At 41.9% G+C, this 69,802-nt stretch overlaps 7 protein-coding genes across 11 annotated transcripts in view; 3 read left to right on the top strand and 4 right to left on the bottom strand.

Moving 5' to 3' along the window:
* Window positions 1-2,009, bottom strand: part of LOC118794937 (cytochrome b-c1 complex subunit 2, mitochondrial-like) — a 16,658-nt gene extending 14,649 nt beyond the window's left edge. For both annotated transcript variants that reach the window (XM_036553231.1, XM_036553230.1), the window contains exon 1: window positions 1,924-2,009. In XM_036553231.1, the coding sequence (XP_036409124.1) occupies window positions 1,924-1,956 (33 nt within the window). In that variant the 5' untranslated portion in view covers window positions 1,957-2,009. The remainder of the gene's footprint in view (window positions 1-1,923) is intronic.
* Window positions 2,010-17,237: 15,228 nt separating this feature from the next.
* Window positions 17,238-22,563, bottom strand: anks4b (ankyrin repeat and sterile alpha motif domain containing 4B). Its single transcript, XM_036553206.1, has 2 exons — window positions 22,252-22,563; window positions 17,238-18,728 (listed from the first exon to the last, which is right to left on the bottom strand). Exons 1-2 carry the CDS (start codon window positions 22,410-22,412, stop codon window positions 17,582-17,584), a joined length of 1,308 nt encoding a protein of 435 aa, XP_036409099.1. The 5' UTR covers window positions 22,413-22,563; the 3' UTR covers window positions 17,238-17,581.
* Window positions 22,564-25,587: 3,024 nt separating this feature from the next.
* On the top strand, window positions 25,588-37,371 carry LOC118794712 (peroxisomal membrane protein PMP34). 2 transcript variants are annotated; one of them, XM_036552970.1, is made up of 10 exons: window positions 25,588-25,672; window positions 25,792-25,914; window positions 27,036-27,096; window positions 28,178-28,244; window positions 29,178-29,332; window positions 29,784-29,900; window positions 30,388-30,533; window positions 31,212-31,307; window positions 31,641-31,723; window positions 32,163-37,371. In XM_036552970.1, exons 2-10 carry the CDS (start codon window positions 25,840-25,842, stop codon window positions 32,308-32,310), a joined length of 948 nt encoding a protein of 315 aa, XP_036408863.1. In that variant the 5' UTR covers window positions 25,588-25,672; window positions 25,792-25,839; the 3' UTR covers window positions 32,311-37,371. The 2 variants fall into 2 exon arrangements, with proteins under 2 accessions (XP_036408863.1, XP_036408862.1); XM_036552969.1 differs by having other exon boundaries at window positions 25,588-25,914.
* Window positions 37,372-38,505: 1,134 nt separating this feature from the next.
* dxo (decapping exoribonuclease) lies at window positions 38,506-44,071 on the bottom strand. 2 transcript variants are annotated; one of them, XM_036553173.1, is made up of 7 exons: window positions 43,969-44,071; window positions 41,855-42,153; window positions 41,357-41,583; window positions 40,799-41,018; window positions 39,648-39,783; window positions 39,424-39,518; window positions 38,506-38,925 (listed from the first exon to the last, which is right to left on the bottom strand). In XM_036553173.1, the coding sequence occupies exons 1-7, from the start codon at window positions 43,972-43,974 to the stop codon at window positions 38,775-38,777; spliced, it is 1,134 nt and encodes a 377-aa protein (XP_036409066.1). In that variant the 5' UTR covers window positions 43,975-44,071; the 3' UTR covers window positions 38,506-38,774. The 2 variants fall into 2 exon arrangements, with proteins under 2 accessions (XP_036409066.1, XP_036409065.1); XM_036553172.1 differs by lacking the exon at window positions 43,969-44,071 and having other exon boundaries at window positions 41,855-42,932.
* Window positions 44,072-53,069: 8,998 nt separating this feature from the next.
* Window positions 53,070-55,381, top strand: LOC118795015 (serine/threonine-protein kinase 19-like). 2 transcript variants are annotated; one of them, XM_036553339.1, is made up of 7 exons: window positions 53,070-53,120; window positions 53,431-53,551; window positions 53,727-53,872; window positions 54,161-54,396; window positions 54,518-54,615; window positions 54,701-54,845; window positions 54,935-55,381. In XM_036553339.1, the coding sequence occupies exons 2-7, from the start codon at window positions 53,440-53,442 to the stop codon at window positions 54,978-54,980; spliced, it is 783 nt and encodes a 260-aa protein (XP_036409232.1). In that variant the 5' UTR covers window positions 53,070-53,120; window positions 53,431-53,439; the 3' UTR covers window positions 54,981-55,381. The 2 variants fall into 2 exon arrangements, with proteins under 2 accessions (XP_036409232.1, XP_036409231.1); XM_036553338.1 differs by having other exon boundaries at window positions 53,070-53,293.
* A 2,530-nt stretch (window positions 55,382-57,911) lies between these two features.
* Window positions 57,912-65,220, bottom strand: LOC118794179 (ras-related C3 botulinum toxin substrate 1-like). Its single transcript, XM_036552373.1, has 6 exons — window positions 64,854-65,220; window positions 60,613-60,684; window positions 59,999-60,116; window positions 59,314-59,376; window positions 58,571-58,730; window positions 57,912-58,071 (listed from the first exon to the last, which is right to left on the bottom strand). The coding sequence occupies exons 1-6, from the start codon at window positions 64,886-64,888 to the stop codon at window positions 57,941-57,943; spliced, it is 579 nt and encodes a 192-aa protein (XP_036408266.1). The 5' UTR covers window positions 64,889-65,220; the 3' UTR covers window positions 57,912-57,940.
* Window positions 65,221-66,570: 1,350 nt separating this feature from the next.
* On the top strand, window positions 66,571-69,329 carry LOC118795096 (small integral membrane protein 10-like protein 2A). The gene is made up of 2 exons (XM_036553455.1): window positions 66,571-66,923; window positions 68,271-69,329. Exons 1-2 carry the CDS (start codon window positions 66,744-66,746, stop codon window positions 68,289-68,291), a joined length of 201 nt encoding a protein of 66 aa, XP_036409348.1. The 5' UTR covers window positions 66,571-66,743; the 3' UTR covers window positions 68,292-69,329.
* Window positions 69,330-69,802: the final 473 nt, after the last annotated feature.

Below are 69,802 nucleotides of genomic sequence, written 5' to 3'. Positions count from 1 at the left end.
TGTGTGCAGTTCTGGGCACCACACTATAAAAAAGATATCGAAGTTCTTGAGAAGGGCAACTAAATTAGTTCCTGGCATGAAATATAAAAGCTACAAGGAAAGACTCAAGTTACTTAACCTATTTAGACTAAGCGAGAGGAGGCTTAGGGGTGATTTAATTGAGGTATTTAAATTTATAAAAGGAATCAATAAGGTTAACTATAATAGATTCTTTAGGGTGAGTTCAGTCTGTAAAACAAGAGGACATAAATGGAAACTAGTTAAGAGTAAGTTCTGCACTGATATAAGGAAATATTATTTTACACAAAGAGCTATCAATACATGGAATAGGCTGCTAGGTCATGTAGTTGAGGCAGAGACCCTTGCTGTGTTCAAGTCTAGACCTGATGCAGTTTTGGATACTCTTTAATTAAGAAATGGCAAGCTTAGTTGGGCCGAATGACCTGTTCTCGTCATGATATGTTCTTATGTAGCTCTATGACCAACTTCTTTATGGCACCCAAGAAAGCAGGAAACACTTTCAGAAACATTACTTGGACTCTTCTGTGAAAAAACTAGGTCGTTAATAATATGCTCTAGGTATAGAGCTGTAGCAATAAAATCAGATACTAGTTAAACAATCTCACATGCAGATCAGTATCCAATTAGCATCTTGTATCTAAGCCTAATTAAGACAACTCAGGCGGGATGAAATCCAGCATACACAGTGAGTCCCCAGGACGATGGTTGAGAAACACTTTTCAATAATATGAACCCAATTCCATAAGCATATCAGACAACCTAAATAGGCTTTAGATTAGTGGATCCGGGCAGCGTCGATAAAAAATGTACACAATTTCTTTTTCTCATCAGCGGGTCAGGAGGATGATGTCCAGTGAGATCCAATCAGAAGCCTGAAAACCTTGACCAAAATTCTTAGGCGCACCCCTACGTCACGTTTCATTCATACCAAATAGTTTATCCTGAAGGCCTGAAATGAACCTTGAAAACAATCGGTTGTCAGCGAAGGTGAGCCGTGTGGAACCCTTTTTCAAGAGTTTTTAAAGTTGTTTACAAATGCAATTCCATGTCAGCTTGCTTGTATAAACTTGAGTTGGAAAACAAGAGCTAATGCGATCTAGCCAAGTAGCTAGCTCACGACAGCAGGCTAGCTAGCTATCGTTCTATCCTTCGCTAACTAGCTGACATAACAATACGAACAGTCCCACATCAAACACCAAGCCTATGAATTTCTAAGGCTATCCAAAAGATCGTCTTTCCCATATCACTCTGAAAGGCATTTAAAGATTAACTGATTTCGTCACGTAAGGGGCCAAGAAGCCGGCAAGGAAGCTAGCCACTAATCCAAGCTAAATGACATTTGCTAGCGACTTTATAGAAAACCAAGTGTCGCAAAATGTCGTAGCTAACAAGTCAAAGTTCGAATACCGAAACGTCTTGTTTTTGAATTAATTAACAAGGAATACACACAAATAGCAAGTAATCTAAAATTCCACCATTATACCGTGACCTTCACCGGAATGCGATGGAATTATATCATAGTATACCAGCTACACTTCCCGACCCGAAAGCACCAATCATCACTCAAACGAAATAGTGAATGAGCTAAATAACTAGAAACCATCATGATCAATGCATGTATATACAAATGTACTCATGTCAGCGACCCGAGTAGTTGCTTAAAATCATCACTCTCGCTAGCAGGCTAGCTATTCCCATTAGTTAAGTAATGTCAGCGAGACTGCACATCTGCTGGGTGGCTAGCATTAGCTAACAATGGTGAAAATTCAAATAGCTGGCTAGCAAGCAAAGGCCTGCTTAATACTTCGGTTGATTCGTCAAAATGGACAGTTAGCAGCTACAGGTGGAAAGTAACGCAACTTAAAAAACATCCTGTTTTGGGAAGTCTATAACTGCTCTTACAGAGATGTGGGTGAGGCTCCGGATCCCCTTCATGGCTTCGTCTCTCTCCTTCAACCGATAGAAAAGACAAGTATGGCCGACCTGACGTCCTACCCAGAGTCCACCGCGTTCTTCAGCCAATCGGACGAGAATGCAAAGTTGACGTCACGCCGTGTTGAAGTTTGTTTACGTGCCATCTTGAGTATCCCGCTGCCCTTCTGTCCGTGAGTTGGAGGCTGTGTTTTGACTTTCAGTCGTGATTCTGAAAAACGTCGCCATGGTAGGTCAGTCCTGCTGCATCAAGAACTGCTACAGTAGGTCACACCATTCAGGGAGTAAACCGGACAATGGAATACATTTTTTCGACTTTCCTACCTGGAAAAAACACGAAAGAAAGCAGGTTGAGAAGGTGACGAGAAGACGATGGATGGCGCGAGTAACTTTAACGAACTTTAACTTTGACCTAAATTGTAAAATATTTTCATTTTGCTCTCATTATCTTTCTTACGGTGGTCTGTGAAGTGTAAACATTGGTGTGTGTTTCTTTTTTATTAATAATGCGACTGGTCAAACCCACTGCCTAAGACTCAATAAAACAACCACATTGAAAGTTCTGTATTTTGTTTGGTTTAATAATTGGGCCAAGAAGAGGAGTGCCACATTACCTTTGCGATGACTGTGCTTTCGCAGTTTGCCGGCTTGTGAATTAGCAGATCTTGCACCCATCCACTGCAGAACTGTTCATGAGTTTGTAGAGATTTATAACTTTTAAAATCATGCAAAGTGTATGCACTCAGTCCAAAAACAAGGAAAGAAACGCAGGGTACATTGAATGACTTTAATTTAATTTCTTGGTATAGCGTGCCGTTACGACAAAGGCTCAAAATCCCGCAGATACCTACACCACAGACTTCGGATATCTAGATAACAATTTAAAAGTTTACAGATGTGTGTGGAATTTATCATGCCTGCTTCATACTGTTATGACTACATAACCAATCCTCTGTAGAGTTCATAGATTCATGGACAAGGAGACGAGTGAGTGACCATATTTGGTCTTTATACTTCTTTTTTTTTAACACGAAGCTTGCGAAAATCTCTGTAAAGCCCTATTTACGTTATTGACATGTAAGAGGAACATAAAGTACATCAAGCACATCTACCACCCTGTCATCTTGTTTGCAAACAGAAAAAAAAAGCTATCTAGGGGGTTCACCTGAGGACTGGGGGTCACAGCACTCATAGTTATTCATAAAATGTATGACACTAATGAAACAGGGATACTTGGACCTCACAGGGCTGCTGTATTGTAGTCAACAACATTAGGAAGTTTACATAAAGTGGAGGTCCCCTGTCTCCACTGTGATTACCTATTACCTGGCCATCTACTAATCTCAAGGGCCTCTCTAATCTATTTGGCTCAGAGGAGTCATATATATTTTACATCAAATATATTTTATTAGCATGTCATGTCTGAATGGTGCTGAAAATTAAACTCATGGAAAGTGGTCAGTTGGACCAACCAATCACATAATAAGTCAAAGGGCTTTCAAAGAGTGAGAGTGCTCAGTACCAACATTGTCTGGGTTTCATTTTCTTACAGTATGTTGCCTGGTCGCTGGGATCACTTTGCAGGTTTGGTTCTTTGCGGGTTCTCCCTTTGTAAAACATTGTTGAACAAGGTACTTAACCTGTGTTGCATCAACAAATACCAAATAGTATAAGTAAATAATATGTTCTTAATGTGTTAAATGTGAGCTGAAATAAATGAGTAACTGAATTAAAGAACAGTGCAGCATAATAGGAAACTTGTAGAAGGGTTGCAGGTTCAAATGCCAGACAGGGTCTCTTGCTGTGCCCTTTATCATCTCTGAATGGCTTCACATGGGTAAGGTAAGCCTCCCTGGTTGATGGTGCCTATCTGTACACATAAATAGATGATTTAATCTCACTGTGAGTGCCACAGTGTGTTGAAGTACTGCAAGGGGTACCCCTTGCTATGTCTCTCTAGCACACAGCAGGAATCCTCTGTTGTTGGACAGCGGAAGTCCATGTGGTTTTCAGGCCCTCTGCGGATGGGGGTGGTAGCGATGCGATCTCTGTGATTTTCTGGAGGGAAGTAACTGCTTTGATTAGTTCAGCAACAGGCTCCGCCCCCGACCCACACAGAGACACAGGGCCTGTTTCAGAAAGCAGGTTTAACAAACTCTGAACCTAACCTGGACCTCTGAGTTGATGAACCTTGAGATGGGGAACTCTGAGTATGTTCACTCTGTGTTAAGCGCGTGCATGACGACTATAAAAAGCCATCATCAATGGAGCTCCGATACTACGATTCACCATGGCAACTGGCAAGGAAAAAAGGTTGTCTTACTTCACCCCAGTGGAGTTCGTATCAGTACATTCTGATACGTGCTTATGGCAAGTATGAGCACATTTTCAGAAAGAAAAGCAACAGCTGCAGCAGCAAAGGAGATACAATTGGTGTGGGAGAGAATTGCTGCCCGAGTCAAAGTTTGAATGCAGTAGTCTATTCATTTAACATTTATCCACACTTCCTTTTAATATTATAGGTGCAAAAGTGGTGGAATGTTATTGAATAAAATTCTGTTTTCATTTAGGTGCAATTTAGGCACACTTGGCAGCAGGTGAAAATGAAATATAAAAACATAGTTCAAACAGGTAAGACATATTTTGTCTAGGCCTAAAGGCGCATGATTGTACCTCACTTTGGTTTTAATCATATTTGACATATTAGACAAAGTAAATATCATTCAGTGGCTATATCAACTTGTAGTACCTTTAACCCCCAACAGAATGCTGTTTTAACACAATGTCCTCTCATCTAATATCCTGCTTAGTAGATTAACATTTGAGTTCTATTCAGCTAGCAGAAAGAAGGCAGAGGCCCACAAAACAGGTGGAGGGCCACCACCATCACCTCTGACAGAGGCAGAAGAGCCGGCCCTGAGCCATAACACTCAGCGACCAGTGACTGAAGGCATCTCTGGAGGGAGCTCATCCAAGCCAATCACCCCCTGTGTGTGTGTGTGTGTGTGTGTGTGTGTGTGTGTGTGTGTATTTGTTACAGGTCCCAGTAGCCAGGACCGCAATAACAAATTTAAATGATTCCTGTAAAACAGGTGAAAGAAACAGAGATGGCACAGGCTGCTGTTCCGTTGTTTATCCAAGTTTGATATGTTTATTCGTTTACAATAAATAACAATAAATAACATCTGTATATTAGGCTAGTTTACAATAAATAATAAATAACATTTGTAACTATGCTGTTTAAATGTAATTGCACTTGTATTCTTTTTATCTCTTAAAATACATACATATAGTAGTTTCTCAAAATGACATTAATATCTTCACAAAATAACATCGTATAGAAAATAGCAATAATAGCAAAATATTTCTCACCTCCACATAAGCGATGCAAGGCCACCATGGCCATAATAGTCATAGTTCATCGCAGTAAAACACTTAAACTATCACAAGCTACATATACAAGAAAACAATGCCTATTAATCAAAACTATTACTATACTTTCCTAACATATAAACCATCAGTGTGCTTTGGAATGAAATCATTTACAGTGTCTAAAACTTATTTTATACTCATTACACTTGAATAACTGTTTCCTTGAACCTGTGTGTCTTATCTTATTTATACTCATTAAACGTGTCAAAATAATAATTTTCTTAAAACCAGTGTGTTGTTACTTATTTATACTCATTAAGCTTGGTGAAATAACCGTCTCTTAAAACCAGTGTATCAATACTCATTAAATTTCGTAAAATAACCGTCTTAAAAGAGTGTGGGAGTCCAAAACACTATGCTAACAGTTAGCTACGTAAATCAATAGCACACCATTAATCCAATTAGCTATGAGAAGCTAAACGTTACTGTAGTTAAGTTACAAAATAGACATCAGGAGAAAGTTGGAACTCAAGAAGATTGGAGGTTTATCCATAACTAACCTGTAAAACAGTTGAAAGAAACAGAGATGGCACAGGCTGCTGTTCCGTTGCTTATCCAAGTTTGATCTGAGGTGAGAGCCGAGGACCGTCCCCATAGAAACCTGGACGCAACTGCTCGTGCGGTGCCAATCATTAAGGTTCCCACTAGACGCTGCGCCGTTCTATAATAATAAACCTAACATTTATTTAACACAAATAATATAACCAATGTGGTCATCCAATTTCTTGGGTGCGCCATATATATATACAGTACTGTGCAAAAGTCTTAGGCACGTAAGATTTTTCACAAAACGTTTGTCTTAAAACAGTTCTTTTCTATCTTCTCCATTAGTGTGTCAATAACAAATATCATATTTTAGATTTCCGAACATTTCTTTTAAAAATAGTGAAATGTGCCACAAAGACAAAATAAAGAAAGAAAGTGGCAAGCTAACACAAAACCTTCCAGACCCTCCAAATCTTTTTTTGTAGGCATATACTCCAATGCATGATAAAACAACAATACCAAACAACTAAACAGAACAGGTGGTAATCATTAGCAACATAAGCAGGTTTAACCACAATTATTAACTGAAACAGAAACACCTGTGTAGAGGGAATAAAACTGAGTGAGGATCAGCCATACTGAAAAGGTGAGGTTGCAGAACAGATTTGCTAATCTTACACCATGACAAGGGTGAGCATAGAGACACGATACAAGGTGGTCATCCTGCATCAACAAGGTCTATCACAGGCAGAAATTTTGAGGCAGACAGGTCTTTCCAGATGTGCTATCCAAGCTCTCCTGAAGAAGCACAAAGAAACAGGCAAGGTTGAGGACCAGAAATGCAGTGGTCGGCCAAGGAAACTTAGTTCAGCAGATGAAAGACACATCAAGTTGACGTCCCTCCGCAATCGGAAGCTGTCAAGCAGTACCATCAGCTCAGAGCTGGCAGCAACCACAGAGACCCTGGTACACCCATCTACAGTCCGGAGAAGTCTGGTCAGAAGTGGTCTCAAGGGAAGACTTGCAGCCCAAAAGCCATTCCTCAGACGTGAAAACAAAGCCAAACAACTCATCTATGCACAAAAACACAAGACCTGGGATGCAGCACAACGGCAGCAGGTGCTCTGAACCAATGAGTCCAAATTTGAAATATTTAGCTCTGGAAGAAGGCAGTCCATTCGTTGAAGGGCTGTAGAATGCTACAAGGATGAGTGTCTGCAGGCAACAGTAAAGCATGGTGGAGGTTCCTTGCAGGTTTGGGGCTGCATTGCTGCAAATGGGGGATTTGGTCAGAATTAGTGGCCTCCTCAATGCTGAGAAACACAAGCAGATTCTTATCCATGATGCAATACCATCAGGGAGGTGTCTGATTGGTCATAAATTCATTCTGCAGCATGATAATGACCCCAAACATACAGCCAGAGTGATAAAAACCAATCTTCACCAAAAAGAGGAACAAGGAGTCCTGCAACAGATGGTGTGGCCCCCACAAAGGCCTGATCTCAACATCATCGAGTCAGTCTGGGATTATGTGAAGAGACAGAAAGAATTGAAACAGCCAAAATCCATAGAAGAACTGTGGCAAGTTCTCCAAGATGCTTGGAAAAACCTACCTGCTGAATACCTTACAAAACTGTGCACAAATATACCTAAGCAAATTGGTGATGTTTTGAAAGCCAAGGGTGGTCATACCAAATATTGATTTAACTGATTTTTCTGTTTCCTGCACTTTGTATGTTGTTAATACATACATTAAAAACTATTCATTATTTTGAAAGCATTCTGAATTTACATCACGTTTTCACAAGTGCCTAAAACTTTTGCTCAGTACTGCATATGTAATATAAATTATTCCTTTTTTGGGTTTTTCATTTCCCCCAACAGTCATCTGCCTTGCTGAGCCTCTTGCCACAGCAGAACTCCTTGCAGTTGTAAGTATTCAATACTCCAGAGATTTTGGCAAATATAGTAGTTTAAAGTATACTGAAACAGAATGCACTTCTTCATCACAGGATGACAATGATGATGATGAAGACACATTGTCTGCTGCCACAGAGAGGGATTCAGAAAGGCCTACAGAAGTTATACATCTTAATATTATGCATGGTAACTACTGATAGTTCTCTCCCCATTTAAATTTTTTTACATTCTTGTGTGGAATTTTGAGTTTGAAATGTACATTGAAGTGATGAGAACAAATTATGAATGGAAAAACAACTTGCACATTCTTCTCCTTTTTAACAGAGCATGACTGGGCATTACCAGGAGGAGGGTCACAGATTAACACAGTGAGATGTTCAGGAAATGCCAGGTTAATTCTGCATTTAGAACTGTAGAATTTAATGTCATCCTTACGTTTTCCCAGTTACCAGTAAAAGAGTTGTACAAAATGCATGTCATGAAGAAAATGGCAAAAAATGAACTAGAAATGGTGTACTTGGAGAGGCAGATTAGAAAGGCAGATCTTGAAATTGAATTACTGGAACGTCGGTTAGAGGTGGGTGCATGGTCACAGGATGAATTATGTTAACTGTTGGAACAATATAAAAATAAAAATTGTTGCATTTGTATTTGTAGGAAATAAAGATGGACAAATGAAATGTGAATAATTTTTCTTTATTTGACTGCTGGGGGTGGTGGTAGCTTAATCTGTGAAGTGATTCTAGCAAATTATGTCTCAGACAGCTCTTCCATCCAGGACATCTGCAGGATGGATGGGATGGTCTTCCTCAGGGTCGTTCATTTGTACGGCAGGGTGTTGCTCTCCTCTAATTGTGGCAATATTACGGAGAACAACACATGCCACAATAATGTCACATGCCCTCTATGGGGTTACCCTGAGTTTACTTAGACGCTGGAACCAGGCTTTGAGCATGCCTATTGTCATCTAACCACGGTCTCTAGTCCTGCAGTGGACCACGTTGAAACGCTGTTGGGGCCCGGCTCAGGGTCAGGTTAAGGGGTGAACAAAGAGGGCTGGCATGGGTATCCTCTGTCGCCAAGCAGGTAGCCATCAAACTCTCCTGTAATTATATTTTGAGGGTGTATATACACTGTATATACATTTTGAGGGTGTTAAAAGGGAGACAAGGGAATGATATTTGTGCAAAGCTTTACTTACCATGTGCAGATCTGTTGCTCCGGGTACACTCACAATATATTTGTGAGTCATACACAGAGCGGGGAACTTGGCTTCAACATTCATGATAAAGTGTGCTGTATCACATATGATCATGACAGTGCAGAGAATGAGAGATATTCGTTGCAGTATATTGTGATGTATAGCCTTTGTTATTGTAAGACAGTAGTGTACAATGTACCTGTACATTAATGCTGTGGAAAGGCTTCCTATTCACATAGTCTACTTCATTAACTGAAGGAGCAGTGATAGGGATGTGTGTGCCATTGACGCAGCCTATCACATTGGGAAACCCTGCAACATAAAAACTAATTACTGACCCCAGTCTGAGGTCGCAGCAGAATGTCATGCACAGAATACAATTTAAAATTTCATCATTAACTTCAACTGAATGATTTCTACATCAGTCACCTGCAGTCCAGTGGAATTCCTCTTTGATGGTCCTTAGAGGTTTGTGCCCAGGGAACACTACTAAACTGTGCAGTAGGTGTTTAAGTGCAAGGGACACAAACAGTTGCTTTCCCAATATGTTCTGTGTCAACAATGTTATAAAGGATGGAAAGGATATAAATGTTTTTGTTTTTCCCTGTCCTTGTGCTTTTGTTTTCCTTGTGTTCCAGCCCCGCCCTGCTCCCTGCCTGGTCCCCACCCACCTGATTTCCTCATTGCCTGCACCTGCCTGCCTGCTCACCTGCATCCCATCTCCTCGTCACCCCAGCCCTATATCTTCCCTGCGTGTCTCTATCTTGTTACTAGTTCGTTTCAGTGTGTTTCACCTGTGTCGGCCCCGCGTTTTGTTGTTCATGAGTAATTGCTACATTGCCGATCCTGCCCGTTTCCTGACCACGATTTCTGCCTGCCGTTTGGATCTGATCGCTGCCACTCACCTGCCTGGTTCCTGTCCTGCTTGTCCCTTTCATTAAAGCGCCTGGAACCGGAACATCCTGTGGTCCGCGTTTGTGTCCCGATCACCGGCGCTAACAAACGCAAAGAATTCTGTGATCTGAGTCTAAGTCCGCAATGTGCAATATTAGGTGATCGGATCACAATTGGACAGCACTAAATACAAGTGTAAACGACCACCAAGAGGCATTGTGATCCGATCAATCAAACCATTTTTTTCCCCAAAACTCTTTACAACAGAGGTATAACAATTGTCATACAAAAACAGTAAAGAGCAACTTTGTACAAGCCAGAGGAGTCCAAAGTTCATTCATTGTTCAAATAAAATGTACTTTAATATATTGAAAGTCTTTGTAGCTTTTTTGTTCTTCACATATTCCATTAAAGTGCCATACTGTTTGAGTTCAACAGCAAACCGATTAAAGCGGGGTTTGGAGCCAGACCATTTTGATTTGTGGATGTGGAATTTGCCAGGAATGAGCAAAGCTGAATTATATAGTTGATCCTACTATCCAACCCACTGAACACAAACATGTCACATCAAATACATTGATCTGTACATTAGCACCCATTTTTCTATTTATAAGGTTTTGCATATCTGTCCAAAATAAATTTGAATGATCACAGTGAAAAAACAGATGTATTGTTTATCTGCCTGAATTGCAAAAAACACAGGCATAGTCTATATTTATCTTAAATCTTTCCAACACATTAAGAGGGTAATTTTGCTGTAAAATCTTGAAGTGTACTTTAACTTTAATACAATTTTAAATTAGAATACAAGTCTTTTCCCACTGTAAATCACCCATGATAGAAGACCAAAAGACTTTTGCTGCAGGAGGTGTAACACAGTCCAAAGCATTTCTGATGTGTGTTACTGCAGTTTATTCCAAATATCAATATTTCCAATACAAATGTGCTTAAAGTCAATGTTATTTTCTGTGAGTACAATTCTTTTAAAAACTGAAGGGAACCTGTGGGAACTGCATCAAAGATAACAGCATATTCTTTAGGTGTGACTGGTACCTTAAATTTCTGAAAAAATTCTGAATATTACAGTAACACGCCATGTTTGTTTACCAATTGACCAACTAACAAAATTCCATTGTCAAACCATGAACGATAAAACTTTTATTTTTGTATAAAATATCCTTATTCCAAATAAAGTATCTGTGAGGACTGAAATTGTTTACATACTAATGTCCAGGCTAAAACAGCTTGCCTATGAAAGTTAGCTAATCTGATTGGGATTCTGTCAACAGAAATATTGCATTTTAACAAAAAAATCTATGCCACCAGTATAATTAAATATACATACAAATTCTATAATCCACTTAATCTTAAAAGTATTATTCAAGATATTAAAATCCAAAACCTCAGGACCACTTTGTTCTCTACTACCTCTAATAATTTCTTTTTAAGATAATGGTGTTTATTCCTCCAGATATAATCATATAGCATCTTATCCAGCTCCTTGGTAACATTTGTTGGGATACTAACCGACAACGAGACATAGACTGATATAGAGATTCCTTCTGTTTTGGATCACGGGATATATATGTATATGTGTATATATAATATTTATGCAGGTGCGACCCAACAGACACAAAACCTACTTGGCAGTAACTGAAGATGAAATATAAAAATATAGTTCAAACCGTTAAGGTATAATTTCATTAAACAGAAAATATGCAGGAAAGATGTTAGGCTATATAGAAAACTCCCGTTGGCAAAAAAAAAAAAAAAACGAAGTGCAACAGAAAGATTTTGTTCCGAACTGAGAGCACGTCCACGATATGTCATATGAACGATATGAGGGCTGAGAATATTGTTTAGATAAATGATCGATTGTGCAGAAAAACGGAAACGCTCAAACAGATAATCATCAGGGAATGATAAAACATCCAAGCGGGGTCTGATCACCGTCTCCCGACGGAGATTTCTGCGGGCTTCAGCTAAAGAGGAGGAGGAACTCAAGGTTAGTTGAAGTTAACCTGCCAGCGAGCAGGTTAGCTTCGCGGAGTATGTTGCCATAGTAACTGACTCAGAGTTAAGCTGAACTGGCTTTGTGAAAGCGAAAACCCAGAGTTTCCTTCAGCTGAGTCAACTAACTTTTTAAGTTTTCACTAAACAGGGAAACAGGGCCTAGGAGCCAAGGAGCTACCGTTTACGGTGACAACCGTGTCGAACCTGTTTTTGACGGTTTTTCATGATTTATAATCTAACAGGGCCACCTGTCAGAATCGCTATTTTATTGTATCTGTCATGTTATCACAGTAATTTTAAATGTAACAAAGATATTTTGTTACATAAATTACACTGTTGTTTTGTTGGATGGATCCTGAAATAGATTTGCGCGAATCGCAAAGGTAACGCAGTCACAGCTCCAATCAAGTCAAAACGAATCAGCCGTGTCGAGGTGATCCATGATTAAACTTGTGTGCTTGTTAGTCACGCAGAACAATCAAAAGCAAGTCCAGGATAATTATGAAGTGAAGCTGTCTGCCTTTCCATTCAGTTTTATCCAGTCTAACGTCCGTATCACAACAGTATCCCCACTCTCCCCTTAATCTAGGACGGCTATCGACCAATCAGTTGAATCCAGCATGTAGATTCTGGAGCCTGGCGAGACAGGCTTGTTTTCCATTATTAGTCATTGTACAAATATAAAAAAAACACAAACATTACGGCGCCGTAATACATGTTTACTGGTTCACGTTATCAGACACAATGATGCTGACTGTATCGTCTAGCGAGGACCTCAGTGCCTCAGCCGTTTCCCTTGTCCATGGATTCAAAAGATTTCCGGCTGAACCATCCGCCAGCACCACCCCCAACTGTGGGGTGACCTGGGCCTTACAAAAGCTTTTAAAAGATTTTTGTTTGGAAGTTGTTCGTTCCGTGCCCGCTGCTGCTAACATGTGAGTGTGCGGGCGCGCATCTATACGAGCGCGTTCGACTGAAGGGACGGTTTCAAAGCTTTGTTAAGCCTATCCTGTGCTGTGTTCAGTATTATCTTTCTGATATATTGTGATCATGACGTGTCAGTCTTCATGTAGACAAATATATCAGTAGGAGTCAAGGAGATTGTTGACATGGAACCAAATCCGCTCAATGTATAGAAAAATTCTCCTCATTAGGGGCCAAGCACCGAAGGTGCTAAGGCACCTATTGTTGGGGGCCAAGCAGCGTAGGCACCCATTGTGTTTGTAGCTTTTTGGGGGCCAAGCAGAGAAGCTGCATAAGCACCCATTGTGTTTCTACCTTTTCTTATTATTGGGGACCAAGCAGTGAAGCTGCGTAGGCACCCATTGTGTTTGTAGCTTTTCTTATTAGGGGCCAAGCACCGAAGGTACTAGGCACCTATTTTAATTGTTAGAATTTTTCACTATTACCACACTTTCCGGAATGGGAGTCTATGGCAGCCAGGGTTGGGGAGTAAGGGAATACATGTAACTGCGTTACGTATTTAAAATGCAAAATACGAGTAACTGTATTCCATTTCAGTTACCATTTAAATTGATGGTAATCAAATTACAGTTACATTTTAAAAATATTTAGATTACTGAAGGGATTACATTAGATTTTTCTCCCATTTAATTTTTTTTCATTTGATGTTTATTCAGTTGGAAAATTTATCCAATGATAGGCAACTCCGGGGTGTATCTCCCATATGCCCCTCGCCAAAAAAAAAAAAAAAGAAAAAATTGCGCAGCCTGCCTGACTCACAAGACAGTAGAATGGAGACAGAAAGCAACCAGCGCAACGCGTTTATGTCATGGAAATAGTGGGACCATTTTACCAAACTGCTATCCGCTTCAAAAGAGTCAACCTCTAACCTGAAGAAGCATCTTTAAGTGAGTTCTCTTTTTCATTATTTAAGCTAATACTGATTGCTAGCTAGCTATCTTACATAGTTTGGCTGCACTGGATTAGCCTACTCAGCTATTAGCTATTCAGCTAGCTAGTAGGCTAGTAGGTATAATATTAAAGCTAACTAGCTAATGAGTAGATACAGTGACAAAACAAGTGAAATTTCACATGTTCAAAACTGCGATTACTCCAACAATTTAACACTACGCATACTATACATTAAATTGTTAAGCTACTCCTTTCGCACAATGTATCTAGGGTGGCGTATGCCTTTTCTAACTCATGTTTTCGTGTAATGTACAGTTTTTGAATTAACATTTAACCTACAATTAAGAAACTGCGATGAAATGCCCATAGACTTAACATGGGGGTGCCAAATGTTAGCCAAAACAATGCTAAGTGAACATTCTAAAAATAACCGTTCAGAACCTTATGCTATGTTCATACTGTCAGTCCAAATCCGATTTTTTTTTTTTTTTCTTGCATATCCGATGAGAATCCGATCTTCCTGATTGACTGTCCGCATTATATATTGCTACACAAGTGATCGGATCCGATCTGTGTCCGGGTGGCAATCCTCATTTTCGGTCTTATCCACATTGGTAATGACATTGCGCCCGGAAGGAGAAGTAGCTGACTAAACAAACCAAATTGGAGGGTAATGAAATGGGCTTGCTTATTTAGGACAACATGGCAATGTGGAGCCGCGGCGCATGCTTTATAAAAATAATGAGACAGCGTCAGAGACAGAGGAGGTTTGCCTGCGACTTGCATTGTGATAGGAATGGGAACTCTAACTGTAATCTCCTCTGGTGCCATGTAGGCTACCCCTCCGTTATTGAGCATAACTTCATGAATGACTGTCGTGTCATCCAGAAGTTGTCTCTCCATTCCAGATCTGTAAATGCATGTAGGACAACTTTGTCCCACCAGTCCTTGCTTCGGACTATCATCCATATCCGTAGTGTTTTGGCGGACGAAATGGGCAGGAAAGGTATTGTTTTGTACAGGACGGTATCCCAGCACAAAATATCCCATGCTTGCCTTCTCTCATTCGATATCTACATGAAGAGGAGGTTTCTTTCGAATTGTTACTTTATTAGAATTGAGAAAAGTTTGGCTGTAGTAGCCTACACGGCACGTCCATATTTGAAGACGGCTACGTGGGAATGCTGGATGCGAGATCTTGCGCATGTCAGTCTATTCCGATTGTACGCTTGTGACATGTAAACGTGCATAAACTATCCGATTACTTTCGTGTAAACAGTACGTTTGGAATCATCAATCTGAATGATTTCATTCCGAATGAAAAAAAAATATGTGCATGAAATTTACACATTCAGGGCGATGTGAAAAACGATGCGAAAAATTCTTAACGACAAATCGCGCTGTATGTGTAAAGACCTTACGTCTATTAAAATATTTTGAAAACTACTTTTAATGTACTGTTGTGATCATTTCATGCACCTCTTTGTCTAAATGTGAAAGGTTCAGTAAAATAGACCTTTTAATTAGTCTTTTCCCTTCATCATAAAACATATCGGTAATGATAATTATACTGGTGCACATCCTTTTAAAACTTTCATAACTCAAGTTTAGCCATTTAGATTTTGACATCACTTGGACATAGTTCGTGAGAATCACCCAACCAGTAGGCTATATGCCACATTCACACTTTTACTTACATACTTTTAAAAATTAAAAACACAGTGGTCGGAAAGTAATCAAAGAATATAGATTACGTTACTTACCTTGAGTAATCTAACGGAATACATTACAAATTACATTTTAGGGCAAGTATTCTGTAATCTGTAGTGGAACACACATTAAAAGTAACCCTCCCAACCTGATGGCAGCCCATAGAACCTCTTGGTGGATTTTTATGAAATTTGGCACATTGATAGAGGACAGTGCAAAGTATCCAGGCATCAAATTTGGGGTCAATCCAACCATCTTTGTAGCGCAACCAATAGGCCAAATTTCAAGGTACATTTCTGCTTATAACTTTTGAACTGTTTATCCTACGGTTGTGATCTTTTTTCCCCTAAACCCTTGGGTCATCCGAATGTTCACGAAAATTGAGTCAGAGCATATTGAGACCATGCCACACAAACGTTATCCATGATTTTCTGTTTATGGAAAGCATTCGTTAGTAATGCGCTAACAAAGTCAACAGCGAAGACGCCAGCCAAACAGGTAGTGAGGCCATATCTGCGCAATGCTTTGTGTACTGACACCAAATTTAGTGCCTGTGTTTGCGACTATGCCCTGAGGGTGCCCAAGTGTTTTAGTGTCATTTGTCCACTAGGTGACACTATAACACATTGCATATAACTTATATTTTCACATATCTTTTAAATTGCATGGCCCAAAATTATAATTCTTTCTTCTGATTCCTTCAGTCATGCCAAGTTCAAAAACAGGCCCTCACTGTGCTTGGTTCCTGTATCGCTGCTTGCAGCTGTATTTATTATTGTGCTTTCTCCATGATGTCAGCCTGGTTTTACAGTTAATTAAGAGTCACACCTAGAATCGAGTTTCACTTTTGAGTAAAAAAGTAAAAAAAGCTAAGCTTGGCTCTTGACGCACTATATTATAAATACAAGTACTGAGGTAGCTGTTTTCCTCACATTCCTTGCTTCTGAAGTCCATCAGAGACAATTCAGTATACAGTTTCTGCCAGGTTTATGTCTGTGTAGTGGAACAGCCAACAAGAGGGCGATCCTAGGGCCAACATTCCTAAAAATACGATGCCACCATGCAAGCCACTATTGTCCTTTGTTTGGAAAGTGAGGTCCTACACAGAACCATTCAAGCTAACCAGATATCTGAAATCTGAAAATCCCTAAAACAAAGTCTTTACTACTCAACCACACAAAGCATTGCTTATTTTAAAACTTGTCCATGTCTTAAAGAAGACAGAAGTTCACTTCAGGGGAGCATGTCAAATGAATCCTGTTAACATCTCTGTTTCAATGAATGGATTAATGATATAAACAACTTGCATACATAAAATAATTTTATTTGTAATTAAATTGTTCTACCATACAAACAGAAACATTCACATATGACTGTTATATCACTTAGATTGCTACACTGGAAAGTTTTCATGACTGATTAAAAAAAAGTGTTTAATTTTTTTGGTTGTCATTGGATCCATAATGAATACAGAAATCATACTGCTTTCGGTTTTGGGTGAAGTGAACAGTCTACTGTGAGACAGACGATGGGTGTAGGCACGCAAGTAAAAGTAACTGACAAATGGTTGGTCAAGTCTCTTTTGTGGCTCCTTCCTGGGTAGCTTCAAGGTGGCCTCTCATGGGAAGTTTGCAGTAGCACTTCTTATGCCAGCATTAAAATTTCAGTCAGCATTCGTTTCCTTTCTTGTTGTGGACCAATAATGGACTGCTAAGAGTGTTCTGACACCCTGTGAATGGGTTTACCATGAAACCAAGATGCTAGTGGCCTCTGCTGTGCTAATGCATATTCCACAGCATTGTCTAGAGCCAGAAACTAACATGAAATGGGCTGCATGGTATTACATGGATACTTGAGTAATTAACATAACCTATGAGCAGATGAAACTCTACTTCCTAGAATCTATCATTTAAAATAAGAAACATAATCCCTGATTGCAGTAGAACAGTGCAGGGTGGAAGATTACAGACAAAGTCTTTTTTTCATGGCGGAGAAAGCCCCAAAACTCAGATTTCAGCACACTGAGCAACCAGCATCACCTTCAGAGCAGGTGATGGGAAAGAAGCCGCTCGATATCTCTTCCTCCTCATCCCTTAATCACAGAGCGCAGTCCACGATGGCACCGGGCTTCTGTAAGGCTGCCTTCCTGCGGGCTGCTGCTTCCAGGATCTTCTTGCGGGGCCCCAGGTGGATGCGAATGCCCTTCAGGTCATCATCGGAGCACAGCATGAGGGCCTCCAGGTCCAGCTGCTCGCGGGTGAACAGGGGTGCGTAGTCCACCATGCTGAGCGCTGCCAGGAAAGCAGCCAGTGGCGAGGTCTCCCCGTCCTCTTCGTCCAGCCCGATGTCCTCCTCGTTCCAGGGAAGGTCAGGGTCGGTACCGTCTCCAAGGTCAACGTCGCCCCCTGCCTCCCCTGACTGGAAGACCTCTCTGCGGATCCGGGAGCCCAGGTCGTCAGCGTCCCCACCAGGGAAGTCCTCCGGCTCCATGCCCATCTCCATGGAGAAGTTCTTCCGGAACACCATGTTCCCCAGGCCGGGCCGGTTGAATATGGACTCTTTGGCCGGGCCACCCCCTTCTTCCTCCTCCTCCTCATCCTCGAAGCCCCTCGTCCCGCTGCCCTCCTCCCCCTCCTCCTCGTTCATCTCATCCTGCTCTCTGAAGACGTCCACAAACTCAGGCCTGCCTGCCGTGCCGTTCTCCTGCTTAACAAAGATCACGTTGCCATCTCCCTGCTTCTCGGTGGTGCCCTTGTCCTTCTTGCCGAACTTGCGCTGCAGGGTGCCCTTGAAGCGGGCGGTTAGGGAGTCCGAGGTGTCCGAGGCGATGAGCTTGGAGAACTGCTCATTCACGCTGTTGACACTGCCGCCTGAGGAGTGGGAGGTTTGGCCTGGCTCAGCCGATGAGCCACGGTACAGTTTGTCCATCTTGCTCTGGTGCTTCTTCTTCACCTTCTCGCACATCTTCACCCGCTGCTCGGCCTCCTTGGCCGCCTTCTCCTTCAGCCGGGCCACCTTCTTGGAGTTCTGGTTGGTCTGCTGTGAGGCGGCAGCATCCAGGAAGCGCACGCAGTCCATGCGGTCCCGCGAGGCCGCCACGTCCATGGGGGTGTGGAAGTCGTTGTCCATGGCAAAGAGGTTGGCCCCAAAGTTAACCAGGAAGCTCAGGATGTGCATATGACCATTGGAGGCTGCATGGTGCAAAGGGGTATTGCCCCAAATGTCACTCCTGTCAGGGTCTCCCCTGCAAAAACAAAACACAAAAGACAGCAAAAATCGTTAGCATTAGCATAAACCGTTTGCATTAGCATTACACATCTGAGATCCAGTTCGGCAGTCAGACAGTGGAGTGACTGATAAATGGACGACCTCCAAGAGGAGTAGGAATGAGAAACCGCCCTGTCTGGCAGTTTGATTCAGCTGCTTCAAGCTTCATAGCAATATATAGATTGCAACAAAGTAGACAAAAAGTGAGTAGCTGTCATTAAACCAGAGGATTTCAAACCAGAATGCTGCATCTTAAAATCCAGGGGAAAAACACTGTACCCTTAAGCGCAGTACTTAACCTAAGTGACTTCAAGTGAATATCCACCTACCTTAAATACATAATATACAAAAGGCAAAATGTATATGTAAGCCTTGATAAACAAATGCTAATGATCTCCATTCAATAACTGAATGAACTGAAAAATATACACAACTGAACAGAGCTGAAGGTGCAAATACCTGAAGTGTGCAAAAGGGAGAATCATGTTGTTACTTTTTCCTTAGGTCACTACAATCTGATGGAGGGCTGTGGAGCCAAGGTCCTACATACTAATCGAGAAGGTTGTATCTTATATAATCCTGCTGTGTCACCTGTGTAAATGTTTGAAAATGCCTCTCAAACATGGGTTTCGTTAAACAATGCCTACATGGTTACTTTTGTAAAAGTTGTTTTGGCCTATTTTATGATTATTACTGGTGTTACTCATGAATGATATCTCATGTCATTTCAGTGATAGTGATTTAGTCCACAAGGAGCTGTTTCACCAGACATATTAAGAACAATAAGGCACAGCATGAAAACTAAAAAGGCTCCAATGTAGTTCTCATTACAAACATAAACCAACAGAAGAGGTATGGCTGGACCAAGAAGGCTAACATCTGTGTAAAAAATCTACTTTGCATATACTTGGAGGGCCCAACCAAACACTTTCTGTGAATTTGATTTTTAAATTCTGAAACCTAAGTATGTTAAGCAATATTGCAACTGGGTCACGTATTCATAGTCCGTTTTTTTATTTTAGAAACTGATCTTACGTGCCCTTTCCTCTTTCCGCCAGTCAGTGTATGTGGCTATCCGGCACATGTACAGTAGCTGCTGCTACGATGCTGTCAGCCTCCTCTTTTGTTAATCAGTGAGCCATTAAGAATGAAAGTCCTCACGCTGGTATCCTCCGTGGCCATAAAACTCCTGATTTCAGCAACCTAGCAACAGCTTATCTTTTAAATTGAACTTCGTTGCTATTTATCCCATCGTTGTCTCACAGTCTTGATCCAAGGAAAAAAAAACTGTGAACCATACGTGCTCACAAATATAAGACATTTTAAAGAACGTCACCAGTCACTGTGCGTACTTAGAACTCAATGAGCATCTATCACAATTTGCGTATAAAAACGGACAACCTATTGGAGAATGTGAAAATTAAATATTTTTGTCATTATTAAATTACTTGACCTGTCATTTCCATCCACAGCGTTAGTTTTAATAAACGCGTAGATCAATCGGTCTCTTTCAACGAAGCATCAAAACACAAGAAAGAAGCAGACAGACGTTTGGAAGTAAAAGGACCCTTTTGTTCTGCGTTTACATAATTTGTTTGCCTGATTAAATACTTGGCATGTCTCATGGGAATGTGGGTCCTAAACAATAATGAAACTTTTTTTTGATAAACTGGGAAGATATATTTTCAGAATAACATTTCTGACTATCAGCAATGCCGTAGTTTTAAAATATCTGCGCTACGTCATTGAAGCTATTAGTGCACAGCCCTGTTTAACAGCTTCCCTTCATTTTAACAGCGTTTATTATAAGCGTGATCTAAAGATTGTTAATTTTTATGGACAGAGACGAATGAGTAAGTCGGATATCCACATTTATCAGGAAACGGTCAATAAAACTTTGACTCTTGAACACATTACGTTTTTACTTACTTCTTGAAAATGGTGAAATGGGAAACCTGTATCAGTCCTGAATGTTAGGCCTACTGATGCATTTTTCGAAAATGTGTAAAAAAATCTTCAATGAAAGATTAAAACGTCGACTTTGAAACAGTACCGAGATTACACGCCATTTGCTCGATGTTTCCTTTATGATCATATGTGTTTTGAAATATTTTAATTATATATAATATAAAAATATTTTAATTAATTTGCTCATTAGCCTTTGAACTACGACCGCCTAGTTAGTTCATTGCTTTTCCATAGAAATAACTGGTGTTATTCGGCTTCGTTTAAAAATAAGCAATCGGTGTTATTAAAACCTGAAATATTGTGGGCTTATATGTGAGGAGCCTAATATAGATACTGGAATTTTTTTATTCATCTCCTTATGTTACTGCTTTACCTCCTTACATACGGTGTAATGAAATAATTTCAACGTATGGATTTAGTTACCAATTTACACACAATGATCTCTGCTGGATGGCTAATGCTTTCTCCAAGTATACTCCAGTAATGTGTGACCGAGGGGAGTCAAACCCATTAATTTAAATGACAACACTCTGCGCCATCACCACAAAAATGCCTTATACATCACTATATAAACAACATTATAATGCCGAGGATCCCAAGAAATTCAGAATGTGACACCAGCATAAAGACAGATGTTCAGGTCTCGATGTTCGTCTGCGGGACAATACAAGTACGTGACTGTCATCTGGGATCGAGAAACAACTTTGTTAGCCATGAGGACTGTCGCTGGAATGTTCTGGTAATTAAATGTGGGCGAGGCCCTATAAAACGATTTGCAACTTGCAAACTCGGAAGAAGAAATAGCCAATTCAACTTGAGCTATTACAGATTGACACGCATCATAAAGGTGACCGGTGAAAGATAATTTTACACGATGTGAAAATAAATGGTCAGCTCAGTAAATTAAGTTTACTGTTTTGAGACTCTTGTATGAGGGATGGTTTGTGTTGCTCTTAATCATAAACGTCTGTAAAGTAGAACTGCTTATTATTATTATCTCATTATTATTGCTTATCGCTACATTTAATATTTCTTTCTATAACCCTTTCGTTTTGCTCTGCCCTGTTATATTAAGCACCCCGATTGTGACGATTTGAAGTCCATTGAAGTCCATATATATATATATAGCCTACTTTAATGACACACTTGTCGCTCAATACCTGAGCGTTGAACAATAACTTTTTAACTTTTTGCTTGCTAACTTCATTTTGAGACCATAATGTCTGACGCATGTCGGTCGTCTTGAGATTCCACACTACATCTTGCGTATACACGACAAAACACAAGAGACTCCATTCTTCGTATTATTCATTTCGGTTTTAAATTAAAAACTTATATTTAAAAATCTTAACTGAGTGCGGACTATAACGTTTTCCCACCACACCCTTGCTGTTGCCAAAATGTTCACCTCAAAACAGCCTACATATATACAAAACGGATATCTTCTTCTCTCCAAGGGGTTTATAGGCATATATGCAATGTTGCCTGTTGTTGTTCACAATGTCTTGTAGTGATAAATAATCAAAACTCACCCTCTGCTACAAATAAGTTGAAGTGCTTCGACGTGTCCGTGAAACGCTGCCCATAGAGTGGGGGTCATGCCGTCCTCGTCGGGGGTGTTCAGATCTTTCCTGGTCGCCTGTTTCAAGAGGTCCAAGTAGCCATCGATGGCCGCTTTATGATATCGTGACATAATTGCTGTAAAAGTTTACAATATTTGAAATATCCGCACAGAAAAGCAAATCAAAAAATATATTCCTTAGCAACAGGCTACCATGCGAGTCGCTTCAGCAGAAATTATTCTGCATGGTACCTCTCGTTTCCCGCACCTGGTGAAGAAAAAGCTGCTGGATGTCGTTTGCGATGTTAACAAGTTGGAGAGGACGTCATCCACCCCGGGGCAGAGCCATAAACTGCAAGCAAAGTTCACACGGGATGTGCAGTGTCGGCTGCTTAAGGTCGTCCACTGTAGCCTACAGGATCAAGTGGCAAAGGACGTTATATGTCTGCATGCAAGATAATAAATATGACATGATTATGAACGCATTAATGTGACCGATGTCGCTGTCACAGCGCAATCTTAGCATACGAACAAGAAGGTGTAAATCAACACTGGTATTCATCTAAAAGGATGTTCTTTTCTCATTCAATGTCTGACGTTGGCTTAAAGACGATTTGTTACATCTGTATGTAAGGTTTGTACTGATGACAGACTACATGAAAAGACTTTTAATGTGATGTAACACAACTCCTTCCATATCAAAAAAGACAGAGAAAAGCTGTTAAAACAGTTCGCTGTCTGTCAAAGGCTACTTGATTGATCTGATTAACAGACGCTCATAGCCAGAACAACCTCACTCAGCTGTTATGTTTTTTCATTGTTACTGTTCAGATTATGCCTGTATGTGTCATTATGTATCATGTTAATTCAGGTGTCTATGTGTTGTTTTCGGAACTTTTTCAAATATTTCTTAGTATTCATATGAGTGTACTTGAAAACAGTCACCAGTATAGACACGTTTGCTTCTCATAATAAAAGGAACATTTTTTCCAATATAGACATAGACTATCCTCCACACTGGATTTTCTGGAGTTGGTTTTGTTTATTTATTGGCTGGGTTTTGGGGACTGGAACTTGTAACGTTTTATTGTTTTATCTAAAATTGTTGGCCGACGGAGAATATTACCTCATGTTAAAGTATAATCTATATGTCCTCATATTCGATATGAGTTATTTGCAGGGTAACTAGCTAGTTGTATTTGCTTTTATGCTCGTGTATTTGTGCTGAACTAGATATTGGGGAAGTGATACAAGGACAATAAAGATACTTTAGAAAAACGCATAAGAAACGCATCTAGCAGGTGAGTGTCTTGCCGCTTGTGGTGCCTGTAGTACCAGAAACTGCCCACAGGAGCCGCCACTAAAGCTGTCGGTAGTTGTGGCCTTACCAGGGACCTCGCAACTGGAGCAACAGTCAGCTACCTTTAACGGTTGCCACAGCGATACTGAATCCGCCAGCACACGTGCCATTGTGATTTGTTGCTAGAGATGTAGTTCTGATTTGCCAAAGGCTACAAAATGATTAAACCCACTCTCTCATCACATGATTGGAGCTCAGCTGAGGAGACAACACATTACTGGAGACTACTGTCTTCCACACACTGGCGAGCTCATTTTTCCTTTGTCATGTGTCATTTTTATGATGTTTCAGGGGTCCTTGTGTTCAAATATGAACAAATCAGAAAGATCAAGGGTGTTGGTAATTGGTCAGGTAAAAATATTGAACAATTAAATTTTAAAAATAAAAATTTCTGCAAAACTATTATCTAGCAAGTAAAGGAGCTAGTGGTGGACTTTCTTGCCACAGTATGTTCTGCAAAGAAAGTGACACTACACAAGAAGGAAGATCTGAAGAAGAAGAAAGGTAACAAAACATTGACTGTTCTGGAGAGTTGTAAAAGCCATGGTGGTCCCATGACACCAAACAATTATGATGATTTGTCTAAACTGAGTGAGAAGCAGCTTTGAGCTGAAATTTCCTATCTAAGACTAACGATTGCCCCAGACATTCAACAGATGAGATGTGTCAAAACAGCAGAGGGAAAGTTCAAGATGGAGAAATTCAGTATGGAGGAACTTCGAACTTCCAGAAGAAATGCTTTGAAACCAGAGGACAATAGCGCAAGTGATACTGACAATCTATTGATGAATGCACTGACAATGTGATAATTTTGTTGCAAATCCTGCTTTTCTGTAGCATGTTCACACTATAATAATGGTAAAATTACACAGTTTTTACACATTTCAGGCAATAGACATGCTTGAATTGTAAGAATTCTAATTCCTTTATTTTTGAATTCAGCAACCTGGAAAAACCTATAAGAAGATATATTACAAGGAACAGTGATAAATTTGTAAAGAAATTTCCCGGAAAAAGTCAACTTTTTGCCGCCATTTTGAAAAAGTCCACTGAACCAGTTCAAGAATATATTTTAGGTCCAAGAACTTGGTGGATTTGTGTTCAGTAGCTAAAATGGCCATGGAATCCACAAAAAGTTCAGATTTGCCCAACCCTACCATTACATTACTTTTTTTATTTTATAGTTTAGTAGGAAACAGTTTTGAGGCATGAGAAGTTCCTTTAGGGGGTAGTGTTTCAGGTGCTAGCGGAAGAACTGTGTCTTCAAATGTGTTGTGAAGAGAGAGAGGGACTCAGCAGAACGCCTGAAGTGTGGAAGTTCATTCCACCATCGGGGAACAACAGTGGAGAAAGTCCTGGATAGTAAATGTATGCCGCGATGCGATGGGACCACCAGACGCCGTTCGGTGGCAGAGCGTAGCGGGCGGGAACATCGGGTTGCTGTAGTGAGTTCAGGTGCAATTTTGTTGGTTGCCCTGTACGCAAGCATCAAAGCCTTGAACATGATGCGGGCACCTATGTGCAACAGAAGAGCAAAGGTGGCAGAATACCTGAAGGGAAAGAGGTACATTTCAAAGCGTGTAAACTCTGACATGTATAGAACATATTGCTTGTACATGTGAGTAGTGTGTTTATGTATGAGCGTTTTTGTGAGACATAACACCTGTAGAACTTTTTTTGCAGACAAGTATGTACTGAACTTTGATTTATATGCATAACTTGGTCTTTTTGTATGCTTAGGGCGTTTCTGTCATGAATCTGGTTTTTACACGCATCCGATATGAATATTAGGACAGGGTAGGGTCTGCCCATCTCAGCATCTTTCAAGTCTCCCCATCGCGCATCTCCACTCCAGTCCAATAGGTGGCGTCAATAATTTTTCAGTTGGTTGAAATACCCGAGAAACACCTCTAAAAGAAGTGCATTTGCCTAATCCAGAGAGATCACTAGTTGAAGTCCAGTCAATTTCTGAAGGGATTTTACGGAGGGTACAAAGAAGGTTGCTTCGTACTTTGTCTTAGACTCGCGCACAGTACGTGCTCTCCGCACTTAAAGAAACTAGCAACTCAGCGTCATCTGCATGGTTTCAAAGGCCGATTTATCACTTATAACCATCTAACATTAGCTAGGCGCTGCCTTTTATACTCCTAGGCGCCGCGGTTTGTTTCGTCGACTGTCAAGACTCACAAAGAAACGGAAATGTCAAACAACAGCGGTGCGGCTGTCGGCCTTCTGTCTTATGAGACTCTCGTTCATGCAGTAGCAGGCGCGGTGGTAAGAGAATTTCAGTACAGTACGATTATTACTTTTTGTTCTGTAGTTAATTGTACAGGCTAGCAAACTATACGGAATCATTGTTTTGTGTTGTACTATGCTTGCATCGTGGTAGCGAGCGTACAGGTTTACTTGTTCGCTGGGTGGCCAGGCTGTGTGGCATGATTCAGCTGGTAAGGTTGTAAGTGCACGTACTCAAGCTAACTTCACCTATGTCGGAAGCGTCATTTTCACCTGCTCTCAATGTTTTACCTCGGTTAACATTGCAACATTGTTTCAAGCGATCATTTAGTAGCCAGTAAATCACAGTGTGGTCTGTCGTGTTGACAAGCATGTTAACAGTTATGGCAAAAGCAGGTTGAATTTTGGACAAAGGTGGATGTAAATGTACGCAGATATGAAAAAGTTTGGTTTGAAATGGGGTCGGTACATGTCCGTCGATTACGTACATACACTGGGGTCCAAAATTATTGGGACACTCACTTTTTTTCTGAAAACCCACAATATTTTTGCTGCATATTCCATCAGACATCGGTAAAGTCATATTTATGTCAATGTCAATTTCAGCTTCATCTTCTGTGACCATGTTCCAACCCTGTTAGGTTTATATAGGCTTCAGTATGAGTGTTCAATTAGGGGGCAGGGCAACGTTCAATCAGGCATTTTTGTTCACTTGTCTGCACTCAGTCAGTATGTAGGTACCCTTTAAAATTAAGATAATGTCATGGAAATGTCAGTTTGTTTGGCAGAATTAATGTCATACATATTATTAAAATGTTGGAAATAAGGGTAGTCATCAGGCAATCATGTGCCAACCACATAAAGAGATGTTTTGAAAATGTCAATAGTTGCCAAAACATGTAACTGCCACAATTAGGTTCGAGTGTTAAAACTAATAGTTACATGGACACATCCACACTTAACCACAAAATGCCCAGGTGTCCCAATAATTTTGGACCCTAGTGTATCAGTAAATGTTTCAGCGGGGCTAAGAACTGGGACTTGGGAACTCCACCTACTCTATCACTTGATAGACGTAGAATTTGAAGTGAGCGTCGGAATGACTCCCAATACTGTTCCTGATGTTTCACGGTATTTAAAACGCTGTCATGTCTTCGCAGGGGAGCATGACGGCAATGACGGTGTTCTTTCCCCTGGACACAGCCAGGATTAGATTACAAGGTAAGATTAATTTAGAGCGGCAAGATTTCTGCCAAGTAGCGCATGAAAGTTGCAGCATTTTTATTAGACCTCCGTTTAACATGTTACAGCCACTTTCGCACCAGCAGTACCAGCAAAATACCAACATTGAAATGCGGGTGTTACTGACGTAGGATTCACAATGCCAAGTCACATAGCCTTTTGATTGATGATTGATTAAGCAGATGCTCTTATCCTGGATAACAGATAGCAAACTGCTGGTTCTGTAGTGTTGTTGTTTTCAGTTCAGTTGTAGGCTACCACTCTCTGTCAGTGTATATTTAATGTTTATTCTGCTCCCTGAGTGTTTGTCCCGGTCATGGCTTGAGTTTTTCCCCTCTGACCCAATTGATAGCTTTGTCCGATTTAAAGTCATCATTCAGGCCTATCAATTGGTCAGCTCATCTTGACTATTGTAATTCAAAATGCGGAGAATTCAGCGCAGCAGAGAACATGTTAAATATATTCGTTCCCATGGATAACAGCGAAGAGGGGCACATGAACACAGGAATGACTGCGAGCACTTCTGATGTCACTGATTTCAAAATAACTGTTTCGAAAAGTACACTGCTATTGTACTTCTGGGTACCCTGAATTGGCTCAGTAAAATGTTCAACTGTATAAATGGATAACATAAAATCCAGTAAGTTATCAAAGTTGCCCTGTGTAAGAGTGGTTGGTAAGCAACTGTAATATATGTTTGAAGTGGTGAAAAATGCTGGTGCTTTGCTGGGAATAGTTGTGGTGTGATAGGGGTTTTATACACTTCACTGTGGAGCATACTTACCTTGGGGGGTAATTACGTAACACCTTGTGACTGAAGAACAGTAAAGATTGATCATATTGACTTTAAAAAGTAAGCTTTGATTGGCAGCCTTCTTTTTTGTGAGTTATTGCGTGTGATTTCAGAGGTGTGCCCTCTCTTTGCCACAGTGCCCTCTCATGGTGGTGTTTATTTTTGTGATCTATTTTTTTTTATCAATCCGACACAATATGTCCTAACAAAGCAGTCGCCCTGCCCCCTGGACGGAGGTGATAACGCGACTGTTGCAATCTGTTTCAGTGGACGAGAACCGAAAGTCCAAGTCAACTCCTATCATCCTGGCCGAGATAGCAAAGGAGGAGGGAATGTAAGTGCCTTTTCATTTGAGTCGAGAGGAAAAAACAAGCCAATGGTCCAGGGAGAGAACAGTTACATGAAACACTGAACTTAGATGCACTTCTGTGTTAGCCTTTCCTCAATAGGCAGGGAAAGTGGGGGGTTATATCATCTCTCCAGGTTTGCAGGCTCCCATAATTCTGGGCTTTATCTCAATATCTTACATGATCAATATCCCTCTGCCACAGGGGTCCACAAACTGAAACATAATAAAGTGGATATACTGTTAGGGCTAAATGCTTAGTCATTGTTCTGAACTATTATTACTTTATATCTTTATTTAAACATAACACAAGTAAAAATATACATAAAATGTTGACATAATTAATGTTGCGTTACATTTTTGGTTTGATTTATATTTGTGCTAGACTTGAAGTAGATTTCTACTTCACATATTTATTGTTTGATACACAATTTGAGGTATATATTTGCTATTTGTTACAAGTGGTCTGTGTTCTTTCACGTAAATATCTGTTCATCTAATTTTGTTTACAATATAATGGTGTTGCGTGATTACATGATTCCACACGAAAGCAGTAACATGACATCTGGTGAAGTATGTCACCATTTTGTTCATTCTTCAAAGAAATGCTACCAATTTCTGCCCTCTAAAGAAACCTAATGACCTCTGGGGCTAATTATAAGGACTTTAGTAAGGATTTAATCCTGGAGTTTAGACCACTAGACCTCTGAACTGTGTGAGAAATGGAATGACAGATCTAGAAGAGAAGCAGTAGCTGTCACAGTTCAGTGGTCTGATCGTCTGAACTCAAAGATTACCTGAGAAGAAGAAGACCCCTGATACAGGTGTTATGACCACTCCCCCCTCCCCTTATAGTCCCTTGTGATGTTTTGTTGTGATCTGATTGGCTGACAATTTTCTTGGCTCTGCCCCCTTTTTCAGATTGTCTCTGTATCGCGGCTGGTTTCCTGTCATCTCCAGCCTCTGCTGCTCCAACTTTGTCTACTTCTACACCTTCAACTCGCTGAAGAGGGTGTGGGTGACGGGCAGGGGCCAGGCCCGACCAGGCAAAGACCTGCTCATGGGCTTCATCTCCGGTGAGACCACAGCTGCTCTCAGCAAATGCCTCCGGAGCTCAGCCTGGATGTAGCCTCTCGGTAACAGGACTGGGTTCATACAACCAATTCATGTGGAAAGAAAGCAGTAACGATCTTAGCTTATGTGTAAACTTTAAAGCCTGAAGAGAGAGACTAAAAACAGTTGCCACTGATGTGTGGCTGTAATATAATTTGATGAGGCCCATGTCTTAATCGTCTTCCCAGAAGTCACTGCTGTCTCATGTATGTGCCAGAACACAGTGACCACTCAGACAGTGATGAGCCATGTGAATAATATGTATGCCTGGATAACCGCAGACAGTTTCAGACTTCCCATTGTTATGGGAAATAAATGAGAGAAGCAGTGATGAGATGGAGGAAAAAAAAGAGGAGTCAGTGTGAGGTAGAGTCTCTCAGCCTATCACAGTGGGGCGTTGTTATCTCTCCACAGGGGCTGTGAATGTTCTCCTGACCACTCCCATGTGGGTGGTGAACACCCGCCTGAAGCTGCAGGGGGCCAAATTTCGGAACGAGGACCTGCACCAGACACACTACAAAGGCATCCTGGGTCAGTGGAAATGTTATTGTTATTATAATACCTGCATACACACCACCAGCAGTAATAGTAAAACTTGACACACTGTAAAATAAAAAATAAATAATACTTATTCTACTAGTAGTACTGATTACTACCAAACTAGTAGCACCACTCATGATAGCACTAATTAGGCTCCAGGAGTAGCACTCTGGTTAAGGTTGCTTTGAGTGCCTGCTGAGCTATATGGCTCGGGTTCAACCCCATTCATGTCATCAACTAATGGTGACTGAGATTGGAGGAGTGCGTTCAGCAGTCACCACGCCTTGTTGTTACTCTGTTAGGGAATTAATTAAATAAATAATATATTTATTTGCCAGATGGTCATATCACTTCCATAATTATATACAAGTGTAGATTCCTCTAAGAGTGACATGTGGCTGGTTGTTCAGCGCAAATCGCTCTTGTTGATGTGCATTTTGTTTGTAAGCCATGTGATCTTGTGCACTCTCTCTCCCAGATGCCTTCTCCCAGATCATCAGCAACGAGGGCGCGGCCACGCTGTGGAATGGCATGCTCCCCTCCCTGGTGCTGGTTTTCAACCCGGCTGTCCAGTTCATGTTCTACGAGGCCATGAAGAGGAGGGCGGGGCGGGGCGGGAGGAAGGTACGCCAGCCAGGACCCATCACACGCCACACATCACGTCACACTCACGCACTGATGTCCTTATTGATCCTTGTGCTCCATGCTGTTTGGAACACACTTTGGACCTCGGCCCAGATTCGCTCTGATCATGGTACACTTTGCCCTGTTTATTTTTCCCTTGTACACTCATCGTGCTTCCTTGGTTACAGTCGACTCCATATAAATGCATATCAGCTAGATGCATGCTCCATTTTATCGCATAGTTTGCTGTTGATCCCACTTCATTTACTTTTGTTATGTGCATACTGTGGTTAAGTGCACAAGGTTACATACAGCTGGATATTACTTAAGAAAATTTCATTTGTATAAATTCGTCCTTCAAAGTTGTCACATTTCATGAGCAATGTGTATTTTGCAGTAGGATTGAGTCTTTGTTTTGAAAAAGCACCTTGAATGTCTATGGTGCGCAGTCCCTGTTGTGAAATGTAACATCAATATTCAGCAGTCCTTATTGTGTTCCCTTTTTCACATTTGTTTAAAGAAATATACAGAATCCCAAACTTTGAAACCTCTTGAAATGGAAACCTCTGGATCACCTGACTGTTTCACACATTTGGACTCCCTGATAGGCCTGTAGTTCTTAGTGCATTGTACTGATGTGTGATATTGGTTACCACAGCATTGGTGATGCTTTTTCAGATTTCATCAGTTGAGATATTTCTGATCGGGGCCATTGCTAAAGCCATCGCCACCACAGCCACCTACCCCCTTCAGACTGTCCAAGCCATTCTAAGGGTAAGATTCACTCACCTGTGTGTGTGTGTGAGGGGGGATATTAGTCATTTTAGATACACTGATATGTTTTTGCCAAAGTTTAACACAAGACTTAAACTAGCATTTTTTATATGTGAAGATTTGAGTCAAATTCAGTTAGCAGAGGGCTGATCGCAGTGACCTCAGCGGGGTTTAAACCACTATGCTACAGTTCGGACAACTAGGGCAGACTGATCGGGGGGGCAAAGTCAGGCACAGACTCCAGGCAAAAAGCCCTGATAGTGTTGAGCCAGTGGGAGGGGCTTCTGTGGGCTTGCTGAATTGACAGTAGCTGCTCTCTGTCTCCCCCTGCAGTTTGGCCAGTACAAAGCAGAGGGCAAGAGCGGCCTGCTGGGAAGCCTGCGCAATGTGGTCTACCTGCTGATGGACAGAATCAAGTATGTTACTGCCCCTTGCAGGGCCTTGCTTGAACTACAAAGTACAGTTCTATTTGGCGAAAGATAACAAAATGGGAAGTATTTCTGCCAAGAAATAACTTCCTAATTTTAAGACACTTAACTGAAGAACAGAACAACTCATTTGTTGTTGTACTTATTGATCCACCTACATATTACTCCAAAACAATACTTTCTCCTATATATAATGCGAGCTATAAATAAGAAATTAGATGATAAGAATGGGGCTATTTCTCAGAAGAAAACAGGAAAATGTGTCTGATGCATTATTTAGATAATCGCATGATGAAGTGTGACAGCTTCTTTGACCATGTGAAAACTGCTTGCATAATATTGTTGACCGTAGAATGTGTGGATTCACTTTTTAACAAGCACCCCCCCCCCCCCCCCGCCTCTCTCTCCATCTTCCTCGTGATGGCAGGAGACATGGCGTCTTGGGCTTGTATAAGGGGCTGGAGGCTAAGCTCCTTCAGACGGTGCTGACGGCAGCGCTTATGTTCGTGGTGTACGAGAAGATCACAGCCGCCACCTTCAGGGTCATGGGCCTGAAGCAGAAACTGAAGCATTGAGGCTGCCCTATGAGTTGGCCGGGCAGAGCCAGAACAGGCCAGACTCAGCCAAAGGAGACCGGCACCAGGGCTGAGAGCCTGCCCCACCCAGGGAAGGGCCTGTTTCTGTACTACCTCCTCTCTCTGGCATGCATGCACACGCACACCACACTCACACACGCGTCACGTGCTAGTGCTGGATGTGTCGCCCCGACACAGATCTGGGGCTACATCTCTCTGAAAAGGGTTCCAGTTGTCACTTTAAGAGAATGGGAAAATGTGGGGCAACTGAATCCTTCATTGGGGCATATTCTGCAGTCGGTGGGAAGGGGATTTAACTTTGAACCTGGTATTGAATTTCATCTGTGGTGCTGAACCTGGGTAACTTTCCCCACCCCCTACATGTTTGTGAATTATGAAATGGTAAAAAAAAAAGACACCCACTGCCTTGCAAATCAAGTCACACTCTTTCCATGAACAACTCTCTTTCCCCAGACTATTGCAGACCATTGGTCCTTTTTTTACAGAGATTCACTGATGGGATTCCTTATGCATCTGGTTGTAAAGCTAGGTACCTATGTGCTGAATGGCCGAGTATATCTGACAGGTGGTCTGCTGCAGTATTTGTACAGGACTGAAAACTTGGATCCAAACCAGTGTTATCTAGATTTTAGATTTGTGGGGTTTTTTATCCACTGACATCTTGTTTTACTCTGCCATCTCTAGTTTTTTCTTTGCGCTCTAATTCATCCTGCAAAATGGTACAAGATTCCACAAGAATCGTGCCCACAGGAATCTCCACAAGATTCCTGCAACTGTGCGGAGGTGAAGATGTCAACTTTGTCATGTAAACCATTCACACCAGAGTATGCATTGTTTCAACAAGCCTTAACATTCTTCCAGGATGAAGCTGCAGTCTCTGAGTAATCCTCGAGTCTCCAGCAGTAGTGTACTGGGTAGGAGAGAACTGTGGAGATGTATGCTTAGAAACCTTAAAAAGTACTGTAATCATAGGCGCTCACTTTGAGCACAGACTGAGCTGTACGGTCTGGGTTTGAAGCTGGCTATGTGTCAAATGGCTTCATTCTCTGGGGGTTTCAGTTGGGTAGGTAGGCCAGGGATCCCTCGTCCCACTGCTCTCCCGGAACCGAGAGTCGTAGACAGACAGTTTTTCCTCTGGATACCCCCCCCATTTAATGTGTGTATATATACATTAAATGGGGGAGGGGTATCCAGGGGAAAAACTCACCAAGAACTGCTTAATTATAAAGATGCCTTATTTCTACACAACCAGATGTCAGTGAATTATAAAAAATATATAAATCAGCCCTAACATGTTGGTGATGCAGACAACCCGTTAGAATGTTCCAGATTCAGCCCTGTACAAATAGTACCATGTTGTGTACAACCTGAGAAAAAACATTCTTCACATAAGTCTTAACGTTTATCTCAATTTCTCTTAAACTAACGGGTGAGACGGAGAAGATGAACTACCTACCTGTACTAAAGCGTGTGAAATACCAACTCAAACTTATATTTGTCAAAGGACAATAATGTAGGATGTGACTAAACAGTAACTTGAAATGTTTATGTGTCTATCACGGATACAGGAACACCATCTTTAAGTGCAGTGAGTAGTGTTACTCTTTGTCTAGCAAGCTGTGGTAGTGCGCATGGTCGATGATTTGGCTGTTCCTGGATCAGTCAGCCTTCACCATTGTGCAGTAGCATAAAGGAGGTGAAGGATTAAACGGTAGCATTCACAGGCGGGTTTACAAAGGAGTTAAGATGTTTTCATTTGGACAAGCTGTCCGATCAGAAGGAAAAAAAAAAAGCCTCCACACGAGGGTTCTTACAGCTTGACCGCAGTACAAAGTCCAATCAGGGGGGCCGTAAAATATGACAAATATGACACACCCATTTTCATGCTAAAGATTAGGGGGATATTTTGCTCTTACACAAAATGTAATTCCTGAAAGTATTCATATAACCTTTTAGGAGGAGAGGCTTCAAACATGTCTAGAGACACAGGACAGTGAGGTATCCTAAAAATTTTTGTGTCTTTACTGAAGTAGAAACAAATTTCTGTACTGACAACTAAAGTGTCAAAGTGGTTTACTTCAGGGAGACGAGTCTGAATGGAGGGATCGTTAAAAGGCATTCAGTCCTCCTGAAACTTGGCAGGGAGTGATCCGCCTGTTAGCTCTGAACAGCAGAGCCACCCCATGACTGTCACTCAGAACTCCATATGTGGGTTACTCTGTGGCACTGGAAGCCATCTGAAGTGTCTGGCATGACATGTAAATCTCCCTTACTTGGACCTCTAACAGGCTGTGTGCTTTGTACTGTATGTCCACCAGTTCTCTGTCCCATAAGGCTTCATCATCAAATACTTTTCTATTTTTGTCCAGGGAACTTCAAATTAATTGCAAACTTTGATTACAAATGCATGCTGTAACAATTGTAAGGTAAAGTACTGATAATTTCTCATTGAGCACAAAGAGCCACTGTAAGGTGGGAGAATATCAGGCATTGATTCCAACATGTCGTGCTGCTTCCTATTCCTCATATTGCACTGTAGTGGCAAGGAGACTCCAAGCTGAGCCAACTGGCCCCTTATCTTTGGCTGGTAGTGTAATAGACGTTAGGTATAAGGCCTTTCCTGGTTGTTTTTTAACACATTGCCAAAATCAGAGCATCTGTGTGTGTGTAAGTGACTGCATCTGCACAATAATAGGAATACGAATCAAGACCTTGGTAAAACTGCATCTGGATATACAGTGCTGCTTGAAAGTTTGTGAACTCTACAGGGATGGTCATTATTTTTGTATAAAATATTAAAATAAACTTAAAATCTAAACCCCAATTCGTAAAAGGCATTCTAAATAAAGAACCTAAACAAAATGCACATATACACTCTTTCATTATTTAACAAAAGTGTTTAACAAAAACTCAGATTTAATGGGTTTAAAAATATGTGAACCCCTTCAGTCAATAGCTTGTGGCACCTCCATTAGCAGCAGTAACTTTGAGTAAATGTCCCCTAAAGCCAATAATCAGTCTTGAAGGATTTTTTCCCTCCCCTCTTTACAGAACTCAGCCAATTGAGTGAGGTTTGAGGGATGTCTGGCATGCACTGCCCACTTCAGGTCCTGCCACAGCATCTCAGTTGGATTTAAGTCAGAACTTTGACTTGGCCAATCCAAAACACAAATCTTCTTTCTCCTGACGTAGATTTGCTTAAATGCTTTGGGTCATTGTCTTGTTGGAAGACCTATTTTTTGGCCCAGCTTTAGCTCCTTGACTGATGGCATGAGGTTCTCTTCAAGAATCTCCTGATATACCTCATAATTCATGGTTCTTAATGATGTACAGTCATCCAGGTCCAGAGGAGGAAAAGCAGCCCCAGGTCTAGACTTTTCCACCGCCATGCTTGACTGTTGGGTTAAGGTTCTTTTGGTGGTAATGCAGTGTTGGATTTTCACCAAACACAGTGATTTTGATTGTGACCAGAAAGGTCAATTTTGGACTCATCTGCCCAGAAAATGGACTTCCAGAATCTTTCAGGTTTGTCCATATGGTCTCTGGCAAACTTAAGACAGGCAGTTTGGTTCTTTTTTGACAGCAGAAGCTTCTTCCTAGCAACCCTCCCATAAATGCCATTTTGATTGAGTTGTTCTTATTGTTGAATAATGCAGTTACCTGAGATGACACAAGAGAGGCCTGCAAATCTCTAGATGTTATGTTTGTGTTGGCTTTTATCTGATTTATTTTTCTTGTGGCTCTTGGGATATTTTGAATCAGTGTCCACTTCTAGGCCAGATTGCCGTCATGTTAAATGCTTCCCATTTGTAAATTATTTGCCTCACAGTGGACTGGTGCACTAATTCCTTTTTAATTTTGTTTTTCTACCACACAAATGATTTGCTATAAACCAGCATTTGGAATTGGTAAATATAAACCTGTTGTCAGTTCTTTTTAAATAAACATTTCATGGTAAAAGCTAAAAAAAATCTGTACTTTCACAATGTACTTTCATATACTTTCAAGCAGCACTGTATTATATTATTAAATGTGCTTACCAGAGCAACTTACACAGCTTGCAGTTTTGACATGATTCATTGATACAGCAAAATATCAAGTACCTTGCCCAAGGATACAACAGCAGTGGCCTACCTGGGAATTACACCCTTGGGTTATGAACCCTGCTCTTAATATTACAACTGAATGCCAATAAAGTGGTAAGTTAGCCTATCGCTCAACAGAATCATTTACAAAAATGTAGCATAGTGCTAACTTTCAAAAGAACAATTCCTGCACTGTGTACAAGTATTTCTAACTTAAAGTCCTATGTTGAACTGCAGAAATACACATGAAATTGTTCATATGAAGCAACAGTTTTCTATGACATTTCGGAAGTGTTTCTCATATGCATTTTAAACCTATCAAATATAGAATTGTGACATCTTCAGGTTCAACAGCTGTCATGCCATTGTGTCCTCCTCACAACCTTGGGACTTCTGCACCTCAGCTTAGAGTCTTCCATCCGTCGCCCAACACACTGAGGACAGTCTTCAAGGACAGTCACTGAGAGGCCACCATTGTCCACCAAACTGTGTGACCTACACACACTTTTGCTCCACTATGCAAGTTGTCTGCTTGGAATCTGCTTCTTTGCGTTTTCCCCAATTCAGAGATCGCAATGGACCGCTGTGAACACTCCTGTTGTCCCGTGATCCTCGATGCTAGTAGCTCCTGGAGAAGTTCGCTGAATTGCAACCAGTAATGTTCTTTCTGAACTTGAAGGTTACTTTTCGGCCTCAGTTTAAGTGTATTAAGTTTCCTCTATGAATAATGAATTTAAGCTATCCTCAGTAAGCTATTTTTTACCCAGTCTTTTTTAGGGATGCACGATGAGATCGGCACGACATCGGTATCAGCCAATAAAAACTTAACTATCGGCATCGGCAGATACGAAAATTTCTGCTGATGTGCCTGGCCGATAAGGTGACGCGTTAACTATGCGCGTGCAATGACGCTAAATGTTTATTATGAGCGCCAGCAACAACCTTCAACATGTCAGCTGTATGGAAGTATTTTGAAGTATCTGAAACAGATAACACAATTGCTATTTGCAATATTTGTAAAGCACCAGTGATGCAAAGAGGGGTAAAATATATACCTATGTTTCTCACTCTGGGAGGATGCTAGCTGTGTGCTGCTAAGCTTCTATTTGCTTCCGGAGGGGCGTGAGACCATTGTTTAATATTGCGGCTCGGTAAGTAGAGAATGCAATGGGAAATAAAACAAGATAGCCTGTGATCGCCAAGCTCGTTTTGGGACTCGAATGGAGGTCCTAATGGTTTCGACCGGCGCCTAGCGAAGTTTCTCACCCTGTGAAGATGCTAGTTGTGTGCTGCTAAGCTTCTCTCTGCTTCTGGAGGGCAGTGAGACCATTTTTAAATTACGCGGCCTCTCTCTCTCTCTCTCTCATATATCTCTCACACACACACAATATCGGCATCGGCAATCGGCCAAAATGAGTCCAATATCGTGCATCCCTAGTCTTTTTACATTAACTTCAGCCAGTATCATACTGATAGTAAATGGGGAAAATAACATTAAATTTGTTACTTCAAGTAAACAAAGAACATCAGGGTTAAAACTAAATTTGGGGCCTAGAGTGGCATTGATATTATCATAGCTGTGCCTTCACTGGTCAGATACAGTTTACACACAAGTCTTGAGTAGAAAATCAATGCAGTACTTCCTCTACTTGAACTCTTCTGTCACTGACATATTTTGTTACTACAGTTTTTATTTATTTGTTAATATATTTTTTCCTAAATTAACTGAATGTGCTGTTCGTATGGACATGGTAACTTCTGGACACAATCTGCTCTAAGTAGAAATAAAGGAGTCGCAGTGTGGAAATACACTGGTGATGTGTTCTTTTGATGTGGTGAAAGTTGAGTTTTCCCAGAATTCCTTTAACTGGGTGCCCTTGCCAATGTCAGAATGGGCAATAGGCCATGATATTTAATGTACACAGCACCACTAGTCCCTTCTGAAAGATAATGGTGTTTTTTTCAGATTTTCATTCATTCTTAAATAATCCTAATGAAACAATTGTTATGAATAGACAATAACCATCTATTTATTTGTTGAGAGAGGATAAATTACAAATAATAAAAAAACATTTTCTGTATTTCTGTGTATTGCTGATGGATCTGGACTAATACATTCTGATTTCTATTGTAATGGCGGGTTTCCCTTGATTGTAGCTAGATGCACTCTTCCCCATTTTCGGCACAGTCTCCATGATGCCATAGTGTCCCTTTGGAAGTATATATAATATAGACTGATGCGCATAGATAATTGAGCCTTGAAAATTAAATGCTGTAAAATCACAGTCTTAATCACGACAGTTTTAAAATGGTTTCCTGGCCACTGAAATCCTTGGATGTTGTATCCACTGAGGGCCATTAGGGGGCGAGGTGAGATGATTCCAGCTCATGACTGGGTGAGTGTGTCATTTCCCTCACATACCATTCAGGAAGGAAGGAGTACTGGGAATCCCTGTGTACAGAGTAGGTGACATCTCTGTGCGGCTCCCATGAAAACAAGTACACAACCCTGAGAGAGAGGAGGGAAAGAACAATGGGAAACTCAACTACATACCCAGCACAGAGTCTCACTGAACAGTACCCCCAACAGGTGATCCTAGATCAGTTTGCTTGAGGGTCTGGTAAGCTGATCCTAGATCAGCTGTTGAGGAAAATATGTCATAAAAATAAGTTATTTAAAAGATCATGAATGCTTGCTGAAAGGAACAGTACAAAACAAACACAAAATGTATCCATACTAACATGGACTGGTTTCCACAGGAAATCTGTGAAATTCCATCTTACATTTTTACAGCTAATTGGAGAGAATAAAAGATGGTGGAAACTCAGCAGTGGCTTTCAGAAAAATCTTCGGAACGTTAAGTCAACTAGGAATTTCAGCAAAAATATATTTTGTCTCATTTTTTTTCCAAACGTCGAACCCTTTAAAAATGCACCTGGCATTATTCTGTGCAGACAATTATGTCACATAACACAAAGAGCACATATTTAATATATGAATAATAACCTGGGATTATCCTCTCTCACCACACTCCTGGCAAAGGACAGGAAGTCAGAACAGAAGTTCATGCACACTGTTGGCTTCCAGCAGTTATATTCATTCTACATGAAAGGAGAAAAACAGCATTCCCCATGAGCTCTTAGAACAGAACACTTTGAAAATTCCTTTTCACCACTCAGAGAGTGCAATATACTGCTTTCACCCAACTAGGTCAGGTTGTGTTAACCCACCTTGATAAGCTGGGATATTTTGGAAGTGTGGAAGGTCTCTACAGAAACCACTTTTCCATCATTGTCACGGAAACCAGCAATGACACGGGGGACTCCTGGCAGAAAGGACTGTGCCCACCACTTGAGCAGCTTGTACCTGAATGAAATAAGACTGATGAGTTACACAAACACCAAGGAAAACAAAGACAGTGGATGGACTGAGGAGAAACTTTTCAGCTCCTGGGACAACATTGCTGTCCTTTTCACTCTAGTGTTAAACTGTCAGTACTGCAGTTCACTGCCATGGATTCTAGGGCTGCTTCCAGTCACAGCCAAGAACAGGCCAGGTGAAGAAACACTAGATTTGGTGGTCCTGATCTAGCTTTAGTACAATTAACATACATTAATCTGCTAAGGTGGCAGTGTAGCATGGAGGGAAGGAGCAGGGATCGTACTCAAAAGGTTGCTGATTCGATTCCTTACTGGGGCACTGCTGTCATTTCTTTGGGCAAGGTGCTTAACCTTCAATTGTCTCAGTAAACTCCCAGCTGTATGAATAGATAACATGAAAATAAACTGTAACCTATGCAAGTTGCTCTGGATAAGAGCATTGGCTAAATGACAATAACGTGATGCATTTAATCTATAACGGAAAAGCTTGTTCCCAAAAAGACAAAAGCATCAATGCAAACCAGATCGCGATACTCCAGTTGGGTTTACATAGCAACCCACCATCTCTATGAAGGTAAATATATTGCAAAATGCGAGAGCTTGTAGACTTGATTTTGAGAACTTGTAGAATACAATGTGAGAACTCGTAGAAAAAAAAATCTGACTTCACATTCAGAATACAGGTGTGTGAATATTTTCTATGAGTGAAAACACAAGTTCACATTTTTTCTACAAGTGAAAATTAAACATACAAATTCAGATTTTTGTTATCATATTCAACAAGTTCTCAAAATCACGTCTACAAGCTCTCGCATTTTGCAACATATTCATCTTCATACATCTCAAACCTCTCAATTCTGCTCCACTCTGCTCCAGTAGCCTTTAGTAGAAAGTTCCCCCTTTCAGTGTACTGGTTTTACACATGCAAACCTTCCCCATATTTAACATTATGGAACACTGGAAGACAGCTGTCGATCCGACACACACAGAAGACAGCAGACCTGTGGAAGTTACTGCGCTGTTTTGGGGTGCAGATCTCGGCCGAGGTCTTCAGCTCTATGTAGCAGGCAGGGGCGGGTAGCGCCCCCGGGTCTGCGTCCCGGCAGTCCACCTCACCAGAGAACAGCAGCCTGTGCCCGGCCAGACGTGTCCGCACCACGGTGCAGAATGCTTCATTGGTGTTCACAACTCCCTTGGCATCAGGGTCACCATGCGGCTCAGCTTCAGTAGGAGGAAAAGGGTGATCAGCTCAAACAACAACCATGATGTGCTCAACTGAAATCTTTATTAACACTGTGTGTAAGCAATCTATCAGTAATATGATTAATCAAAAATCTGAGAAGAGCACAGGAACACAAGAACAACATTGCTGTACATATGTGCTCCTTGAATGTGAAACACTGAGCGTTCCTCGACATGTACAGGTGTACTCTGTTATACTCTACCAGTGACATTATATCGCACAAAGGATGTGTCTTCTACCTGTGCAGGTCTACTGAGCGACAGGATACAACTCCTCTACCTGTGCAACTGATCTTCACTTAGGACCGTTACTCTACCTGCACAGGTGTACTGCTCAAATTTGTAGCCCCAGTACATCATCTCCTCGTGCCTCTCCGTGCGAGTTTCCCGGTTCCTGCGGACCGCCTCCGTCTCCACCTCGCTCATGTACAGCGTGCCGCCGAGCCTCGTCACCGCTAGCAGCCAGCCTTCCTGGGTCTCGTAGGGAGTGGTGAGAAGTTTGGTCAGGTGACCGCGCCAAGTGATGAAGTCCACTCCCAAATCACTGCGAAAACCGTTAATCTAAATTAGACCATTACTTACTGTACAAACAAGCTATACATAAATGTAATTTTGTGACCGTAACAACATAACCTAAACCTAGATCTTCTAACGCCATAATTACAAGTATTACAATTACAACAAAGTCACAAATTCAATATATGTTTATTCTGACGTTACAGGATAACGTAACGTCATGCGGTTTGAACTTCAAAGTGCCAACAAGACCACACTTCTGATTCTCACAGGGAATGAACCCTGTTACCGCTTCCTACCATGTTAACGATGAGGCAGCTGCACCGCCTGGCTCCTCGAGTTTGGATCTGTTTGCCAAGATCCACCTCAAAATGTGGTCGATTCCTTCCTTCACGCTGTCATCTCTCTTCACATATCGGTCACGGTACCCATCCCTCAGGTTGAAACTGGGGGGCCTCGCGGGCTCCACGTAATACCGCAGCTGCCTGGCGTCATTGAAAAACCTGCGCTCAGAGTCGAGAGAGAAACACCCGACTTCTACGGGTTGTTTGTACACAGGGAAATCTCTCTCGTAGAGTTGCCTTCTTGCGCTCAGTGACTGGGGGAGAGAAGAGGGCCCAGAGTTAGTAGAGACATCGGAGGAAATGTCTTGGTTGGGTCTCAGTCGCTTGTGCTGATCAAGCCCTCCCACAGCGTCCTCACGTCCTCTTTTGAACGCTGAATGGTGACCGTGGCTGTATTTGCTCGAGTTGTGATGTTTGTACCTTTGGTGGTCCATGCCTCTTTTCAAACAAACACATTGGGGTATCACAATTATAATGCTATGTAACACAGCAAGCTAAATCGCACAAGTCACTATTGAGAGTCAAGTAAAAACAAGTTGCATTTAGACTACCACGCTAACGTTAGCTAATCTGCAGCTATGAACATTGCGACCATTGTTTCAGATATGATTTTCCGCCAATGCCTTTGAGACGTGTCATTTGCTAAAACAGACGTAGTAATTTAACTAGCTAGCTAACTGGCTAGTAATTAATGAAACTGAAAACTAACTAGGTGGCTAGATAAGCTACACTTATTCGTAGAGCAAGGCAGTTTACTTAATGCAAACGTATAGCAATCTGCACTACATAACTTGTGCTAGTCTGTGTGCATTTTCAGTTTTGTAAAACAAACAGCGTCCCGCGAAAACAAAGTAAACTTGTTAATCCATTAACGCCAGCTAAAATCTTTCGGCAATTTGGCGAAAATCAGTTTGTCGCAGTGGCTGCGCAGAACTGGCGTTCTAATATCATATGGATGCCATAATGTAATTATTAACGTTTACTATCGGCCAATCCAGTTTTCCAGAATTGGAGGACTTGTGCAGCGATTGCGGAGAACTGACACTGCAACTGCATGACATAGAGCCGCCTTCATGTTTTCGGTGAGCTCTCAAAACCAAGTAAAAGCAGCATACTGCCGCCCACAGTATCGGAGTATAAATCACAAAGCAAAGATTCAAGTCTTCAGATCAAATCAAATCGGAATAAAAATTGCACGGAACCAAGTTGTTTACTACGGAAGCCGAGAACGGCTGTGCTTGCAATGACTTTCGTTTTCTCGAGATCACGGGATAATTATGGAGAATCGAAAATGAGTGTCTGGTTCATTTGATCACACCTGATATACTGGCCTCACTAAGCTACTTAGCTAGCTAGCAAGCTAAACACGAGACTAAAGGATGAACAGCTCGACCCTCAGTTACTTTCTCCCCTTTATTCTCTTATTGTAAAACTGCAAAACACAAATAAATCGTTTTTCAGCTTTACATGCTTTGCCTGAGTGTAACTTATAACAGAATATACATCTTGCTTACATAGCAGTGTAGCATAGTGGTTAAGGAGCAGGACTTGTAATCGAAAGGTTGCCGGTTCGATCCCTGCTGATCCACTGCTGCTGTACCAGCCAGTCACAGCCAAGAACAGGCCAGGTGAAGAAACACTAGATTTGGTGGTCCTGATCTAGCTTTAGTACAATTAACATACATTAATCTGCTAAGGTGGCAGTGTAGCATGGAGGGAAGGAGCAGGGATCGTACTCAAAAGGTTGCTGATTCGATTCCTTACTGGGGCACTGCTGTCATTTCTTTGGGCAAGGTACTTAACCCACAATTGCCTCAGTAAATATCCAGCTGTATAAATGGATGACATTGTAAAGAACTGTAACCTATGTAAGTCGCTTTGGATAAAAGCGTCTGCTAAATGAAGAAATGTAAATGTAAAAATGAAATGTTACATAGGCTACACTGTATTGCTATCTGAACCAAATTAGCCGCCGTTACGGACGACAGCAGAAATTGTATAAAACTTCGAGACTTTGACATGTTTCTTAAATGCGCCGACGATATAAATCAAGAACAAATTATACTCACTGGCATTGCCTTGGTAGGGAAAGACGTGACCAGTACTATCTTGAAGGCAAACGAAACTGAGAAGTCGAGTGAACGTTAGTACTCTTTTCACAGATGAACAGGAAAAAACTTACAACTGCGTATTCTTTGTTTCAATAACAATACCGGCCAGTAGATGGCGCTCTGATACTGTGAATGACGAGAATACTGCAAAGAATCAAGAAACTGTTGTAACACCGGATGACAACATGAACACCATTGCATTCATGGTGTAAGACCATGACACTCCCTGACTGATATCTTAAGAATACCATACCTACAAACCTACCATTCTAAACACATTCAGCACCTTGCTTGGGAGAAATTAAAGAAAAGAAGTTCAGAAATTGGTCTGGTGTATACTTTAGGTGAGCCTTGCCTAATTGCTCTTACTTCCACAGATCTCACAACACTGTCTCTGCTGGGAAGTGCTTTTATGATCATTGCCATAGGCCAATGATTTCTTTTCACTGCACTGTCTCTCATCAGAACAATGTCCCCTTCTTTCAAGTTGGGCCGTTTATCCTGCCACTTGGTCCTACTTTGCAGAGTGTTCAGGTATTCTCGTTGCCATTTGTGCCAAAAGGTTTCTGCCAAATTCTGGACTTGCTTCCACTGCTGACGGAGGATCTCTGCTTTACTGAAGTCCGATGGAGGCGATGACCGAGTTCCAGTCTTCTGTGTCAACAGCATTGATGGAGTAAGGATGAGTGGGTTCTCTGGGTCAGTGGAAATGGGCAGAAGAGGCCTTGCATTGATGATAGTTCAAACCTCTGCCATGAGTGTGATGAGGACTTTGTGAGTCAAAGGGGAAAAGCATTGCTGTAGGAACATGGAGTCTAGTATGCGGCGTGTTACACCAATGAGGCGTTCCCATGCACCCCCCATATGGGAGGAATGTGGTGGGTTGAAAATCCATGTGCACTGCTGGTCTTGAAGGTATCCCTGGATGTTTGCATCTTCTTCAAGGTTCAGTTCTTTTGACGCACCGGTGAAGTTTGTGCCTTGATCGGACCTGATTTGCTTTGCTGGCCATCTGATAGAGAAAAATCTCCTAAGAGCATTGATGAAACTGGATGCACTTAAAGTCTCTATCACTTCTATGTGTATTGCTCGTATATTGAGGCAGGTAAACAGCACAGTGCACCTTTTGTTGCTTGCCTGGCCACCTCTGGTCCGACGGTAGGTTACTGCCCATGGCCCGAAAACATCTAGGCCAACGTATGTGAAAGGTGGTGCTATTTGTAGCCTATCTGCAAGTAGATCTGCCATCAGCTGATGTTCTATTTTGCCACGCAATCTTCTGCGAGTGACACACTTAAATAGTATGCTCCTTATGCACTTTTTTCCTCCTACTAACCACAGTCCAGCATCTCTAATGGCTCCTTCTGTGAAGTGTCTGTCTTGGTGTTTTACCTTTTCGTGATGGTGGTGCACAAGGAGGGTTGTTAGGTGGTGCTGACCTGGGATGATGAGAGGATTTGTCCTGTTTATGTCCAAGCCGGATTGGGATATGCGTCCGCCAACTCGGAGAAGTCCTTCACCGTCAATCAGTGGACGAAGCTTTCTGATGCTGCTTTGTTTTGGTACGTCCGTTTGTTTATGAATGTTGTTGGATTTGTGGGAATATGTTTCTTGTTGCATATTAATGATCAGGAGTTTTCTTGCCTTTTCTAGGTTATCTGCTGTAGCAGCCTTTTTGCAGATGTGCCACTCTCTGCAGCCGTGTTCATGGGTGGTCTGAGCAAAACACTGAGCAATGTGAATCAAGTGTGTAACTGCTCTTACAGCAGTGGTCCACTTTGAAAAGCGTTCAAAACGCTTGGCCCCTAGATGGCACTTGGTGGTTTGTGTGACCAGCACTGCGACTTGGGGCCGTATTTCTGGATCTGATGAGGAGTCGACGAGGTTAAATTGTTGTTGTTGATGCTCGGCTGGGCACTTACCAGACAGAAAGTCAGGTCCAGTAAGCCAGGTGGTGTCCTTTAGTAAGGCAGCAGGCACTGATCGTGAAGTGTGATCGGCTGGGTTCAGCTCTGAGGGAACATATTTCCACTGATGAGGTGACGTAGCTTGTCTGATGCGCTGGACTCTGTTGCTCACATATACATAGAATCGTCTCTGTTCATTGTTGATGTAGCCTTTACTTTAGCCTAACTTTACGGTCAGAAAAGAAAGAAACAGAGTTCATCTGCAAGTCCATATTACTTGCAGCAAATTCTGCTATTTCCACAGTGAGAACTGCTGCACAGAGCTCGAGTCTAGGAATCGTGGTCTCTTTGTTTTGTGGTGCCAGCTTTGCTTTGTCGAGGACGAATCCGACTTCAGTGTGGTCATTTTAGTCTGTCACTTTCAGGTAGGCTACTGCCGCAATGGCTTTGATAGATGCGTCTGCGAACACACACAACTCTCTAGAGCTAGCAGCACATGGGGAGAGAGTTGTGTAGCACCGGGGAATTCATAGGTCTTGTAGGCACTGGAGTGAACCTTTCCATTTCATCCACTCTGCTCTTTGGTTTTCAGGCAGTGGTGAGTCCCAATCTCCGTTATCCATGGACAGCTCTCTGAGCAGTGACCTGCCTTGTATTGTGACAGGCGAAAGAAAACCAAGAGGATCGAAGATGCTGTTTATGGTGGAGAGTACACCTCTGCGAGTAAAAGGCTTGTCATCCTTTTGAACTTGAAAGGTGAATGTGTCTGTTTGTATGTTCCAACTTATCCCCAAACTGCACTGCATGGGAGCATCGTCTGTAGAGAAATCCAAATCTTTGATGCTATTTGCTCGGTCTTCAGGAGGGAATTCATTCATGACAGCTGCACTGTTTGTCATGATCTTGTGCACTCTGAGACAGGAGCAGGAGAGCATTTCTTGTGCTCGTTTGATGACACTGACGGCCTTGGACTCAGTCGCAAAGGATTTCAGGGCATCGTCAACATAGAAGTCCCTTTAGATGAATGCTCTCACATCTGAGCCAAATTTGGCTTCGCTTTCTCTTGCTGCTCTTCTGAGACAGTATAGTGCCACAGCAGGGGATGGTGTGTTCCTCAACACGTGGACACACATTCTGTATTCCACAACGTCACTGTTCCATTCATTGTTGCGAAACCAGAGAAACCACAAATAGTCTCTGTGCTCCTCTTTGACTGCAAAGCAGTAGTACATGTGCTGGATGTCTGCGGTCACAGCAATTTTCTCTTTTCTGAACCTTATCAGAACACCCAAAAGGTTGTTGTTCAGGTCTGTCCCTTTGAGGAGGACACTGTTGAGTGAAATTCCTTCATATTGTGCGGATCTGCTCTGGCTTTTTGGGATGGTAGATGCCAAAGGATGGCAAATACCAACATTCTTTTCCTTCTTGAAGGACTGGGGCAAGTTTGGCATGTTTGTTGTTAATCATTTTTTGCATGAACTGTATGTAATGTTCTTTCATTTCAAGTTTCTTTTCTAGTGTGTGACATACTGACTTCAGTCTTTTAAGTACATAGTCTCCGTTATTTGGCAGACGTCTCCGAGGAGACCTGAAAGGAAGGGGTGCAACCCAGCTTTGTGTGTCATCTTGAAAAACTTCGTCATCCATTATCTTTATGAACTTGAGGTCTTCGATGGATGGAGCAGGCTGATGATCTTTGTCGGTGCAGGTGAAGACTGAAGAGCTGGAGTCATCTCTGAAAAAAGGAGCTGTACAGCCGGCAGAGGGCTGAGGCAGAGGGAGCTGCGGAAGGGAGCAGCCTTGTGTGGGATCTTTCACATGCATGTGGCTATAGCAGGGTGTGAGATAGCTGGGGCGGCCGTTTTCTAGTATGCATGTTTTCAGAGCAGTGACTGATGAGGGCCGGTGTGCTGTGCCAAGACACGTGTCTCCTATCACTACCCAGCCTAGATCTAATTTCTGGGCAAATGGGGCATTGTTGGGTCCATTTATCTGCTTTCAGATTTTGTGTATTCTCAGAATGTCTCTGCCCAGCAACAGGAGTATTTCTGCTTTAGGGTCTAAGGAAGGTATCTCACTGGCTATGCTTCTCAGATGTGGGTGGTGGAAAGCTGCACTGGGAGTTGGAATTTCTGATCTGTTGTTTGGGAGCTCGTTGCATTCGATGAGAACCGGAAGGGGGATGCAGGTCTTTTCATTCAAGGACTCTATCATGTAGCCACATGCTCTCCTTCCGAATGTCTCTATGCTGCCTGCACAGGTCTTTAGAGTGTAAGGAGATGGGGAACTTTTGTCATTGAATATCTTAAAAAAGTCTGATCGGGCCAGAGACTTATTGCTTTGTTCGTCGATGATTTCATACACCTTTGTAGCTGCCTCTCGATGACCCTGGGGGTATACGTTGACTAAACAGATTTTTGAACAAGCTCTTGCACTCACCCCTTCACCACACACATCGGTACGCTTGGATGTGACAGTGTCTTCTTCACCCTCCCTGCCGTTGTCTGAGATGGGTGGGGATGGTTTGGCTTTCCATGGTGATGGACCAGGATGAAGGGCTTCAACATGCTTGTCACTTTTACACTCAGCACAAGATATGACTGTCTTACAGTTCTTAGCAATATGGGCTGTTGATGCACAACATCGAAAACAAATGGAATTGTCTTTGAGGTACTGTTTACGATCTGTTAGCAGTTTGTCCCTAAAGTTCCTGCATTTTCCTAATGGGTGAGGCTTTTGGTGAATTGGACAGTGTTTGCTTGGATCTGGAGGGTCGGCTTTGGGCTCACCGTTGTGGCTGGAGTCAGCGACTTGTGTTTTGTGGACTAAAACCTGCTGATTTGTGTTACCTGAGAGGCTTCTGGACTTCTCTCTCCTGTTTGCAGGGGCCATGGGTACAGAGACAGTGAAACTGGGATCATTTCTTGCTTTGGCTTGGTTGTGGATGAAATTCACAAACACCCTAAATGGAGGAAAGGGAATTTGACGCTCTTGTTTAATTTGTGAGCCATAAAGCATCCACTTCTCCTGAAGACTGTATGGAAGCTTTTCTACAATCGGAGCTACTCCTCTAGCTGTGTCTAAATATGCCAGTCCTGGTAGAAATCCATCTTGTTTTGCAGCATACAGCTCTTGGAGGAGATCTGATAACTCACGCAATTTAGCTGGTTCTTTGTTGGATATCTTTGGGAAGCTCTCTAATCTTGCAAACAGCGCCCTCTCAATGGCTTCAGGCGTGCCGTAGCATTCTTCAGGACGCTGCCAGGTGGTCCTGAGCCCACCCTCAGGATCTCTGATGTAGGCTGCTTTCAACCTACGTGCTTGTTCTGACGACTCTTTGCCAAGCCATTTTATTAGGAGATCTGTTTCTTCTGCTACTATCAGGCCAATGCCATCTATAGCATTGCAGAAAGACGACTTCCGTGCCCAGTAGTTCTCAGCTTTATCATCAAACTTTGTCAGCCCTGTGGATACGAGCTGACTTCTTGCAATGAATTTGGCCAGACCTGTGGTTGCAGAGGCATGGTTGTGTTGGTTGGACCCAGGGGTGTGGTGATAGGGCAAACTGAAATGTGGATTGGGACTGGGGAGTTTATAGCCTTCCGCTCCCTGCCATGCTTTACTGGTGCTTTGGGGCTGTTTGTAATATTTTCTTTCAGGTGGCGTCGGTTGCCCATGTGACTGTGCCTGTGGTGACGGGTTGCTATGGGGTTTTGGCAAGGCTTTGTTACTTTCTAGCTTTGTCTGTTGTCGTGGTAGAATGTCGTGTACGGTGAAATTTCTTTGATTCACCTCTGATCCTGGTTCCCCAATTCTCTCTTCATAGTCTAATTCTGCTTGCAGTGCTACTGCTTCGGCTATTGCTGGCTCCATTTCTTTTTTGCATTACAGTGCTTCTAATTCAGCTTCTAATTTAGCTTTTTGAACTTTCATCTCCATCTCCTTTTGGGAATAAGCTGCTCTGGTTCGGGCTGCTTGTGCTCTGGCTTTCGCTGTTGCTAACATGACGCTCTTTCTTGAGCTGCTGGTTGAGGCACGGGAGGACGGTGCGCAGGAGGAGCTGGATGCTGATGCCTGCGATCTGACTTAATTCGAGCTCTTGCAGTTCTGCTTCGGTGAGACCAGCATGGAGCTGTGTTTCCGTCTGAGTTTCCATGTCATATGGAGCAGGGTGAACGATTTGGAGACTGCTGGATGCAAAGATCTGTCGTCTTGACAGGCGAGGGTCTGCCCTTTTACTATTATGGCCTCACTAAGCTACTTAGCTAGCCAGCAAGCTAAACACGAGACTAAAGGATGAACAGCTCGATCCTCAGTTCCTTTCTCTCTTCTTTATTCTCTTATTGTAAAACTGCAAAACACAAATAAATCTTTCAGCTTTACATGCTTTGCCTGAGTGTAACTTATAACAGAATATACATCTCGCTCCTCCTCGACCTCTCCGCTGTTTTCGACACAGTCAACCACCAGACACTATTATCAAAGCTGTCTGAGATGGGCATCTCTGGAACCGCCCTCTCCTGGTTCACGTCCTACCTGACTGGTAGATCCTCCCAGATCTACTGGAAAGGCTCCACCTCTGCATCCACCCCCCTCACTACAGGAGTTCCACAGGGTTCAGTACTGGGACCCCTACTCTTCTCAATTTATATCAACTCTCTTGGCTCAGTTATCAAATCACATGGCTTCTCCTATCACTGCTATGCTGATGACATCCAACTCTTTTTCTCTTTCCCTCCCTCTACCTCCCAGGTCAATGAAAGAATCTCTGCATGCCTGGCTGATATCTCCAAATGGATGACATCCCACCATCTGAAGCTGAACCTCAGTAAAACAGAACTGGTCTTCATCCCAGCCGGCCCTTCACCCCTGCATGACCTCTCCATCACCGTCGATGGCACCACAATACCATCCTCTCAGTCAGCAAGGAGCTTGGGCGTCATCCTCGACAGTATCCTGGACTTCAAGGAGTACATTGCTCGCAAGTCACGGGCCTGCCGATTCCTCCTCCACAACATCAGGAGGATTCGTCCGTTCCTGACAACATACACGACGCAGCTCCTTATCCAGGCCACAGTTCTCCCTCGACTGGACTACTGCAACACTCTCCTCGCAGGCCTCCCAGCCTGCACCACCCAGCCTCTCCAGCTCATCCAGAATGCAGCTGCCTGACTGATCTTCAACCTCCCCAAATTCTCCCATGTTACTCCCCTGCTGAAATCCCTCCACTGGCTTCCTGTCGCTGCCAGGATCAGATTCAAGACCCTGACCCTCGCCTTCTCTGCAATCAACAGGACAGCCCCTGCCTACCTCCAAGAACTCATCCAGCCCTACACACCAGCCCAACCCCTGCGCTCAGCAGCAACTGGACACCTCGCTCCTTGCATGGTCAAGGCAGGAGGTGCTCGTTCTGCCAGACATCGGCGTTTCACCTAAATCGCTCCCCAGTGGTGGAACGAACTCCCTGTCTCGCTATGGACAGCTTCTTCACCCCATTCCTTCAGACGGGGCCTGAAGACGCACCTCTTCAGACTCTACCTGGACTGACCCAGCACACAATTGCTACCCCCCCCCCCCCCCCCATCAGTGCTGTCGTAAATTGCTGTGCTTTTTAAATTGTGGTTTTTAAATTGTTTCTTGTTGCCGCCTTTACCTTGACGCTCATTGCGCCGTTTGAAGTTGTTGAAGTCCGCCGTTTGAAAGTGTATCGTATTAGTTGCCCTATAGGCTGAAACAGACCTTGCTCTCAGCTGAGAACTGTCTCATTGTGTAACTGTACACATCCTGTCCCCGTACTGTCGCTATACTTGCTGTATGCACTTTTGTAAGTCGCTTTGGATAAAAGTGTCAGGAGTTCCTCCTGACATGATCGCGCTGCACTCCCTGGGAGAGCGAGGGGGCTCGGGATTGAATAATTGGCTAATGACGGTGTTCGCTGCCTGGTGTGTGCTCCGCACCTGTTGCCTGTCTGTAGTGATTTTGCCAGGACTATTTAGGCAGGTGAGTGGGAGTAGCACCAGAGAGACGCTGACGGAGGTTGTCACATGGGGTTTCAGTGTGAGGTTAGGTTTTTTGTTCTTTTTTTTTCTTTGAACGTGCCGGCACGGCCGAGTTTAGGGTTTGTTTTTTTTGGTTTGCTGTTTTTTTTCTTTGCGTTTAGTTTGAGCTCTGGGAGTCGCGACCCAGAGCGGGTTTTGAGTTTGTTTCCTTTTTTTTTTTGGTGTGTGCGGTTGGGTAGTGTTCCCGCCTGTTTGTAGCCGGGGAGGGCAGACAGGGGTAGACAGAAGGATAGGGGGAGGGGCTTCGCTGGGAGAGGGATAGCGGCGTCTCAAATTTTATGAATTGTTTTGTTAAAATTGTTTTTTTTTTTTAATCTAATAAAATAAAGAGTTGCTATCTTACTCACCTTGTCCTGGCGTTCTTGTGGCGGGCGGATCCCTAGGAGGGCGAACTGGTTGGGCATTGTGTCACTCCTGACAAAAGCGTCTGCTAAATAAATAAATGTAAATGTTCATAGGCTTTACTGTATTGCTATCTGAACCAAATTAGCCGCCGTTACGGACAACAGAAATTGTATAAAACTACGAGACTTTGACATGTTTCTTAAATGCTAATTAAATGCACAGCTCTTCAGCCAGGTAGAGGAGCTAATTAGTGAAATCACCTTGTTTAGTCAATGGCTAGAACAAATACATGGTAGGTGTTCATCTCTGAATAAGTAATAAGAGGAGACGACCTTTTGTTTTCTCATGATAACGAAATAATTAACTCGTGATATCGAAATAACGGCATTAAAAAAAATTGCAAGCACGGCCGTTCTCGGCTTCCGTAGGTAGGTTACGGAAACGACTGCATAAACAAAAGCATCTAATTTCTACCAGATGACAAACGTAAATGTGTATGCTCAAATTAAATTTATATTAGACATACGTCAAAATAAATGTATAGGTAAATAACTAAATTAATCTATAATACAGTGTCTTAGTTATAAGTTATTATTTTATTAATTTATTGGTGTATATGTTCATTCATTTTGGCAAATTTTATCCTTTACAGATTAATGACCTCCTGCAGTTGTGTTGTACTCTCCTAACCAGCAGGTGGAGGAAATGCATCTTCTCCACCTTATTAAGACACCATAGAAACGTTTGAGCCGAAGTGTATGGCAGATGTCCAGTTGATTGGTGGACGCTGGTGTTTTGGGTAGCCTCACGTTGCATGTTCGATTAGTTATATTAAGACAAACACGAAGTTGTCGTTAAGTATTTCTGTGATAGAATGCTTTAGTTACTCCAACTGAGTTAATTTCAAATGGTATGAGACCAGCGGAATGAGGACGTGCATGACAAATTCGCCAGCTAACTAACTACCGTTAGGTGACTTGCAGCCGGTGAACTAGCCAGCTTTTACAGTTAGCTGTGATAGCTAGCTCACGCTAGCTGGCCACAGTCGTGATGTATGAAACTGACCAGTGAAATCAGGTTGCTAACTGTAGGTCGACTTTTCTCTTCAGCCCACAGCAATGAATAGAAAAAGAGCGCTGGTATCAGACACCTTCAAAGTGAAAAGACGAAAGATTGCCACAGAAAACCATTTAGGAGCAGAAGGAAATGGAGAATTCTCAACAAACCAAGGTAAGGCGAGCCCTCTGACGGTTTATCACGATTTGGACGATTCAACTTGTATACAAAGAGCCGGTTAAAATGTCCAAAAAGGAGTTAACAAAGTACGGTCGCTAGCTATGTCGCTGGCTAGGTAGGATAACGTTTTTTGTTACTTGGGGTTCCCTCTGCTGTTTTTGTTATCTAGTGGGCCCGCTGGATGTTAAGGCAACTCTTCAGTACCTTACGACTCTGTTCCCCCGCAAACTCTTTAACGACTCCCTGCCACCGATCGTGCTGAAGCACCAGCTCTACAGTATACACGATGACAAGACTCAAGTTGACCGGCAGCTGGTGAGCTCCTGATTGTCCTAATTACCAGTTGCGGTCAATACGTCTATCAGACATCACGCGGACGTTCGTGAAGTGTGTTATTTTTAACCATGCAGTACATCATGCGAAGCATATCCTGATCTTTCATACCAAGATCTTCACATTACATGTAATCATTTAGCAGACGCTGTTACCCAGAGCGAATTACAAGCGCATACAAAGAGGTTAAGCTGAGAGTCGAGACGATGCCATTGTCGTTGTCGCATAAAAGGAGTCTCCTAACAGTTTTCTCTTTTTTCCTCTTACAAGAATGATTTGAGGGAGCGCAGAGAATTGCTGATGTTCCAGCTGGGTTTTGACTCGGAGGTCTTTGGGCTGATCTTCACTTCTGACTATAAGGCCAAAGTCCTCGCTGGGGAAGTTGGAAGAGAGACGCTAGGGACCGTGGAGAAGTTTATACGCACCGTGCTGTCCACTTGCTCTGACCTCAGCTTCAATAAAGACAAAATGCTAAAGGAGTTCCTCTTCACGGACACAGAGATAACGTAGGAAACCAGCCACAACTGCCTCTTTCACTTCAAAGATGTGCACTGTAATTATGTGCCTCTGTACATGTCCATAATGTACTTTAGTAATGCATTTTAACTTATCTTTCAACACACCTAGTCAGCTTGTGAAGTCAGGGGTGTTGACAGTGAGAGATGCCGGGAGCTGGTGGCTTTCCATACCGAACTCGGGCAAGTTTACCAAATACTTCATACGTGGTAGGTCTCAGCCTCTGACAGAAAATGTTCTACAGGTGATAATGATTGATATTTTTGACTAATGTTAGCTGTTGCCCTTCTTCAGGACGCAAGGCAGTACTGGGCATGATCAAGAAGTCCAAATATGGTGAAGTCTTAAAATCAGAACTGGAGAGCAGACGGACATCTCATGTCAAATTCCACATGATGTATCACATTCATGACATTATTGGGGCAGAGCTGGTCGAGTGGTAAGTAAGGACATGGACAATTTTTGGTGTCCTTAGAGCTAAATTTCATCACCTTTCAACACCTTGTTTTTGTACATTTGGTTTTTCAGCATACCAACGACGTCGGGAACGTTACTGCGGCTTATGGACACATGACCTGACTGCCAATGATCTCACGTAACATTCCCTGCGGAGACTTGGACCCTGGGGAGGCTGCAAGTCCGGGATCATATCATAGTGTCCATGTCACATTGAGTTTTATTTATTGCCTTATGTCTTCAGTTCAATCAATGTTGTTGGTATGCTGAGGTCCTCCTCTTGTAAAATAAATGTTTGCAGTTTCTGAATTGTGTTTCACAAACCTTCTGCACGCCAGGCTCCTCTGTGAAGAAATGCTCACTCATAACAAACTGCACCCATGTAACAGAAGTGCCTGCCTTTGCCTTGTTTTGCTGTGATTGGTGGATTGATGTGAAGTCTGCAGTGTCGACTCCTGGTTCTTGAGATCCACACAGTCCTGAGGGTTGTTGAGATTATTTTCAACCAGCAGGTGATTGGCCAGCTAGAACAGCAGATAGAGCTACTGACTGGATGGGAACTTGAACTAACTAATAACCAAACAAAATGAAACACTTGTGGACTTGCAATGGACAGTGCTGGTTTACCTTCTCTTTCGATGGAAAGAGACTGAAGTCTGTGCTAATGTGTAAAATCACATATTAGTCATCCCAGGATCAACCTATTAGCTGAGTGTTAAATGCTGGAAAATGCACTAGCATTTTTGTGGATTTAGCTCTGTACATTTAATGGCAGAATGGGTAATTGTCAGACTTTGTGTATCAGATTTGTGCAGTTCACATCAGGTATAGCAATACATTTGATAACATGCAAATGTACACACAAAGCATGAATGCCTTTAAAGAATTTATACACAATAAATTGCTAGTTGGTAGGTCATCAAAACAATTTTGTATCCACACTCAAAACCTTCGCTGTCAGGTTCAACAGCGAAAAGAGATCCCATCTCTCCACCTTTCAAAATAGACATATCAGTAAATGTGAAACAGACACAAAACCTTTTGGGATGAGGTACATGAATTGCAGCAAGGGTTTCCACAGAAACCATGACATTACATGAACCAGAACCTTAACCTTTAATAAAAAATAAAAGTTTGCTTTTTAATTGAATTTATTGGCTTTTATTTCAGGAGGAAAAAAAATCACAACGTGAAAAACGAATCCATCTTTGCAGAGAAAACTGAAAGATCCGTATTAACGAAAGTGTTTTGCTTTAACTGCTGATGAAGCACAGTTTAAAGCACAAGTAGAAATGCAAACACATTGTCCTGCCATTTCAACCATTTTGATCTAGTGGTTCCAAGACTGGAAAAAAAAAATATATATAAACACTATTTCTAAAAATTTCACATGTCATTAAGTTCAATACATTGCATATGATTGGAAGCAATGACAAAAGCTATAGAGCTGTGTGGAAAAGAAAGCTAAGTTATTTGCATTAAAGGAGGTAATGGACAATACAATGGATTTCATTTCATTGTTAGTTTAAATATACAGTAACAGAATAATAAAAACGCCAATTCAAAAGATTATTATTACACGGAATGGCAAGTATACGTTATGCAGTTACTGGCAAGGCCAAAGAAGCCATGCTTTGCTTTGTTTTTGTTAGCATTCATTTTTCACACTTAAATGTTTGCAGTTTGCGCAAACAAGTAACTCTTGTGATTCAAATGTACAATTCACAAAATGAGATTAGAAGGGATTAGCTGAACGAATAGAACATTTCAAACACCAAGAACAATTTAAAAGGGTGCAAAATCTTGAAAGTGAAGCTCGGAGAATGGGCAACACAGTAACTGTAAAAGCTACAGACCATCCTTAAAAAAGGCTTTTCTTATACATGTTTAAAACCCACCCATTTCATAATCTTTACCACTGTTTGGTTGACTCTGAACTAGAGAAGGGATGCCCCTCTCCTTTTTTGAGTGACAGGTCAAAAAGACTTGCTTTCATTGGCTAGGCATACTTTCAATCCCCCAACAACCAAACCAGGATCAGCCTATACAATCCTCAACTTCCACCCCATACCGCTGCGTGGGGAATGAAAATGAAACTACGGTCAATGCTCGGGGCCAAATCTAGGTATGCCACTCCAGTGTGAGAGTATGGCCTGCAATGCTGTGGAAATCGCCCGATATCCAATCACAGAAGAGCAAGATGAGCTAGGACTGGTTAGTTCTCAGACATGATTATAATAAATGGACAGAATTATCATGACCCCTCCCCCCACCCTTCACTCTCTTTACAGAGTTAATGTTTCTGGTTGCGAACATACAAAATGTAGTGAGAGCTGCACTTCTGTACCATCACCTATTACAAAGCAACTCAAATTCACAAAGGGGCACAATGCTTCTTCTGTCTGACCACAAATTGGCCATCAGGTTACAGTAAATGGATCATCATTTTTACACCTCTCCTGTCCCATCTTAGAAAGAGAACTATGGTAATTGAGTGTTTCCCGATATTTAGTTTTTAGCACGCAGCTGTTTCCTTCAAAATGACACATCATCTTCTGTACTTCATGATGAAAAAAAAAACAAAAAATGAAAGCATTTAGTGTTTACTGTGCAGCCTCCCAGAGATCTGAGCTATCTACGGTTTGCATTTTGGCAATGCCTCAACTCAATACAGAGGGTAAACCAATGACATGGGCTCACATAGTGTTAAGAACAAGAAATTAAGAACATATTCTCTTTACCATTGCAGAAAGAGGAAAAAAAAAGATCTTTTCAGAAGGCCGCAGGAATTTTTTTAGTCTGTTGTTCATGTTTGGGTATGTGCATGCATGTGCATATGTATGTGTGTGTGTGTATAGAGGACAGATTTGGGGGCCAAATCCTACAGCTAGCTGTAAAACCTACGATTTTATGAAAACAGGAAAGGGGGGGGATCAACGAATTGTAAGTACTAAGTAGTACTAGTAGTACTATATGTGAAATATAAAAAAATGGCATATCTGAATGCAAACGCTTCCTGTCTGTTCCTATATCCCCCTCCCCACCCACCCACTCCCCCCAGCAAGCTTGGGCGTCTCTCTACAGCAGCTTGCACTTCCTCTTCTTCCTCTTGACCGGCGGGGGGCAGAGTACTGCCCGGATGGCTTCATCAAACACCGTCTTAAGGCCACGCTGCGTCAGGGCCGAGCACTCCAGGTACTTCACAGCACCTGCAGGACAGACAAACGGACAGAGGACAAAAACTCACTAAGAAACACATCAGTGGCCAATGTTACAGGAGGCACTTAAATGCTGAATAAAGGATTCGCAGAAGAAAAAAAATGCTTTAGTTTCATTTCAACACCAGTGTGACTCAATCGTGTTCCTGCATTGGCAGTGATGCCTGCAGGCCTTCATTCCAGTTGGGCACTTTCAGACCGTGGCCTTTCAGGACTGGAGTTCCGTAACTCTACTTCTAGTTTGCCACAAGTGGATCTGCGGTGAAAGCTTGGTATTATATCCAAAAGGGGAATGGGAGAGGAAAAGTTTAGTAAAGCAAAGTCAGCTGGAACATCTGTCGGATTGCACCCCTTCACCAGACAGCATTTACAGGAATTCAGTCATCTGAGTTACAAGGTCACGCCTTTACTGTATGGCTATTAGGCTAGAGTAAAGGAACGTCATACACCCCGAATTGTTCAAAAAGAAATGATATAAGGAGGCACAGACCAATCTCTTTGGCCATGGCCAGGCCCTGGGGGTATGTGATAGGGGTTAGCTTCTTCTCCTTCAGCTTCTCAATGGTGTCCTTGTCATCTCTCAGGTCCAACTTGGTGCCTACGAGGATGATGGGAGTGTTGGGACAGTGATGTCTGACCTCTGGGTACCACTGAGGAGAGACCAGGACATTTGGGTCAGGTTTGCATGGCTGCATAAACAATGCACACCACAGCTAATGCAACAGTGAGAGAGCAATGGTATTCACGGCGTTGACTTGATTTGATGTTGCAGGAGTGCTCCTCAGGCAAGTGGCCTGTAACCCCAGTTAGAGGACCCTACCACCTTAACAAAGCAAAACAAGTTTTGTTTTTCATATCACCCTAACTTCTGGAGGACAGGGACCACCCCATAATTATTGCCAATTAACCAGTCACTCATTTAAGATAAAAAAACATTTTTTAATACCAGTCTTTCAGTGACTACAGTGACAGGCACTTATGTTCTCGCTATGAGATCCATAACACCGCCATTCACTTTTATTCTGTTCCAACCAGAAACAATACTGACGAGTATGTGTTCTAGGCAACTGAAGCAGCAAACTATGATTTAGGGATCACTGGCCCTGCATGACCACAGGGCAAGAGGTCTCTTTTTCATGGAAGTGGCTAAGACCCTGCTTAAAAAGAGAGAGCAGAACCTTTTCTGCGATAAGAACAGTGACCGCCCCCCTAACCCATCGGGGTGGCACTTACCTTGGCACGGACGTTTTCAAACGAGGCAGGGCTCACAAGCGAGAAACAGATCAAGAACACATCCTGGGGACAGAAGAAAACAACAGAGTCAGTCACAACAGCTTCACTAGGTTTTAGAATCGGCGATTGTACATTAGGGTTGTCTCACCATGACAATCTCAGAATCTGCGGAGGAGCACTGAAGTCAAATGAATACAGTTCTTTCATACACCTGCACACAACAGACAGCTGTTTTTTAATACTAAAAGTCCCACAGAGCACACCACTGATGTAGGTGCTCACTGGAGGACAGATGCAGTGAGAAATTCCCACTGGGGGCTCCCGATCATCGTCATCAATTGACATACCCTTTTCTTATGGCCCAGCCTGCATTCAAAATGAGCACCTTGCTGACTGAGCCACTTGGGAGCCACAGATCTTTGCCTTTTGAATTAAATAAAAGCAGGTAATATTCAACATGTTGTTTGTTTACAGAATAAACTCAGTTTCTAAATGTATAGCCTCGTTACTACAACTGATTAGCAGTGCTAAACAAAACAATAAAGGAGTTTAGTTTATTTTGGAGTGAAGCACTGCCACCAACAGAGAAAAGGAAGAGGACTGTGTGTGACGAACAGCGGGGTTATAAGAATGGATTCAGACACCTCTCCCCAAAGTGCAATGGTAGCATTTTGGCCAATCATACCGTCTGTGGGTAGGACAGTGGGCGGAGCCTGTCATAGTCTTCCTGTCCTGCTGTATCCCACAATCCCAGGTTCACTGGCTTCCCATCCACCATCACATTGGCAGAATAGTTATCAAACCTGTGAGGGGGAAGGGGAGAGAGAGGAACATTGTCTTTAGGCTTTAAGATTACCATCACAATTTTTCACAGGAGCAATGTTTGCCTTGTTTTCAGGTCAGTGACCAAATACTGTCACCGAAACATGTTCACCATAGGTAAACACGTACACCAGAGCTAGAATATGTTAGTATGTTAGTCCAACAGGTTTTAAAAGTCCTTTTTTAAATTACAAGTATTCTTGGAACTAGGTAGGGACGTTTCATGGGTTTGATCAGGAGACTGATTAGTTAATTCAGCTGGCCATGAGCCTGACTGTAAAGAAAATTTGCAGACATTGCAGCTCTCCAGGACCAGGGTAGAGCAGTCCTGCAGGCACTATAAACATTAGGATAAAATGAACCCTTAACAATCGGCTCCACAAGTCATGAAGTCATGAGAGGGTGCCAGACTGTGTTTGCATTGAAGGGTTTGAATGCGTTTGTAGTGTAGCACAGTTGCACTGAAGCAGGACTCACACTGTTGGAATGTATTCTCCAGGGAATGCATTGGTGGTGTAGCTGATCAGCAGGCATGTTTTACCCACCGCCCTGTAGAGGAAGGACAGAGAAATGACACACTTAAAACATGGAACAGTGTACCATGATTTACATGCCCTGTTTATGCACCCAGTTACAGTTCCTAGGTGCCCCTGTAGCTCTTAACATGAACAAGCATACATACAGCATGGTTACTGCCGGAGTGACAGCCTCACTTGTCAGCCTTGCTTGGAAGCAGGTAGGAAAAATTGTTGTCAGTCGTGCTTATATGATAATAAGCTCATGACACCAGGAATTTGATTAACATTTCTAGTTACGAAGTGATAGAAGTAGCTTACAGCCCACGTAACTAAGGCTGTCTTTATTTAGGTTCCTTCCTTTCACCTTTATCCTTCGGCCAAGGTTATCTATACCTGGAAAATTAATATTACAACTGAGCTACAAAGAGCTCCATAAGACTGTGAAGATGTGACTTTGCAAATAAGAGCCTAATAGATGTTACTTTCACAATCAATGAAGAACAAAGTGAAATTCAGCACCAGTTTACAGCACATGATCTTGAAATGTAATACATTTTTATCTGAATAAATTGGCACATGCGGCCATTCACTTGTTGACTCTCTAGCTAGCTAATTATGTTTTACTGAAGATTTATGCAGACTTTCTCCCTACTCTGCTATACTTTCTGCCTCATAAAATGGAGTTTCCAGTGGTTTCAGTGGCAATCAATGAAGTACTGCAAATATGGCAAACTAAATGTCTCCATACTATCTCATTTCTACTTTTGTTCTTTTACTCCTGCTCTGACAAGTTGCTCTGTAGACAGCTAGGTACAACTTTCAACAAAAAAAGAGCTCAGTCAGTGACTGTTCCACAATAAAGTAAATGCTAAAGCAGCCAGCAAGAAAAGTACTCCTCTGTGGGTCTTGTCATGCCTTTCAGGAGGACAGTAAGACATGGAAGAGATGCCCTATTCCTAGAGTGAAGCAAGAGCCGTGCAGCAGTTTATTTTGCTGATTCACCTACATGTCTGCTGTCTCATTACGTACCGTTTAGTGTTCAATTTGCTAGTGTTGAACAGGGTATCTGTCTGTTTTGATGACTTCACAAATAGAAACTTTCATTCAAAAGATTTCATTCATTTCACTCCTGTGAAAATCCATATGTCAGAAAAATGACAAGGATTATCAAGTAGTTTATTTACATTAACTCAAATTGTTTCCCAATATTGTGTTCTGAACATTATTGTACAATAACTCCTGGGGAGATCTCTTCAAAACTATAATCAGAATAACGGTCTTAAAAACACACTGAATTATTGCACATAAGTTGTAGTCAGGAGCAAAACATGGAATTTCCATTTATATTTCATTATACATGGAACAGATAGTCAGCTCAGTGCGTTACACTGATGATTCTGCACCTGACATTGTTGAAGTTACAAGTTTCTGATTTGCTGGTTCATTTTGAATACTCTTGAAGGGGTGTGGTCTAAAACAGACCATTCATAGTCAGCATGAGCATGCAGACAGCACTGGATCCTCCTGTTACCAACTGGGACCTGTTAGATGGAGAATGTGAGGAACACAGGAAATGGATGTCTGGTCACAAAAGAACATCTATGGAATTACCTGCCAACATGGACCATGCATATAGCTGAGAAATTAAAGAACAACCCTCAGACCCATTGGGTTCAAGTTAAACATTCTAATAGGTAAAACATTCTGTTGTTAAGGAAATTACTTCCGTAGCAACTCTCCAAGGGGCCATGACAACAGCATTAGAGGAAACCATGTTTATACCCCACAACTGATTTACCATTACATAACCATGATTGCCAAACAAATCCAAATTTCTCTGGTTGAGTTTCCCATAAAGATGAGAAGCTTGTGACTTCCTCAATGCAAGACACAGGGCATGAGCAGTCTCGTCTGATATGGGAACACAGTGCGCACAAACCCAAGATATCAAGAATGAGATGGCAATAAACACAATATATCTATCAATAATGACTGGAGAAATGTACACAATTACCTATACTGCGGTATATTAACTCAGTTAATACTAGACACAAGTAAATATTCATAATCACTAACTACTCCTCTCTGCCTCCCTCCAACTCAAACCTGAATTATTATATTATTACAGCATCACTGATTGCTTGACTCAGAATTAAAATCTGTAATTAAGAAAAGAAATGGGGAAAAAAATCCAGTTATATCTCATTAATCATCATGAAGGATGTATGAATGCTGGCAAGAAAGACTGCAGCTCCAACACATTTTCATTCATTTCTGTTAATCACCTAACAAGCATTTGTATGGTGATCCAAGTAACGAATATGTATGAATAAACAATCGTTCAGTCTTACCCCTAATCTGAACAATGCCTGCCCACAGAGCTGATACTGCAGTGATTTGCAAAATGGTACAGACAGCTGTTGCTGAGTGGATGTTCAGTTGGAAAACAACTGCCATATTCTACAAATGTGTGTGAATTAAAAACACCCATTTTAGTCAGACTGAACTCCCACTATATTATCTTGGTGACTCCACAGGGCAAGACAACTCTCTGACATCCTAAGGAGCAACACCTCTTTTTACTGGAGGTACACTCATCATTAATTATGGTACTCCATTCTCAGGTAATTTAAACTGAACTTTTCAACTTATCAACAACAAGAGCATGTGCTGTAAACATTCCCAGGATGCACTGCTACATCAGGAGTTCCCCTTAGTTTTTTGTTTTTATACTGTATACTGTCTCATTGATATCTTTATATGCAAGCTAAAAAATGAAATCATTGCTTTAGATTTAAGTTCAGAAGTTTCCTTTTGTTATCTGACAAAAAAGAAAGTCTAATCAGCTTGGATGATGACGGTAGCAAACTTCTCCGAAGCTTTGAATGGGACACAGACAGAATAGCACTCACATACAGAAAGTGCCTGATACGAATACGGTGGAATCTGTATTCAATATATAGTCATGGTATGTTTACCATACTACTATGATATTTTTGATAATATTATGCGCCACCACCATCTTCAACAGAGAAAAAATGCGCGACTGTTAACCACTACATGGAAACTATGAGGCACTAAGACGGACAGTCAGTCTACAGAAAGAATTGAAATCGGAGATCTGTAATCTATATCACAAATGTATTTCAATGTATATGTGCGACTACGGATTCGTGAAGGATGTACAAGTAACTGACCTGACTGTTCCTACACAGAACAAAGCCGAACCAATTATAAGCATTCCAACGTGAAATCAGAGTATTTAAATTAAAAACTTAACGTCAACCTACTGGACCATAGTAAGTTTTTACCATCATAGTAAACTCGAAGAAAAACACATAGGCTAATATAAAACATATAATACATATACAATATAAAACATATAATAATCAGAACTTGTTTTCCACACGGTACGACTTTTAAATGTAAATACACTGCTAGTAGCCTAACCGAACTGTGACAGAGCAAATGTTACTCCCGGATAAAACTAAGCTCTTTTTCCTAACTGTAAAAACTCCCCTGAAATTACCGCTCATGGTCTACTTCTGATTATAGATCCTTTAATGTAGCTTGCTTGCGTTATTGGACATAAACTGATAATTATGGCTACCTTTAGGTTGCTACATAAACAGGTCATTACTTCTTAGCTGTAAGATCGGGTGTTAGGTATGGAGTGATTTTACTTTTCAGTCATGTTTAGTAGTTTAATTTTCACACTCAAATACGCTCCACCAGTTTGACCGAATAAAATGAAGTCACAGTATCCCGGCATGTTGCGATACATTGTGACTTAGCTAGCTACTGGGGTAAGGGAGGGGCTTCACCAAAGAAAGTTTGCTACAGTTTCAGATGTGAAAACGCTAGTGGGTTAAATTCACCTCTCACGATATTCTTAAGTAGAAGAGTCAACGGGTGCGTAGCACCCCAACGACATCAAATTAGGTTAGCGTTAATACATTACGTTGTTCGTGTGCTTAGTTAGTTAGCCAATGCTATCAGATCCATGGCCTAGAAAAGTGAGGAATGCGGAACATGGTGGAGCGACTACTCTCTAGCTAGCCAACTCTGATGGCAATGTCTTGAGCAGGACAGGACATTCCTGTTCTGCGTTTTCTCATTAACTAAAGCTCTTTCTGATAGCTACAGGGTCCGATAATACGCTAAAATCGTTGTATATCTGGTTGGTTTCCATACACTTACCCGTCTCCCACAACCACACACTTAATGGCCTGCATGGATCTGTGCTAAACTGGAACGCTTCTCACTTGCCGGCGTTAGCTGGTAATAGATGTAGACCACTCTTTTGTGCAAACTTATTTCCCCCCCAAAAAATCGTGAAATGAAATAAAAAAACGATTACAACCGTATCTGGCTAGCCCGCTGGCCAAGAGCGTTCGGGTGCTTACAAAGTCGGCTCTAACTCTATTTAAACTTGAATCCCGACACTGACTACTCCGTAACTGGAGGTCGTGAACCGATCAGCCACCACCCCAAAAAACACTCTGCCTTAACAGAAAAACACTGCCCCGGACAACGGAAACGAGCTCCGCGCTCCCCTACGAGTCATTTCCGGTCTCTCCTGCTGGGAATGTGAATCCCGGACACGCCCACACGCCCCGGCGACACAAACGCACCGCCGGCGCGTCCGAAGTCGACCATCTATGGCAGTACCTTGTTTCCGAGGAAGATCAAACCCCTCTCCTATACGCAAGCACAGAATTTTAGGATTTCCACTTTTTCGATTATTGGTATACTCCAGATTGACGTATTATTTATAAAATTATTCCAATTATGATTAAAGTATTCATTGATAACTTAAACTAGACTAGTAATAACAGCACTTGTGCACAATTGAACCGCAACATCAAGAAGGACAAGGGGACAAGTGATAATTAGTTGTATCTTTGATACATATCAAATTACATTGCAAGAAAAAAAAAAACCTTAAATGAAATATTCGGAAAGGGCTGTATTAGGCTATCTTACAAATTTTAGTTACTGAAACGGAAATGTTTCAAGTTTTGAAGTGTTTGACATGTTTAACAAAATTAAAATTCTCAAGTTCTCCTCTCCTCATACTATAGGTTTTATTGGAAATTGAGTCTAATAGCTTACTAGCAACCGTGCAACCTCAGCCATGGAACCTAACTTAAAGTATACATTCCTTTATGGCTATTTATTGAAGCAATTCAAGATAAAATAAGCACATTACTCAAGGTAGCCATCCAAGTATCACCTAAGAACCGGCAACCTTTCTTCATAATTTATTTTAAATTTCTTTGTGAGCGAATATGCTTTGTGCATGTTGCAGTTATTTTAATGTAGGTGCAATAGATCGATGGTCTTTCAAGGAAAGGGTTGCCAAAGTCTGGACAATGCTCCTTGTATTTCAGAATGGATCTGTACTGTTTCAGTTTATCCATCTATCCTTTCTTCATGTAGGGTTTCATGGTTGCCACTTCATCGAATCCCATTCGCACAGAGGAAAAGCGTGAGAAGTGACAATCCTGTGGTGTTCATGATGGCAAAAATGCTCTTATGAATTTTGTTTCAAATGTAGACACTTGTCTCAGCTGTATTTTGTTATTGCAACTGTTTGTTAAAGATTTATTCTAAAGTCAATGGAGTAGGCTACCCTTTTAATGCCTGGCAATAGCTCCATCAATGTTATTTTAAACCATATTTTGCGATAAAAATGGTGACCACAGTTGAAACGTTTGGAATTCTGCACATGTAGGGCGCGCTTGTTGCTAAAGGAATTGTGCTGCTTTGGATGGTGTGTAAATTGTCCCCTATAGTTTGCAGGAGGCTGGGAATCCCAAAATATCAGCAAACGTAAAATAAATAAATAAATGGAATAGTCGTTCACAGGAAGTCACCGACTTGATGTCAATGAGTTACACCATCATTCGTCCGGACAACTATTAGGGAACAGGCGCTGTGTATTGGGACGGGTAGGAATGGTTCATGCAAACGGAAAAGATGAGTAGTGTAATAAAGCTTTTAGTTATCAGGAAACCGTGCGCTATTGTTGGTAGTTAACTAGAGAGGCAACTACTCAGAATCATTGGGAGTAACAGGCGGCGTCCTATGGCGGGTCTGTCTTATTTAGTGTTCCGATTTTCGGGGTCCGCTGGAAGGACTTACGGTGTGTTCTCAAAAGGATTGACGAGGACTTTGTTGATATTTTTTGATCTTGCATGGCGACTTAGAATCAGATTTCCTTACCTCTACCTCATCGCCTCAATGATGTTCAACGTACGATTACAGGTCAGTTAAACATGCTTTGTGTTTTCCGGGCCGACAGAGTCAATGCAGATCTTCCTGTTTTTTATACTGTTAACTTCTTAGCTGGTAGCCAGCTAGCACAGTCTGCCTTTTCATTGCGAGCTGTAGCCTACTAGCTAAAGATCTAGCTAGCGAGAAAGAGAATGTTTGTTAATGCCGCACATTTTTACAGTGTTACTCAAAGATTGTCAATAATATTGTCTGAAAAAATTCAAGCATTTTTTTTTACTTGAAAGACGTCTTAATAGGATTTTGACAATCGGTAGCATTTTAGTTACCCAGACCAGCTACCTATTGTTGAATGGCTTCTTTGCGATGTAACACACGTTGGAATAGTGGTACCGACGACAGAAATCCTCTATTCACCAAGTTGTAAGGACCGTGACGTGTTTCTCGCAAAAATGTTCTGTTTTTAATATGTGGGTCATTCCATGTGATGCAGACACACAGTTGAAGGTCATAGGCTGAGGATTTTTTAAATCCCAGCTCCAAGAAAGTAGCTGTTAAGAGTCAAGTATTTGGGTCAGGTGAATTTACCCTTAAAATATTAAAATATATTAAATTCTCATGAATAACTGTCATACAAAACTATAGGGCCCAGGCAAGCAAAAAAAATACTGTTGTGGTTAATTATCTGTCAGGATTAAAGTAATCTAGGATTTGCTGGGACAAGGTATAGCAAAATAGGATTTTTCTACCACTTTTTCTTGGGAAGCATCTTAAATTGTTTCGATTCTCCAGTATTTTTTAAGTTCCCTTTCTGGGGTGAAGACACATGTTTACCGCTTGACAAAACCACGCTGAGTCCTGCTCCTTTTCCTAAGCTTAAAGACTCCCTTATCCTTACACCAACCTTTAATCCATGTCTACTTTGGCTCTATTATTGTAACACAAACAAGTGGAAAACAGCAAGAAAGATTCAGGGGAAAAAGGGTTACATTGTACACATCTGACATCACTGCCTTTATTTCATTAGATTCAAATTAAATTATTGTGCTGGCAGCAGTAGTAGTCAAAGATAACCAATGGGTTTAAAATTAAAATGTCATGAGTTACCACTGTACCAGTACCAGTTTTTTTATGGCTGGTAGTGTGATGTGATGGTTAAGGAACTGGGCGTATAACCAGGTGGGTACAGGTTTGATTTTTAGATAGGGAACTGTGGTTGCACTCTCTTAACATGACTTGCTTTGCCATGTATGCAGTTGTATAAATGGATGTGTGAAAATTTAAGACGTGTAGATTCTCTTCATTAAGGTGCCTACCAAGCAGATCAATAATGTGGTCAAAGTTGATTAATGATTCAGTAATCAAATGTCTCTTTTGCAGGTACACATTGAAATACATTGATGTGAAACTGACACAGGTGAAGACCATGACCCCTCAAGTGAAGCGCTGATTTGTCGCAGAATTTGCCAGTATATGAGGGTTTACCTAAAGAAGAAGGAAAAAAAATGATGACGAGCAGGGTGATGTCGTTCCTTTCGTTGTCACTTCCTTTTAGAGCATCGAGGAGCCCTGTGCCTTTGATCAAATAAGGACACTGTGATGTCATGAGAGGTTGCCAATCCCTACACCAAGGGGGAGGGACGTAATGTGATACATCCTTGCTGGCCTAGAGCTGACTGCAGTTGTAAAGTTTCAAACTGGTCAGAGAGCACGCGGAATGCTGAATGGGTTTCACTCTTCACGATTTCCAGGGATATGATGACTAATTTGTATGATAAAGTCAGTCATGAAAGTTCAGGGTTCTTTTTTGTCTTCTTCTATTCCTTCATCTTTTTGGTGGTCCATCTGACAGTGATATGGACAACACCCCCATGTGGTCATCTCAGAAGGGAAAACTGGAGCCTTAAATTTTACTGCATTTCAGAAGCAGCCTCTTTCGTCGTGACAGCCTCCCCCTCTGTTGACTTGGTGTAGCTCAGCCCTTGTATGTCCTTCTTTTAAAATCCAGGTGTACTGGGAAGTGGGTCACTCCTTTGGACAGAAGCAGAGGGGTGAAGGGGAGGGTCAGCGGCAGGTTGGGCATCGCAAATATGAGGGTGACCGCTTTCAGTTTGCAGAGCGAGGGAAGGTACATAGCGCAGTCCTGTATGCCGCACACAATGCCTTGCTTACCGGCCAGGACAGGAGAGGCTGGCCAAAGGTGGTGGGGACAATGCACGGCAGGAGAGCGAGGTTACCTTCCCCATTTCTCCAACAAACCACTCCCATTGGTTGAGAGGGTTTGCGGCAGAAAGGGCCATAGCCTGTTGCTGCAGGTCTTTAATATACTGTACAGTGTAGTGGTTGTGAAATGGCTGCATGCACACCATTTCACACCCCAATCACTTGCTCATCTATAGGATCGAAATCACAACACAGCACCTTCTGCACTTACTAATAATGGACACAAACCAGTAAATGTTTTTTTTGAAATAACACATTGAATATTTTTTCATCTTAAATTATTTGTGTAGGATTTGTGTGACTGCTTTTGTTGAGGATAATTTTGCCAATTCATCAGCACATGAAAACATGAAGAATGTCATTTTATCAAACCATGTAACAATAAATTATAAGAAAGTGTCTTGACTTGTTTACAGATCTGTGTATTTAAGATTATTACTGTTGTGCGTGTATCAGGTAACTTACATTTTCCTCCTGTGCTATGGTGTCAACTTGGTCAGGTGAAGCAAATCTGCACACTGCATTTTGTAAATGCAGTTGTTGAAAACCTTGTTGAATAAATGGTGAATTTTGACTGAGGACCCTCTTTGTAAGTTTGTACTGTTGCTGTACTTGGAAAATGCTTTATGTGGCGGTTGAATGAACATCACATGACCCACAATGATGACAAATTGGATGAATCAGAAAAT

This window comes from Megalops cyprinoides, chromosome 19, assembly GCF_013368585.1.
Source record: "Megalops cyprinoides isolate fMegCyp1 chromosome 19, fMegCyp1.pri, whole genome shotgun sequence".
Classification (NCBI taxonomy): domain Eukaryota; kingdom Metazoa; phylum Chordata; class Actinopteri; order Elopiformes; family Megalopidae; genus Megalops; species Megalops cyprinoides.
The sequence above is the reverse complement of the archived record's forward strand: the minus strand, read 5'-3'. Positions and strand labels throughout refer to the sequence as shown.

Excerpts from the sequence above, each read along its gene's own strand:
- LOC118794712 (XM_036552970.1), top strand. The coding sequence starts at position 25,840 with ATGTCAAACAACAGCGGTGCGGCTGTCGGCCTTCTGTCTTATGAGACT. Across the intron at positions 29,333-29,783 it reads GCTCATGGGCTTCATCTCCG|GGGCTGTGAATGTTCTCCTG; the intron begins GTGAGACCACAG and ends ATCTCTCCACAG. Across the intron at positions 30,534-31,211 it reads CGGGGCGGGGCGGGAGGAAG|ATTTCATCAGTTGAGATATT; the intron begins GTACGCCAGCCA and ends ATGCTTTTTCAG.
- dxo (XM_036553172.1), bottom strand. The coding sequence starts at position 42,333 with ATGGACCACCAAAGGTACAAACATCACAACTCGAGCAAATACAGCCAC. Across the intron at positions 39,784-40,798 it reads CAGCGCAGTAACTTCCACAG|GTACAAGCTGCTCAAGTGGT; the intron begins GTCTGCTGTCTT and ends TATTTCATTCAG. Across the intron at positions 38,926-39,423 it reads GTGAGAGAGGATAATCCCAG|GGTTGTGTACTTGTTTTCAT; the intron begins GTTATTATTCAT and ends CCTCTCTCTCAG.
- LOC118795015 (XM_036553339.1), top strand. The coding sequence starts at position 53,440 with ATGAATAGAAAAAGAGCGCTGGTATCAGACACCTTCAAAGTGAAAAGA. Across the intron at positions 54,616-54,700 it reads TACCAAATACTTCATACGTG|GACGCAAGGCAGTACTGGGC; the intron begins GTAGGTCTCAGC and ends GCCCTTCTTCAG. Across the intron at positions 54,846-54,934 it reads GGGGCAGAGCTGGTCGAGTG|CATACCAACGACGTCGGGAA; the intron begins GTAAGTAAGGAC and ends TTGGTTTTTCAG.
- LOC118794179 (XM_036552373.1), bottom strand. The coding sequence starts at position 64,888 with ATGCAGGCCATTAAGTGTGTGGTTGTGGGAGACGG. Across the intron at positions 58,731-59,313 it reads TTGAAAACGTCCGTGCCAAG|TGGTACCCAGAGGTCAGACA; the intron begins GTAAGTGCCACC and ends GTCTCTCCTCAG. Across the intron at positions 58,072-58,570 it reads GGCCATGGCCAAAGAGATTG|GTGCTGTGAAGTACCTGGAG; the intron begins GTCTGTGCCTCC and ends TCTGTCCTGCAG.
- anks4b (XM_036553206.1), bottom strand. The coding sequence starts at position 22,412 with ATGTCACGATATCATAAAGCGGCCATCGATGGCTACTTGGACCTCTTG. Across the intron at positions 18,729-22,251 it reads CAACTTATTTGTAGCAGAGG|GGGAGACCCTGACAGGAGTG; the intron begins GTGAGTTTTGAT and ends TTGTTTTTGCAG.
- LOC118795096 (XM_036553455.1), top strand. The coding sequence starts at position 66,744 with ATGGCGGGTCTGTCTTATTTAGTGTTCCGATTTTCGGGGTCCGCTGGA. Across the intron at positions 66,924-68,270 it reads TGTTCAACGTACGATTACAG|GTACACATTGAAATACATTG; the intron begins GTCAGTTAAACA and ends TCTCTTTTGCAG.